Raw genomic sequence first — 72,089 nt, 5'->3', positions numbered from 1 at the left:
TGAATTAGCTGTATATGGAAACTTTTCATGTTTTCCTCTAAATCTCTTCACTTCCTTCATGTTCTCCATTCCCCACTGCCTTCTCAATTCTGTCTTCATGATTGTTTAACCTATTCATTGAGTTTTTAAGTTTCAGAAATACATTGTTAATTTCTAAAACTCCGTTTGGTTCTTTTCTGATGATTTCTTGTTTCTTACTATTTTTGTATTTGTGCTTTCTTTCTTTGAGCATTTTACAATCCATAACTGAACATCTCAATGTTTGAAAAGTGCCTGGGCACTTTTCGATTACTTTTGTTCCACTGAGTCTCACCTGTAAGTGTTTGGTTGATCTTTGATAATGAGCTAATATTTGGTTGATGTTAATTGGGTAAACTCTGGGGGTCTAAATTGAGGATGTGTTCCTACAGAGTTTATGTAGCCTTTGGATGGTAATACAGACACCAGCCTTCATAGTCCTCAACTTGGTCCTCTCCAGAGTCTCTGGTTCAACTCTTAGAACTTGCCACTCATTCAGGGGGTGGCCTAAAAGTTGCCATGCTGATATCTACATTTGTTTATAAGACATTCTTGCCTTTTACGTTTATTCACTGTGCTTCACTACCATTTCACATTTGGTTTTGTTTCTTATGTTTTCTCTTTAAACTTGATTTTTTTCATTTTGAAGCCTCCAGGAATGCAATACAATTTTTTTTTTTTTTTTTTTTTTTTTTTTTTCAGGAGTTCTTATTTTCAAGTAAGAAAATCTCTCAGAATATCTAATCTACCGTATTGCCAGCAGTGGATGTCTTTGTGATATTTTTTTACTCTGGGTTTATGGCTGTGTTCCTAATAGCTGAGCTTGCCAAGAGTGAAAATTCCCAAATAAATGAAACATGACTTAAATTATTTTAAATTTAGAACATCAGAGTTAGAACACTTAGACTTTCTTGCCTATAACAGGACTGGCTTGCTCAAATAATGGACACAGAATGCTGATAGAATTGTGGGATTCAGTTCGGTCTGCTCTGCCTGAAGGGTGCCAATAAATCTGCTACCCCTGCTGAAAAGTTTACATAAAATATCAATCTTGTTGAATGATGAGTTAATGCTACAAACTCATGCAGAAAGGCTAACATTTATAGTTACAAATACTTCGCTAGTGTGGCTGAATTGCTAAGGTTTTAGCATAACTTGATATATAGTCAGGAGACTACTCAAGTGAGCATTGTTATTGTTGATCTGCTATACAACTTTATTCTGATATTTATTATTCTATAACTTAATTATTGAGGAAAAAATGTATCTATTAATGTAATTTATCCATGGAATATCCTTATGTCCTTTTCCCTCAAAGCAGAAAACAATACCAAACTGCTAAATGATCAGCTTTTGTGAATAAAACACAATAGAGTCTGTAGAAATGAGAGTCATTTACAAAGATATATGATCATTAAGTGTAGTGGGAGTTTAACAAATGTCCTGTTGAAAATATTAATTTGGCAAGATAGTGAATTATAGCCTATATGAAAAACAATCACACAATTCTGATAATGTGATAAAAATCAGGGTTTTCTGACCATATTTAAATAAATTATGTTCTTGATTTAGGAACTTGGACAATTTCTAAGACATGCACAAAAGTTAGAGTAGATTCTAAGAAACTGCCTGCCTTCACCCATCCATGTGTAGAACCAGGTATTTAGTATTTTAGTAAATAAATTGCCTTTAGCTATCTGGAATTACATTGAATTGTGCAATATAGCAAATCATGTATTTACTTGAGCACTTATAGTATTATTGCCAAAAGTGTGGATGTTACCAACAGAGTCTGAAATGAAGAAATGAGCTGATTCAGGCAAGAATCAATAAAACACACTTGTACAGATTCGAAGTTCATATCCAGTAATGAACCAGCGTGCATAAGTCTTCCACCTCAGCTCTGCACGAAGCACTCCCTGGAGCCTCCTTACCAATTATGTCTTTAAGGAGCAAGTAAATTCATTTACCCTTATTTAAACACACACGTTGCAACCATTCCAGTAGCAATTGCAATTCCAAAGGTTGGATGTGCACACAAGATAAATCAAAGCTAAAACATATTAAATGAAATGACATTTCAAAGCTTGCACTTTCTGCCTCTAAAAACCAATCATGAGCCAAAGATGTTCTCAACAATTATTTATAATTATTGAGTTCTGATTCTTTTCGTGTTAATATTTCAAAGATTAACTTAGAAAAACCTAACAGAAAGAGATAATGATTCAACCTCTTAGCAATTTAAATCTACTGTGAAATCTTAACAAAGAAGTCTAAACTAAGTCCTTTGAAATCTTGACATTTTTTTCTTTCTCTAAAAATTTTATTTTCGTGGAAAATATATCTAAACTTCAAGAAGACTTGTGATGGACTATTCATGATATTTAATTGCATTTTAAAATTCATGCTTATAGTTTCATTACCAGAAACTAGAAATCCATCATCTTGGCAGAACACAAAATATAAGAGAACCTAATCAGCCCTGACTTTTTTTTAAGTGAAGTAAGAAGATTTTTAAAGACTTCAAGGTGAGTGAGAAGAAAGAGGAACTTGAAACATAAGGAAAGATCTTCAAATATTTCTTTTCAACTTCAACTTTATTCTCTTTGTTACTTTTTCTTTTGGTTTGAAAAACCCGATGAGAACATCTCTAAATGTATCTGGAAGGTGTCACAGGGAATTTAAGTCACTTCTTAAGAGAGAGAAGAGCTAACACCATTATGGGATAAATAAAATGCTTTTTTATTTAAAATTCTGTTTGAATGCTTATTCTAGCAAAGGCTGGACTGACAGAACAAGAAAAATCCCACCTCGTGATTTGTGATGAGAACAGACAACCACCACTACAAGTTTTTCAAACAATGTTTGTTAGGTTACAGCGAATAACGACAGACGCTGCACTGTGTAGTTAGAAAATCCTCCGTCCAATTCAGGACTACGGAATTGTTTTCTACATAGATATGTCCCAGTTAGCAAAATGTATATTCAGATAAGGAAATTCCACAAGGTCTTTTGGAGACGTCTCTCTGATCACACAAGGATCAACCGAACCCTATAACTGAAGTCCCTCTCCACACTTCCGCTTGCATAAACTATGCTGCTTAAGAAGCTGCTTTCAGGATGTAAGAACTAAGGCATAATTAATGTCTTTTAACAGATATGCAACACAGAACTGAGAGCAGGGTTAAAGTTGCCCACTTTAAGATAGGAGTATGGGGGAGCAAGTGAAGTTCAAAAATTATGCAAATGTTTTACAGTAAGTAACTATTGAACACGAGGCTGTATCTTTTCATTATTACTATCTTTCTGTATGTTATTCCACAACAGTGAAGTATGTTTGAATAGAAGTAGGTGTTCTTTGGGTATTTGTCAGTAAATAGCTTTTTGTCACTTGCCTATTGTATAAAAAACATGCTCAGAAAGAGTTTGGTATCCTATTCAGTATGAATCTTTAACCCTTCATGTTTAAGAATCTCTATGTAGGTTTGGATAAAAAATGAGAAAAAATTGCGAGGGGAAAAATTGAGTGATTAAAAAGTGTTTCTTATTCATAATACTGAAGTCATTTTACATCTCCTTTTATACACCATAATGAATTAAATGACCAGGAACACGACTGTAGATTTAAAATAAAAGGAAACAAAAAAGAAAGAACAAGAAAAAGGGAGGCTGCCTAGTGACAAGAGTCCATCTCCCCTCGTGCCAGTGAAGTTTTAGCTGTGAGCATGCTCAGACACATGGGAGGCTCTGGAGTTACTATATCAGAACTCCTTCTGAGGTGTAAGGAGGATACGTCTAATAACTCAATTGCTGTAAGCCTATTGTTATTTTTTTCTGATATTAAACATCTCTCCAGCCTCAGATTGATTGCAATGTTCCTTCTCCTTCCTTTCATCGTTCTGATAGATGTCAAAGGTAAGGCTGCTGCTTTCTCACTTTAAATAAGTGCAATTCCCAAAGAATATGAAAATTCTATTTAGTGCTATGGTATTTACAATAGACTCACTGCAGTGTTTGAAAAGTAGACTTCGATTCTGCGTTTCATTATCATTACCCCTAATTGCTGGTAGCCCCATACAGTCTAGCAATTTCTAGATGCAACAGATTTTTCATGGAAACTTGCCTTTGTATGTTATTAAAGCAGTAGATAAAATAACTTTTAAAAACAATGTTGACTATATCAATTACAACAGGGAACATATTTTTAGTATTTGTTTTTTTAAAGTAGGAAAATGAATAAACTAAAATATTGTTGTGTAAAAAAACTGAACCTGTTGTAATATGTCTGTAAAAAAAAGTTATGTAATTGTTAGTAACTGTTTCATTGTTAACACAAACTAGGAACTGTAAAGCCATAGACAAATCTAAAACATGCTATCTTTCCCTAAAATTTAACCTATAGAAAATAAAGTTATCAAAAAAAGTGCACCTATTTATATAATTCTTTGTTTTTAGTTTGGGGAAATTTTTATTTTAGTCAAACTGCTCATTTTAAAATCAGTGACATCTTTTGGAAAGCTGGCAAAAAAATTAAACTTAAATCTTCACCTGGATTTTAAGAAAGAAACTTGTTCTGTTGTGAGATCATATATTTAAAATCTATTCATCACACCCATAGTTTACTGAGCTTATCATTATCAAAATTCAAAAATGCATTTATTTTAATTCATAATTTTTCTTCAAGACTTTTGATAAACCTCAGAGAATAGTCAAATTTAAGATTATTTTTATTTTCTAAGAAATTCTTTCTTAAAAAAAAAAAAGAAATTCTTTCTTGGTTTTTAAAATACTTAATATTATTAGATGTTTTCCAACTGAACATTTTAAATCTTGAAACAAAATGACATATTTAAGAGCATAAATGCAATATGTACAAGCATAAAATGTAATATTTAAGAATATCTAATAAAAGGCTACAAAATATTTAAATTTTATTTTAAATTTGAAATACTAAATTTGTCTTTCAAATTATTTCAAAATATTGTCTCCAAACACCTAGCATGATATTCATTCTGTGTTTCAGTCATTCTTACATGAAAACCTAGGGAGAAAGAATATATGAATTTATCTTGCTTGAAATATAGTTGTAGAAAGCAGTCTATTTCTTTGATTCAAGGTCTTACCTCTGAAGTTCATGTCCTGTCTATATTGGTAATATTCAATTTTATAGTATTTTTAAGAATCCTATTTGGTGCTAAAGTTAAAAATTGGTCCCTGGAATTAAGATACATCATAGAGATCACCAATGCCCTTAAAAATGTCCTTAACGTACAGAACTGTACTTGCAGTTAACCAATTTCACTCTACTGTGCTTCATAATGCATCTCTCTGATTTTGTTTAAACCAATTTCACTCTACTGTGCTTGATAATGCATCTATCTGATTTTGCTTAAACCTTACATGAGGAAAAAAAAATCTATTTCTAAAGTCACGGTTTCTGATTTGCCATAATGTAATGGCATTCTTTAAACAAATCAAAAAAAATGTTTTAAGCAAATCATTTTGTTTTATTTATAAGTAAATGCCAAATACCAAGTCCACAGGACAAACCTATAAAGGTTTATTGGTTAATTACATTTCTTTGGAAATTCTTATTTTCTAACTATACATCACCTTTGATTGCTACTTTAAACCTTTGTATAAATAATAATTCATTTTCAAAATAAGACATATTAATCAATGCTGTGTATCTTTCTCTTGCTTGTGGAAATAAGTATTTGCTACATAATTAAACTTTTTTCTTTCTCGCAATATAATTATAGATGGTTATAGTGGTAAGGTTCTTTATTAATCAAAGAAAGATCACTAAGAATTATGTCAGGATGAAGATTACTTTAAATTTTAAATAAATATTTGTACTAGACTCTTAAAGCAGTCTAAACAAAATGAAAAGTTAGAAATATGATGATTGTCTTCTATTTTCAGACCATGATCACGCTGGAGTGAGTGTCTAGAAATGAATAACGCTGAGTAGCTTAATCTAGCAGCAGTAACTGATAACTACAGAGAGTATATCTTGTTCTGCGTTTTATCGTTATTTACTATGTATTCTTAAACCGCCTTTTTAAAATGTTGTTGACGGACTAATTAGGGACAATATTGCAAACCAAAATCAAGTGCTTACATAGGAAATTGAAGTATCAAGTATTAAGGATGCTACTGGATAACTACCAATTGCTACTTATTCAAATAATTTTCTAATCTTCAAAAAATGCCGTCACGCAAAGCAGAACCTGAACAGGATTTGCCGTGGGCAGTGTTCGACTGCCCCCTAACGGCCAAGTTCAAGGCATTGCCTTGGACGGTGCTTTCCAAGCGATGTTAGTTCGTCTTGGTCGCTAAGACTTAGGAAAAGGCTTTCCAATTGCATTTCCATTTCACACAATTACATCCATGCTGCGGAGAGCTGTAAAAATCAATTATTCTCAGGCCAATCATCCTGAGGGGCTAAAGCTGTACGTACCGTAATAAGAAAGAAACTCGCCTGCTTGAGGACGAATGGAGCCCTCTGTAAGGAAGAAAGATGGGAAACCCAGAAATCAAGGCTTCCTACCTGTGTGATCTCTTAATGCACTAGCTAAATACCGCTCTCAGCAGATGTTTACTCACTTGCTGGTCGTACTGTGAATGAATATGACCAGGTGTAATAAAAGTTTTAAGGCTTCTCATTGAAGTGTCAAAATTCTCTACCACTCAAATGTTAGAGACAAAATTGACAAAACTGCTTTTAAACAAGTTAATATTGAAAAGTTACACATTTTTATCCTGGAAAATAGTGTCGTAAACAGAACTCAAGTAAAGAGAAATGTTTTTATAGAAATAATTATGCAACCACTAAGGCACATTTTTTTTTTTTCGTTAGGAATATACATCAGGCTGGGGATATAGTTCAGTTGGTAGAGTGCTTGCCTTTAATGCACAAAGCCCTGAGTTCGATCCCCAGCACCACAGAAAGAAAAAGAAAAGAAAAGAATATATATCTATTTAAGAACTTTAAATGTCCTGGTTTGCTTATCTGGTAAATAAAATTTATTCATGGAGCAGAATAAATATGCTTTTTTTACATGAGAAATCATGGTGGTTTTAGAGGTATAGTTACCTGGAAACAGAAAACAAATCTCTCTTGTATGTTTTATTCACGTTTCATCAGTTTCTCGCCCCTATACTTCCAGGGGTGAGAAGAGACCCTTCCAGGGTTTAGTATGTATTTAAAAAAATAAAGTTTTTTATGATGGTCAGCACTGTTAAACGCCTCTATAAAGTGCCCTAAAACCAATATAAAATGATTGACTTAGTGCTTATGTGATAAACAGGTTTTTGAAAGTTTTAATATTAGAAAAGGATTGTAACTGAGTAGTTAACTTTATTGTGAAATCAAAGTCCTTTAAAAGATGCTCAGCATGATTAGTAAAATTCTGGCCCTCCTTTCTTATCCTGTCCCTCCTTTCCCAGTCCCGCTGATGTAGCCCTTTACTTCTGTTCTTGTTCATGCCCATTTCCCCTTCTCTCCCACTCTCTCCTTTCTCTTGCTTTTTTTTTTTCTTACTTTATTTTGAAATTGACACATAGAAAATATACCTATTTATGGAACACCATGTGATGTTTTGATACATGTATACATTGCATAATATTCAAATCAGGGTAAACATATCTAGCTCCTCAAATATTTGTCATTTATAGTGAAAACATTCAAAATCCTTTTTTCTAGTTGCTTTACCTTTTTATTGGCATGCATTAATGGTACATATGAAAGGGGTATAGTACGGTAGCTCAACCCATGCAAAGAGCAGGCACTGATCAACCCAGGATAGTTAGCATTTCCCTCTCCTTCTCATTTGTAGCCTTCAAACAGACAAAAATCACATATTCTCACAAATGAAGGCTAAAACAAAAGAGTCTATCCAAGTGTAAAGTAGGGATTACTAGAGGCTGGGAAGGGGGAGGAGGAGGAGGAGGGGAAGGAAGGATCATGAGAGGTTGGGTAATAGGGACCAAAACACAGAAGGAATAAACTCTGGTGTTCCACAGCTCAGAGGAATGACTCTAGGCCACAATAACCTCTTAGGTATTTTATGAAACTGTCACTTTTTTCCATATGTTCATTTCTTGCGTGTTTATCCTCTTTCCACCATTGAGTGCATTTGTCTTAGGCACACTCCTGGCCTCTCTTCCTGGTTTCCTCCACACTGAAATCTTCCTGTCTCTTCTTGTCTGTTTTCCAACCCTCTTGCTCTCTAAGCTGTAATCTCCAGCTCTGCCCCTGACCTTGCTACACCCCTTCCCCTATGATTCCCTCCTCTGCTCCATCCTGGTTATTCACATCTGCCTTTGCATCTCCACCTTGGCTACACCCCGTTCCTCAAGTATTCCTCACTTCTAACCACTTCCTGCTTTGAGCTTCCTCCCTAGTGACTTCCTGTCCCCTCCCCTTACTTCCTTTCTGTTTTTTGCCTTTCTCCTGGCCTGGTCAGTGGTCACCTGTGACTAAGATGACTAGAACACAAACCCAATTACAGCTAAATGAGTATTAAATCTCAGACATTGATGTGCTCTTTTTAGGTCCATAGTGATTTGTCAACAATTAGGAAATCCAAAAATCTGTGATAACTGAAAGTTTGATTGTCTTTGCCTAAGAAAAAAATCTGGTCAGAATGAACCAGAGGCTATATAGAGTCTGTCTTTATGCATTATAACAAAATTTTCATATTTGTACAATAGCAAGTTGTTAATGTGTTTGATGATGGAATTTTGCCCCAGAACGAGTAGGAAATGTTATATAAATTATATTCATCAAATTAACTCTCTAAAATTAAAAATATACATAAATATTACATCAGTTTTCTCTAAAAGATTTCTGCTAAGGTGATACAGATCTGTACCATCTGTCACCCTGTTCTGATCTCCAACATCCTACCCTACGTTATCCTCACCAGGGTTACAATAACTATTTTCTTTGCCTACAGAAGTTCAGTGAATCTTGTTTTGATGAGGAAAAAACGGTTTTAACTAATTCCCTCATTCTCTGATTCCAGTTTATTTTTATTTATTCTCTTAGGTGCTTCTTTTTTTTTTTTTTTTTTTTTTAATTTCAGCAACTACATTTTTCAGTCCAGTAGTTCCAACTGTGTCTAAAGCTGTATGTTTTGGTTTCATAAACTTTTATCTCATGGTGTTCCTTCCTCCATTCATTCTTTTGAAAATTTTAAGCATACATATTGTAAACTGCTTTTTAAAGCTCTGTTTTCCCCTAGTTATTTAAGTATGAATTCTTCCTTTTAGGCATCCTGGCATGAACATGGAGTTGGAGAGACTTTTCTCCTGCCCTTGTCTGTCTACGAATGGTCTCCTTACAGCCTCCACATTGCCTAGGGAGCATGCAGATCTGAAGCATAGCTTATGTTAGTATTTCAAGCATTTTGCTTGTAGGGGATCCACTTCCAATCTCATGTCCCATTTCCAGAGGACCACACTGATTTCCTGCTGGCATAAGCAAGGGGCTTTATTTAAACCACAACCTTGGGAAGTCAGGCAGAACTACTCCCTACCACTCCCCTCTCAGGGACTCAGTCGCTGCACTTGACACAATCACTGCACTTGACACAGTAACACCACTGCAGATTATGTCTTTAGGTCCCCATTAAATAGTGGCTTTTCCTCTATTCATATTTGATGGAGATTTTTCTCTCCTATGACCCAAGGGCTTGAATGAAAAAACCTAATAGCAATCTTTTCTGTGTCTTTGGAAGAGAGTATGGCGTGGAAGCATAGTGAGATTTGCTCATAGTGGATGACCTTGATCCAGAAGTCAGAAGAGAAGATGGCTTTGATTCCTCAGGTTGTGCTCTATCAGACAGGGGACACTGGGAGATTTGGAGTTACAAAGTAAAAGGCTATATGTGTTAAGTATAGGGGAGGCAGCAGGGTGACAGAATTCTAGATTTGGGACTAGTAGAACCTTGTCAAGTCACTGACATTTATTAGCATTTGGCCTTCAGCATACCCAATAATCTCTCAACTTATCCACAGTATTGAATAATCTTGTCAATAATTGTGATGTTAAAGATACAGATTCTAGAACTCCAATCCCTGAATGTTCAATAGACCAGGGGAAGGGCCCGGGTCTCTGCACATTTAAGAAGGCCGCCACATGGTTCCAATGACCTGTTCCCACGGATCACACTTCTGAAAATACAGACACTGTGGTTAGCACAACAGAATAGAAGTAGGATTTTTTTATAAAGAGATGCTCCATCTTTATATAAGAGCTGTTTTACTCTTCATGTGTACCGAGATTGCTAATTGAATCCACCTGGATTATTTAACATATTAGTTTTACTTGAAAAGTTTTTTTTCTTTTTTAATCTGGAGGTTATAAGGACAAATTAAATTTTGGAAAGGACTAGGTGACCCTATCTTGTCTAATGATCAATATAGAGCTTCTTGATAGTATAATATCCATTCTTTATATGTAATATATAAAAATCTTAATATCCAAGTTTGCCTACAGATCAGTCTTGGTGTTAATCACTCCATCCTTTAGGAGAAATTCACTGACTCATAACAAATGACTTGAGAAGAGGGGTTTTGCATTTGTGGCCAGATCCTTTCATCACCTGGCTTTCATTATCCACTTTTTCGTTTGATATGGTCCAGCCAGATTGGTCATTGCCTGTTTGTCTATCTCTGCCTCCCTCTATGTTTCTCTGTCTTATTCACAGTCTTGCCTGAGACAAAAATGGTATCTCTATTGCTGTAGATATTTCTACTCCCATTCCCCCTTTTATGTAAGAAACTTAGAAGATGTATAGCTGCTTCTCTTCCCTCCTGCCTTGGAGAGGCCTCTGCAAAAAGATTTTCTTGAAAGTTTCAACTTCTGCCTGATGGTGAGATGAGAGAGTCTTTATATAAATGTCCTCATGGGCAGGAAAAGGATGATAATCTATGCTGAGTGTTACTGAAAACCTCTGTTCCCTTATTTGAAGCCATTTCCTTTATGGCTGTTTCCTGTTTCCCACTTTAAAATGCTGCTCTTACGGTAATAACTAAAGCTGAAATCATCTACTGAGAAAAGTAAGTCATCCTCCATAATAGCACAGGGTTTCACAAATGCTAGGTTATTTTTGCCCATTTGTCTGTGTGAATTGTAAGTTTTGCAAGAGAGAAGTGTGAAGAAATCACCTGCCCTGTGACCACCTGATTCCCAGACCAATGTGGGCCACCCTAGCCCAGCCTATGTAGAATCCACTGGAAACGTGGAGAGGCCTAGAAGCCTTCAAGCAAAACAGTCTGCATTTTTTTTTAAATGATGCATTGGTAGAAGATGAATGAAAAGCGGAAGATGCTCATAGCGCTTCTGCGGGCACTGAACCTACATGGATATTTTATCCAACTTGTGTACTTCCCAGTTTGACCTTAGCTTCTAACTGGATTATCATGTCACCCCATTTCAGGTATATGTGGCTCCCCTATGGACACAACATTGCTATTCCTGGAAATGTTGAGTTTCGACAATTGTTGAGGTATAGCCTAGAAACTGAGAACTTTCCTACCCATTGGGAGAATAATAAATTAATGAGTGATAATAATGAATAAAATGAATTGCTTCCCTTTAGGTGGGGGACAGTGAACTATGGGAAGAAATAAAACATCTATATTTAGAATGCATTGCCATAAATATGACAATAGAATTATATGCAAGATGGTTGAGAAGAAGAAAGTTCATACTCTGAAGTGAGCAGGAAAGGGATAAGGGTTTACCAGAAATAACTCCTGAGATGAATATCAAAGGAAGATGAAGTGTAAAAGGAGGAAAACTGCATTTCAGATACAGAGCTGAGCACGTGCTAAAATCTCATTATCATCTTACTATAAAAGTCCTGCCTGCCAGGAATGTTTTCCAGATGGAATACAAGATAACTATAGAAAGTTAAGGGAGAACTGACCACAGGCTCTGCTTGATCTGAAATCTCTTTGGATGCTTTTGTTCGTTCATTTTCAAGACTATATTATATGTCATTGAAGTATATGTCAAATTTTTTTATCCATTTTGCCTTTCAAAGTCATTTGGATTGCTATCAGTTTGGGGCTATGGGGCTTCTGAGAATGTTCTCCTAGGAGTCTCTGAGTGCACATGTGCTTGCAGGTCTATGGGCACATACCTGGAAGGAGAACTGATGACTTATAGGATGTGCAAGGGTCCCAGTTCAGTGGATGATGACAGTTTTCCAAAGCATTGATTGGCACTCCAGAATGTGCATAGATAGCTTCATCTCCTCACCAATTCTGTATCATTATTTTGTTTTTAATTATATCAATACTAGTAATCTGTACGATTTAAATTTCCATGCTCCTGGTTACAAATTAGATTTAGTATCTTCAGATGTGTTTAGTCACTTGGTATCTTCTTTTGTGTAATGCCCATTCAAGTCTCTTGCCTGTTTTTCTATTTACTGTTCAACATTTTCTTATTGCTTCGTAGGACATCTGGACATATTCAAAGTACCAGTTTTTGCAAATATCTTCTATTGTGTGGCTTGCACTCACTTAATGGTAACTTTCTTTTTCATTTTTAACAAAAGTTGTTCTTTTTCACATAGGCTAAGCATTTTTCCTTCATGATTAATGTTTTTATCTGACTTTTCTCCTTTGTACTCTCCTTAAGATCTTCACTCCACTATTATAGCGATTTTTCTCCTATAATATCTTCCAGAAACTCCCTTATTTTACCTTGCATACTTTGACTTGTAATCTACCTAAAATTAATTACCCCCTCTGTTCTGCAGCACCACTGATCTTAAATTCATATGTGTGTCTTTTCCCGAACTTTCTTTTCTGTTCCATTGGTGTATTTTTCAATCTTGGCACCAATATCACAGTGCCTGAATTGTGATACCATTGTGATAAATCTTGACATACAGGTGACAACTTCTCTCAACTTGTTCTCCCTCTTCAACAGTGTCCTGGCTCTTTGTGTCTTTTTGTGATACTATGTACCTTTTAGAATCAACCTATCTATTCCTACATGTGTATTTGCATGCTCCTGGGATTTTTATCAAGCTTAGCTTTAAATATATAGATCAGTTTGTAGAAACAATTACCATCTTAAAATATTACCTTCCTTTTATTTGGATCCTTTCTCTCAATAATATTATATACTTCACATAAAAGTCTTACACATTTTTGTTAGATTTATTCCTAAATATAAGAGATTATTGACAGCATAGCAAAAGCCATTTTATTTAACCATCTTATTTTAACCATCTTTTTATTTTAACCATTTAACCATCTTATTTTCTAATGCTTTGTTCCTGATACACATTTGAATTTATAGCAAGCCTCACTAAACCCACAATGCCAATAATTTATTCTTTTGGATGTTTTTTGTCCATAGACATATCATACATGACTCGTCAAAGTTGTATTTCTTTTCTTCCTATATTTACACCATTGATTTGCTTTCCTTGCTCAACTACATCAACTAAGTCCTCAGGTTGTCCAGACGTAGGAATAGTGGAAATCACTGTCCTTTTCCCCTTCTCAAAGTGAGAACATTCTCCACCAAGTATATTGTATGCAATGGGTTTTTATAATACTTTAATTAAGTCAAGTAAGTTACCTTCTCCTTTCAGTTTATATAGTTATTTTTAAATCAGGATCCAGTAGTTCTATCCCGGGAGCTCCTTTCACAAGCAAAATCAAAGACAAGTGACAAACTAGGAGAAAATATGTGTGAGTTATAGCAAGAGGGCTGACCTCCCTAAAGAATTCCAGTCACATTGCCAGATTCTGTTTTCTCACACATGGTTCCAGACACTGTGTTCCAGACCCCTGCTGTCAGGAACGAAAGTTTCACCAGTCTATGAGCATAAGTAAGTTGGTTTTTCACAAAGCCAAATGTATCCCTTTGAAAGGATTGTTTATTTCTCCTATGGATGTGTTCTAATTTTCAACAATAAAGGACTTTGTTTCTAATAAATCAATAATAAAATATAAAGTAGTTGAGAGTTTTTTAAACCTCCATATTGACAAACTAAAATACTTGCAGCTTTTTGAAGGTCCCTTAAATTCTTTGCTATTATTGGTTGAAGAAAGGCAAAAAGCTGGAAACCGCTCACCTAGAACATATCAGTGAACTTCAGGGTATTGACCAAAAAAATTTTTTGTTTAAAAGGCAGGTGGAGGTTTGGAGGGAGCCAACAAATTAAGGAGATAAAGAAAGGAGGTTTTAGGGTGAAAGAGGAAATAAAAGCAGGGTAGCCAGTCAACACAAACCAAGGGAAAAAAACTTTTGCCCTGGTGCCTCTGGATTTAGCAACCAAAGGGACAGTATAGATTTTGATGAGCTTTTCAGTGTAGCCTGAAAGCCAAGACTGGAAGCTGTGGATTCAATAATGAAAGAGCACAAGGAAGTGGAGACATTGACTTGTACGATTCTTCTAAGAAATGTAACTATAAAGGGAAGAAAAATGTTTCTCAGTTCTAGAGGTACATGATTAAACAGGATTTGGGTGGGTTGGTTGGTTGATCGATTTGCTTTGAAGATGAGACTGATTTGGGGGGGAGAGGAGTGGAGTTGCTGAGAATCAAACTCAGGTCTTCATACCTGTTAGGCAAGCACTGTACCGCTCAGCCACACCTCAACTCCTGAGACCGAATTGAACAAGGATAATATGTTTAAAAATACAGTGGAGAGCCCAAGACACTGACAATAGAGAGAAAGGAAATGATTCATGGAGAAAGTCTGAAAGTAAGGTTAATTGAAGTATAGAAGGCAATGGAGGGCTTCATCACGCACAGGAAAGGAGGCCTTTATTGTTTATGCATCATAAAATCATGAAGCATCCCAAGCATGGCTGGCGACTGTAGTTGCCACACAGCTCAGCATAATCAGTGCCCATAAACGATACCCCGTACTTGTGCACAGTACGTCCTGCTCAGAGGCATGCCCTGGTCTTAAATGCAGGTAAATTTGTAAATTGATAGGACTAGAAATTAAGAGAAATCCCTCTAAAAGGAAGAAGAGTCAAGCAAAGTTCTCTGATACAGGGCAGGCCATGAATCAGAGAGGAATTTAAGATGCGCCCCCTCCCTCCCCCACGTGCTCCATACCATGTTTGCACCTGCTTCTCCTGGTCTCCTCCACACGCACCCTTCCATGGGGCCCAATGCAGGACACATTCTAGGTGTTACCCTTCTCAGCCAGGCTTCAGGAAGAAGGTAGCCTCTCAAATCACACAGAGCAACATGGGCATTGAAATAGACAAAGATAAAATTCTGACCTAAAGGGATGCATGTCTAAGCCTGAGGTTTATGCCGTTTACTGATTAGCAGGAGAGGTATTTGGGGAAATCTTGTTTCCTTCAATCTCTTACAACCCATCAAGACACAGCTTTCAGTGTGTGACATCCATAAAGGCTCCCAGGCAAAGAAGATGTAAGGCAGAAAGCCATCCCTGGTGAGGATGACGCTGGCAAGTCGCATTTTTTTTTTTTTTCCCTATTTTAAGTCAAAATATATCGAGCCTACACTCTGTTCCACAAACATAGGTAACACTTCCCCAAATCTATCTGTTCCCAACATCAGGCAGTCATTTGAAACAAGGGACAGGTGATAGTTTCTGCAGGAAATCCCTGAGCAGTGTCCCAAGGAACTTTCAGCAGCATGAGGTGGTTGATTTGTCCCAGAACATGACAGAAAACTGAGACTTAGAGAAATCCAGTGAAGGCAGGAATCTTTGAATTGGGAAGGAAGTGGAGTAAATGTGATAATGAACCTGGATCAAAATCCTACATAAAAGAATTGATGCAGCCACGCAATACAGTCAGGGCAGGGAGCACCAAACAGCTGCATAAAGCATAGGACTTCCAAGTTTAAAGAAAACCAAAGGAGAGCCCAGTTTCTCATTTTTACTAGAAAGGTCTTTTTAGAAAGATTTTCCTATTTTCTTCAAATCATAAGTTATCTACCCTCAAAGGTGGGCTTTTAGTGATACGCGGACTCTTCCCAGAAGAGGGGAGGGAGGGTGTAACTTCATCAAAGGGAGTTAAATTCACCCTTGTTTTTCATGGGAGATACCTAGAGTGGTATTTCTGCTCCCTTCAGAGACCCCCGCACCAGAGCTCCAGGTAGGAAGGAATGGACCTTGTTTGTCTTGTTGATTGATAACAGAGCTTAGCACACAGTAGGCTCTCAGCTAACATTATTTAGGTGTTAAACGTTTCTCCAGTGCATTTACTCTAAAGAGTTCACAGCAGAGGCTTACTCTGCAATTTCTCCAGTTACTCTACAGCTCCTTTCCTTTCCTCAGTGACAATATCATCTGAACTGGGTGAAGTATCACCAGCAGTGGTGCATTCTGGGAAATGGCCTCCTTGGCCAGTAGCCTCTGTGCTCCACCCAGAGCCACAGACCAATCATCTCTGGCACTAGGGTGGGAGAGTATCAGCCAGAGCCCCATGCTGAGAGGACACTAGCTTTACCCAGCTTCATCTGGGACTACCATTGGCAGAAACCCAGACTAAGCAAAGAGCTACTAGCATATCTCCACTGACTTATTTTTATTACTTATTTGTTTATTTACTTATTTATTTTTGTACCAGGGATTGAACCCAGGGACATTTAATCACTGAGCCATATCCCCAGCCCTTTTTTATGTTTTATTTTGAGACAGGGTCTCACTAAGTTGTTTAGGGCCTCACTGAATTGCTGAGGCTGGTTTTGAACCTGCAATCCTCCTGCCTCAGCCTTCTGAGTTGCTGAGAGTAGAGTCGTGCACCACTGCACCCAGCTTTTCACTCATTCTTAAATTGAGAACTAGAATACCATTCTCACCAGTTGGTTCCCAATAACTCAGGGCAGGTGTTGGCAGACAGTAAAAAAAAAAAAAAAAAATCCCCTTGGGCAGCAAGCAATCCTTCAGCTTCCAAGGGCTAACACGGAGTCTTTTTATAATCCCTTTGCACCAACATGTCCAGAATACCGACTGGAGACAGAAGAGGGAATATTACTGAGCAATTTTCTTTCACGTGTTCCCATCTCCCCTCAGCTGTGTGTTTGGCAGGGACCCTGTAGAAATGGCTGTGGAAGCTATCAATATTGCTTTGATGTAGGCATCCTCCATTTTTATAATCCCCAAGTTTCAATAAAACTGTCTCTTTCCACGTCCACAGATGGCAGGAGGAATAGACAGCAGAATATGCCTCCTAGAGATGACAAGCCGTTCTTTTTCAGTATGTGCCAAAATCCAGCAGGGGCTCTTCATTATTATTTAAATTTGATAATGACAGATCAGAATGATCAATGGAGTGCACTGAACACTAGACAATATTTTTTCATGAGAATAAAAACATAAGCCTGCAACTTTCAGAAGGTTAAATTTTGAAAGGGGCTCTTTCTTCAATTACTTTTTTATTTCCAAATGACCCATTAGTTTACTTATTTAAAAAAAAATTATTGAGCACCAAGTAATACCACACACTAAGTAGAGAATAGAGATTTAGGATGCAGAGGGCAAAGGATAAGGAACAGATTTAATTTATTTTCTTTCCATATAAAATTTCTACTTGAAATGTCTTTGGGAAAATAACACTCAGGGATGGGAAATGGGAAATTAAGAGAGAGACAACTGGCAGGGCTCTACGTGCATGGCCGGTCTCTCACGTCCCCCCTCCCCTTGTCCATGCCTGCTAAATGAAACTCAGTATTCAGGGGGAAAAGGAAATAATCTTGATTCCTCTTATCCAGGAAAATAGGCTGCTGGTCTTCCTCTGCTCTAGGTGAGTCTGCATCTGAGAAAAGGCGTGTACTTGGGTCCAACCCTCAAAGGACTTTCAGAATCTTCAGAATGAACCCCAGAAGGAAGCATGATATCCCAGCCTCACAGTATGGTACCCACACAGCCTCAGCCTCCCATTTAAAAACTCACTTCCACCCAGTGCTTCATCTTCCCTTCCAAATGTTAAGAAAGTACTACCATCAAGAGATTGATGGGACAAAAGGAAATTTTTATTGCTTATTTATCATTTACAATCTTCCTTCAAATTTCTTTTTTTTTTTCTTTTTTTTCCTTCTGGTCCCAGGGATTGAACCCACTGGGTGGGGGGCACAACCACTAAGCTACATCCCCAGCCCCTTTCATTTTTTATTTTGAGACGGGATCTCACTAAGTTGCTTAGGGCCTCACTAAGTTGCTGAGGCTGGCCCTGACCTTGCCATTCTCCTGCCCCAGCCTCCTGAGCCTCTGGAATTATAGGCTGCACCACTGTACCCTGCTCCCTCCTTCAACTTTCAAAAGAAATTTGAGAGGCTGGGACTGTAGCTCTGTGGCAAAGTGCTAGCCTAGCACATGCGAGGCACTGGGTTCGATCCCTAGCACCACACACAAATAAATAAATTTAAAAAGGTATTGTGTCCAACTACAACTAAAAAACATTTTTAAAGAAAAGAAAAATCTGAGATGGCTTAAAATAAAAATCATATGTCATATGACTTTTGAAATAGAGTAAACATGAAGAAGTAGGAAGAGCTGTTGTTATAGTACTGTGCCTTTCTTTCACAATAGAAGCCACACAAAATCTTAAAACATGAAGGCACAGTAAGCTTTCATGTTGCAAAGAGTTGCTTTTTTTTCTTTCTTTCATTTTTTTCTGGAGAGGGTGTATTGGGGATTGAACTCAAGGGTGCTTCACCACTGAGCTACATTCCCAGCTTTTTTTATTTTTTATATTGAGACAGGGTCTTGCTAAGTTGCTGAGGCTGGTCTTAAACTTGGGATCCCCCTGCCTCAGCTCCCTGAGTCACTGGGATTACAGGTGTGCACCACCGTGCCTGGCCAGAGCTTCCCTCTTAAAATCCTGGTTTTGTACCTTAAGTTGAGATTGCCTGGATGCCGGGGTTTACTCTGGGCCAGGCCTTCCAGTATTTAATGCTTGTGTACTGCGGAGGATGCCAGGCCCCCAGGACATATCCCAAAAAGGGAGACTCACATGAACCCCACCTTAAATCTAAGGAAACGAAGGTTCGAAGAAGTGAAGTAGCTCACTCGAGGTCACGTAGCTAATGAGAGAACCCTAATGCAGCTCTGGTGCTTCAAAAAGTAGGTCACATTCCATTCATGGATCATGAAATCAATTTAGTGGCTTGTGATCACTTTTCAAGTGAATAAGATAGAGTAACAATTTTCAGAGTTCATCCCACATGGTAAAAGGTAAGTAATATTTCAAGAAATTCTGTTTTCATTGTGTAAGTGGGGCAGAGGGTGGAGTGTGGAGTGTATGCAGGAATATGGGTATGAATAGGGGGGTGTATGCAGAGGTGTCTAGAAGTATATGGAGGGACAGATACGTGGGTGTGTTCCAGGTGTACAGAGGTGTAGATGGAGGTGTGAGTGAGAGGTGTGTGTAAAATTTACTTCTAACTATGAGGTACTATCTTAAAAAATTTCAAAGTTACCACCCTAAGATATATTGAACCTCATTCATTCAAGTTCCAAGCGTTAAGAAGACAACTAGTTTTTCTAAATCTGCCTTCCATAGAAATCTTTACAAACAAAAAGCTAAGGGATGTTAAGCTCTGTGGCTCAGCTTGCCTCTCCCTGTGTGAATATGTTTACCAAGCCAACCTCCAAAGCCACACAGCAAAGAAACTCTTCCTAAAATAGTCACGACTTGACTGGCCTTGTGCCTGGTTGCTGATAGTAAATCCTTCATCTGCAACTACGGCAAGCACAGAGGAAATACTGTGCTTTTGGATGAACAAAAAACTAAAGGTAGAAGGTAGAAAATCATGCTAGGGCCATGCTCCAGGTTGACCTCCTCCATCAGGCAGGCCCAGAAAATGCAGAAGCAGATACTTGAGAGAGTGCACCCTGACATTCAGCTGCCCCCAAGGAGGGCCAGCTGCTCTGTTTTTATGCACTTGCCGAATCTCCCTGGTCATCTGGTCTAAACCACTAAAGCTCAAATAATCCGCTCATCCTCTCTAATGATGTCACTGGAGGTTTAACATGCATTTGCTATTCAGATAGAGCTTTAGTGCCCAAACCTGCTTCTGCTCTTTAACGAATACAAGGTGGGTCAGCAGCTTCACCTATGTTAGGAGAGTCTGCGGGGTCTGGAAGAGGATGCTTGGTCTCAAAGAAACATTTTCTGGAGGTCCCAGCCCCCCGCCCAGGGCATTTCCCCCAAGAGCCAGGGTAGAAGTGCCTTTATGTTCACAGTCTATGTTTCCTTCTCTTTACACAGAGGTCCTCACAGCCATAGGCATGGTTGCCATTGACTTTCAATAAAATCATTAGGAAAGACCCAGTACAAAGTAAATGCTCCATGAGAGCCTGTTCTCCATCCTCTGCTATGCTAAGAAAACTCCATTCCCTTCACCTGGCCAAAGATACTTCTGGTCACCTTGCTGACCTCCAGTGACCTGGTTGGGAATACTTTGCCAACATCTGTCTGGCTCCCTTCAATAAGTCCTCACAAACTGTAACCACTCCTGTCCACCCTCTACCTATATCAACTTCTGTGAAATTTCAACTTGAACACCTTTCTCAAAAAAAAAATTGACTTCCGTAATTTTTTTTTTGCGGGGGGGGGGGGGGGGGGGGTGGTACCAGGGATTGAACTCCGGGGCACTCAAACACTGAGCCATATCCCCAGCCCTAGTCTGTATTTTATTTAGAGATAGGGTCTCACCAAGTTGCTTAGCACCTCACTTTTGCTGAGGCTGGCTTTGAACTCGAGATCCTCCTGCCTCAGCCTCCTGAGCCACTGGGATTATAGGCATGCACCCAACTTACTTCTGTAATTTTACAAAGTCAATTTACAAAGAACATGTCTCTTTATTTTTGGGAAAGTTGCTCTCTTACAATTGAAAAGAATGTCTTTTACATTTAATTTCTGGAATTGTTTTGTCCATCGTTTCCATAGATACAGTACTTGTGTAAATGTTCATGGTATTTCCTTTCTGTACTATTTTACTCAACGTAGAATGTGTTCAGTTCTCCTCATTCTTGTGTTATATTCCCTGCTCAGAAAATAGAGGGCTTGTGCTTTTAGGAATGCAGGTTCCAGACTTGATTGGTATCCTCAGAGCACAATGGTTAAGAGTAGGCCTCCGGGGTCAGAGGGTAGAGTTGGACCTTCGCTGTGTCTAGATGAATGACTGCAGGCAAGATGTTCAACTTCCCTTATCACAAAACATGAAGAATAACACTACTCATCCATAGGTTAGAAAAAGGATTAACTAAGACAAATACTTAGTTAAGTACTGTGCAATGTGTCTAGTGCAGAGTTAACTGGATGAGTATTAGATATATATTTTTTTGGCAGGGGAGCAATACCTGGGCATTTGAACTCAGGGGCACTTGACCACTGAGCCACATCCACAGCCCTATTTTGTATTTTATTTAGAGACAGGGTCTCTCTGAATTGCTTATTGCATCACTTTTGTTGAGCTGGCTTTGAACTCTCGATCCTCCTGTCTCAGCCTCCAGAGCTGTTGGGATTACAGGTGCCCCTCTTGATATAATTTTAATGGGGTTCAGAATTTCTCCTTCCACTTAAAGAGTCCTTTTGCATACGTACATTAATATCACAATTCACCTCAAATCCTTCCATCTGCCTATTCAATCCTACTCACGCGTGGTTTTGCCTTTCTGCCTCCAACTGTGGACCACTCACTCCTTGATTTCGAGCAGGAGTCAGACAATACCTTTGGCTCTGTTTACTATTACCCAGCTGAAATGAAAACTCCAAATGAACCTTGACTGCTTCTTGGAACAGCCTGGGTTAGGTCCGGTCCTCGCCAGTTAACCTGGAGTCTTTCCGGGTGCCATAGCAACCGCGGACCAAGAAGAACAGCAGACCGACTGGACCCATAGGCTTCTTTCAAAAGTCAGTGGGCGGCGTGGGAAGGCCCGGCCAGGTTCACGCTCGGTTCTCTTACGGGAGATTCTTGCGCCCCTTTCACACAGATTTCGCACTGACTCAAGGCGGCACGATCCCTCCTTTGTGCCACAAAGGGTACTTCCCCTGTGGGAATCTTACCAAGTGCTTGCCCCGGGCCTTCCACTGCGATGGCGTGGACGACTGCGGGAACGGCGCCGACGAGGACAACTGCGGTAAGTGCCGCTCCTCCGCCCGCGCAGTGGCGATCCGCAGTGACCCCGCAGAGGTGACCTGGGGTTCGCTAGGCGATCCCTGTATAACGCAAGCACCCCCAGTTTGTGATAGTGACTTATAATTTCACAGGTAGCGCTTGCTTGAATGAGATGTACAGGATTAGGAAACATTAGATCTTATAAAGTGGAAACTATATTTTAAAATGAATCTACATGGTGTACAACCATAGAAACGAAAGGATGTACCCCATTTGTGTACCATGAATCAAAATGCAGTCTGTAAAAAATTAAAAGATAAATAAAAAAGAAGCAAATACAAAAAAAAAAAAATCTATCTGGGTACTCAGATTTTAATTTTAAGGGATGTCCCCTGACTGTCACCTTCAATGACTGGTAATTTGAGTCAGTGGTGAGAATATCCCTAAAATATGAATGAAGTCACCTAGAGGATTAATTAATTGAACAGACCTATACTGAGTGCCGACTAGGTGCCTGGGGCTCTCCAATCACTGGGACAAGTTGGGTCAAGGAAGACAAGCATCTTGACCTTGTCAAGATCAATATGAACGTGGACAATGTGAACTAAGACAATAAACCTGTATTAGCAAGTTAAATACCCTCAGAGTGATATGAACCATGAAGAAAATAAAACAGCACAATGAGATGGAAGTGACTAGAGGGAAGGATACTTTAAAGATATAACCAGAGATAATCTTTTTAAGAGGGTGACATTTGAACTGAGAACTAAATGAAACAAAAGAAAGAACTCACAAAATATTCTGGAGGAATAGAATACTAGGCAAAGGAAACAGCAAGCACAAGGGCCCTGAGGCTGAATGAAGTAAAAGGACATGTTTGAGGAATAGAAGAGCCAGTGTGGTGTGAGCAGAGTTGACAAGGATATGAATAGGGGGTGAGGAGGTACACAGCAGCCAGATCACTCAGGGTCACACAGGCCAATTTTAGGTCTATATACAGACCTAAAATATAAATAGAGACCATATATAGAATATATAGAGAGACTGTATATAGAGAACGTATGTATTGTCCAATTTGACTTATTTTTCTATGAAGGGACCTGTTTCCAAGACAGTCGGACATGTCTAGTTAGTCCCACAGGACACACTAGGACACAGAGCTCCTGAATCTGAAAAAATCCTGTATGTAGGCTTTCACTCTTCAGCACTGCCCAACTAGCCATCAAAGTGGGGCAGCAAAGCCCCAGAGTGACAGCTGTCTGTCTCTAATCCGCTCTCCTGCCCCGGTTACTCATGCATCTTCCCTTTTCCCACCTTGCCATGGATCACTCCTACCTATCCTTTAAGACTCATTCAGGCATCCCCTCCTCTGAGAGGTGACACACTAAGCTGGCCACACTAAAGATAAAATCTTCTCACTCTAGATGGGGTACAAGTTCTCCCTCTTGCTCCAGCCCCCCGGGCCTATCTCTACAAACACCAAAATGATCTGTCTTACCTTTTCACTCTATTTCTCTTTCTAGACATAAACACCTTGAAAAGAGGCCCAATCTTTCTTATTTTGTTGTCCTCAAAGCCTAGAACAATAGAGCGAGTACACAGTAGAAAATCAGTGCTCGGTTTTAGAGACAGCTTTCTGGAAGCCAGTGAACAAGTCACCCAAAGAGATTTTCCTGTTGGCTGCATAAGAATCCGGAACCATGGGTGTTTATCTTCCTCATGAGAATGTTCTGAGATCAAATTAAATAATGCATCTGAAGGAGCTTACAACACAATTGAAGGCATCATAGTAGAATCATTGAGGATATTAATCAGGAGTAGAAATAAAGATTGCGGGGATCAGAGACATCTATGGGCAATTAAATTTGCTTTTTGATTTGTGCAAACTTAAGCATCATACATAAGAATGCAGATGCAGATCTTATCATTTACATAGCATGTGCGCTAGTAATGATACTTCAAAATTAATTCCCATTTTTGTTAAAAAAAGATATGATTTTATCACTAAAAAAGGATACTTGGCAAATAAGGAGTACATGTAAACATACGAAAATTGATACATATTCATGGCAAATTGAGGAAATGTTATTTTTCTCAACAGGACTTGGCACCCTTTATTAATAAGCACTTTGTTTTTGCTTTTTGAAAAAAATAATTTGACTGGGGATATAGCTCGGTGGCAGAGCACATGCTTAGCATGCACAAGGCCCTGGGTTCAATCCAGCAACAAATCAAAATAATTTTAAAAGTTCAGGTGATGTAAATTTTGCAGAATCTACCACATCTATCAAGCATGTGTCTACATAAACCTGGGGCAGTATATGCATGACAAAAAGAAAATTCGGATTTTATTTTCTTCCGAGGTCCTCAAAATGAAGGTCAAACACTTAAAATATCAGGATTAGAAATAGGTGATTTCTTCAAGACACTTATATAAAATAGTTATATACATGTTATTTATTTTATGATAAATATATTTGAAATATTTGTAATTATAAAAAAGGAAAATCCCACAGAATATTTGCCTCACTTTTTCTCCCTTACTATGTATTAAAAATACGGGTCATTCTGTTACTTAAATTTTCATTTCAGTTCATTATTAAATTTTTATACTTTTGTTTATGATTCTGATTTCTAGAATAACTGACACATATTAATCACCATTTCACAGGTGACACTAGTGGATGGGCAACCATATTTGGCACAGTCCTTGGAAATGTTAATAACGTGACATTAACACAGGAGTGCTGTAAGTGGTATTGGTTCAAAGACAGTATCAGCGTTTCAAAAAACATGATTTATGGTGCATGTATTTATATGAGTACAGTAGTTCCCCCATCTGTGTTTCCCTACAGTCTGAAATGAGTATTTTGAGAGCTTGGGAGTATAGCTCAGTGGTAAAGTGCTTGCCTGGCATGCCCAAGGCCTTGGGTTGGATCCCCAGCACTTTAGATAATAACAATAATGTTTGGAGAGAGACCACATTCACATAAATTTTATTATGGTATATTGTTATAATTGTTCATTTGATTATTATTAATCTCTCACTGGCCTAATTTATGGATTAAAGTTTACCATAGGTAAATATGTATAGAAAACAGTATAATATATATCAGGTTTGGTAATGTCTGTGATCAGACATCCACTGGAGGTCTTGGATTGTGTTCCTTGTGGATAAGTAGGGATTACTGTAGTGCAATAAATTTGCTTCTGAATTTTAATTTCAATTCAAGGTATTTCACTGGCCAACTAGTCTACGGTCTGTCCATGGGACTAAAAAGATGGAAGAAAATGACCATCTATACTCATGTTTATTTTATGTATAAGTCCATGATTACAGGACTATATAGTTATTGAAAAATTTTAACCAATAGTAAGGTTCTTATTCCCTTTAATTATTTCCTTCAATAAAGATATTAAGCACCCAATACTTTCTAACCCATTAGGCATTGATAGTACAGTGATAACTAAGATGTGGTCCCAGCCCACACATGCTTCACATCATAGCAGGAATATATAAATATATATGAGAATATATATTATATGCATATATTATATGCACATATACATAATATAATATATATTATACTATACTAACAATGTACAATCAATCCTCTATATCCATGAGTTCTATAAATGTGAATTCAACCGTCAATGAAAAATATTCTGAAAAGAATTGTATCTGTACTAAACTTGTACATATTTTTTTTTCTTGTCCCTATTCCCTAAACAATACAGTATAACGATTATTTACATTGTATTATAAGGTACTATAAGTAATGTAAGGATGGTTTAAAGCACACAAGAGGATGTGTAGGCTCTATACTAATACTGTACCATTTTATATAAGGGATTTAAGCATCTACAGATGTGGGTATCCATGGGGTTCCTGGAACCAGTCTCCCCAGATACCAAGGGATGACTGGATTTAATGTATACAAATTTAAAAGGATAAGATAAAAAAATCAGTGTAACAATTCCAATATTTTCTTCCTCAACTATAAGTAGTTGACATGCACACATCCCAAATTGGAACTTACTGCTGTACCCCATGGACAATCACTAAAGTTGTGGGTCTTTGTGTTTGGTTGGTTTAGGTTAGGATTTTATTTTGTCTATTTTTTTAACAAAGAAAGAGATAACAAAGAGAGAGATGATAAATGAAAGGAAAATTCCGCCATCAGAGTTGCAGAGAATGGGTGAGAACAGCAAGTCTCAGCTGAGACCTCTATGTCTGACAGAGTTTGCTGACATTTCTAGTATCCCAGTTAGAGCTGGGTGGATTGTGTTGGCATCTAATGGGCAGCGGCCAAGGATGCTGCTGAGCATCCTGTGATGCACACAACAGCCCTCACAACAAACAAAAACGATCTGGGCCAAAATGTCAATCAATGCTGATTAATCAGAAAGAATGAAAAAGGAGATATCGATTATCATGTTTGTTGTGATGCTCTGGACAAACAGTAAGAATTTGAGCCCAGAGAATGCCATAGGGGCAAGTGAGGTAGAGGGAGATGCAAGAGACCTTTCAGAAAATTCACAGAACCTGCAAGCAGTCGGCTGCAGGAGAGGATCAGTGAAGGGTTACACCCACATTTCTGGTTTTAGACAACACACAGCTTGACCATATAAAATCCTTTTATTGGCAAATAAGAGTTTTTAACCACAGGTTTTCAATCTAAAAGTATAACCATAATATTCTAAGTATGAACAAACACTGGAGTAAGCATACAACGTTTTCTTTAGAGAGTTGAGCTAGTTAGCATATTGCTATAAACAACATAAAATATTTTCTAAATGTCATACACTGAAAGCATCTTTTGCATTAAGTAGGTACTCAACAATAAGTTTTCTGGCTCAACTACTAAAATTCATTGTTAAAATAACATTTGTCTTAAAGTGATCTAAAAGAAGCAGGACAACTAGAAAGAACTTACAATCCCAAATGAATAATGAAAAAATATAAGTTTAAAATTCACAAATCTTACTTTGTTAATTGCAGCAAGTCAATATCCATAAGATTAATGAAGAAATCAAAGATTCTAGAAATAATATTCTATTCTCCTTCTCCTGGTCTGCCTCTTAACTCTCTCTAACACACACACCCACACACACCCACTGTGATTGTCCCATGGACCAACCTGGCTTTGTCTCACCAGATTTCTCACTCCTTTGCATGCCATTATCTTAATAATTCTGCAAGTTTCTTCAGAGAAAACTATGAAGGCTTTCTCTTTATTCCAAATGCTTCATATAAATGGATCTTTGGTTTTCTCAGCTTATAAACAACTTCTACCTTTTTATAAATAACTTCTACAACTTCTACTTTCCACTTTCAACTTCATGGTAATGAAAAACAAAGAACCACATAACTTTCCTATGTTCATATATAAATGTGCCACCAGTAAAACTCCACATCATGGACAACCACGAGAATGGAATCCTAACTGGAAAAAGTTGTACTCTTTGTATGTGTGACATGCCAAAATACACTCCACTGTCATGTGTATCTAAAAAGGGCAAATTTGAAAAATTAATTATGAAAAAAAAAACAAAGAACCAAAATGAAAGGATGTCTCCATTTTAATAAGGCACATTTGTGGCTATAGCAGAATCTGCATCTAATTCTTCTCACAGTTCTAAGTATGAGAGGGGGAAAAAAATGTAAGACAAATTTTAACCAATAAGAATTTATTTACTGACTATTTTGTGCTGTTGAATTGAACTAACCCAATCGCTTCCATTAAAATTTACTCAATCATACTAATCTACTTCATTGATATACCATATGATTTTATGCTATTTGAACATTTCTGTGATTTCTTTCTACTCACCTGTTAAACACCTCTGAAATGACCACCGGAAATTAGAACTGACTTGAACACCACACTAATCTACTAGGAGAGAATGCTCATTTGCTTTCATTATGCACTAAATAAGTCCATTTAACAGATGTAAATTTTATTCATTTGATGGAAAGAAGATAAAGTTTGTTATTCTAATAAAAGAATGCATTTTTCTCCCAAGTAAAACCTTCCTCTTTTTGTTCCTAGTTTTAGACCAGTATCCACAACACTGTGACTGCAAAGAAACCGAATTGGAATGTGTAAATGCTGACCTGCAGTCTGTGCCTGTGATTTCCACCAATGTGACATTACTGTGAGTACAGTACCTGGATGATGTTTGTCCCTAAAGTCACATGATAACCAAGAAAACCCTACAGTGAAGTTATATCAGAAAAATAATAGAAACTCCATTTAAAACCACTTGTCAGAGAATTCTGCATGCTTCTTCTATAGGAGGAATGTGTTTTAAACACTGTGCACTAAATTAGACCTGTTAATGTGCAGCTCACAAATGCATGAGGCCCGGAGCACTTATTTTCGATTACTTTCTGATGTATTGCTACTAATGTGCTGTGCTGAAACGTTAAAAAGGAAACACTCACTTATGCCAACTCATTTTCAGTGTTGATAATTCATCCAAGATGGTATAAAAGATCCATGAACTAGTTTTATCATGCAAACTTTTCTACTTTTTGCCAGAAATTTTCAAGAGCCTGGAGACTCTGCTAATCATGTCATCATTTGAGCATGTTTGAGTTAGTTAGACTCTTTGGTTGTTTTGGTTTGGGTTGTTGTGTTTTATTAACTTATCTGGAGAGTAAAAGAAAAGGTGGAATCACCATAGACTTTCCAGTTTATTATACTAACTGGCTAAATTTGTGAAATATTGCAAACTACAGTCATGAGATGCATGATGGCCCACGTGTACAATGGTGGTCCTGTAAGAGTATAATAGAATTGAAGAATTCCTTTGCCTGGGTATGCCATAGTCATTGTGCTATCTTAGCACCGATATTGCTGATGATGCTAGTGTAAGTGAACCTACTGTGCTGCCACTCACGAAAGCCCATACAGTCATGTATAGCGTACAGTACTTAGTAATGATAATAAATGACTTTGCTGCTGGTTGAAGAATTTGCTATCCTGTACTTCATATTGTCATTTTGGAATGCACCTCTTCTACATATTAAAAAAAAAAAACTAAAGTAGTATGCCTTGTTATACTTCCCACATCTCATTTGTAAGTACACTGCATGATGTTCACAATGACAAAATTGCCTCACAGATCCACTCTTCAGAATGTGTCCCATTGCTAAGCCATGCATGACTGTACCTTCATTTTTCTTCCTGAAGTTTTTATTATCCCATGAAAAGTTTTCAATTACAGTCACGTTCAAATGTGCATTTAGTACCATGCAACATCAGCAAATATTCTTCTCCCAGTCATGCAGTTTCTAGAAAAGAAGCTGGTTGGTCATAAAAATCCATAATGAAGTTTTTTTTTGCTTTATTTTAGGTCTCTGAAGAAAAACAAAATCCACAGTCTTCCAGATAAAGTTTTCACCAAATACAAAGAACTTAAAAAGATGTAAGTAGCTATCACTAGTGTATTAATGGGAAAATCCTTAAAAAAACAAAATAAAACATGAAGTTTATTGTCTTTATTGCTAAATTTATATTTGTAAATTTAAGATTAGAAAATAAAGTATCTAAAAGTATGATATCTTTCCATTCCATAATTTAAAGTAACTGAACTGATTTTATTTAAACTTTTTCATAGTTAACTTAGAGTTGAGATAAAATATTTCAGTTGGAAAATACATAGTTCCATATTTTTCCTTAAGAATTTTTGAAAAATAACATTGCAGATGCAGAGGCAATACATGTATTGTTTTATTTGGGAAAAGAGTGAAAACACAGACAAGAACAGTCAGATCGCTTAAAACCCATGATAGGAACAGAGACTGCCTCCCCAGGGTAATAGGGGCAAAACCACATTTGTAATACAATCAGTACATTAACACATCTGAGGAAAGAGAAATCAGTAAGTAGTTGTCATGGTTTGGATGTGAGGTGTCCCCCAAAACCTCACATGTGAGACAATGTAGGAAAGTTCAGAGGAGAAATGATTGGATTGTAAGAGGGATTAATTGAAATAGTAGGGTGTGGCTGGAGGAGAATGGAATCAGGGCGTGGCTTTGGGGTATGTATTTTGTGTCTGGAGAGTGGAGTCTCTCTCTCTCTCTCTCTCTCTCTCTGCTTCCTGATGATGTGAGCTACTTCCCTCTGCCACATTCACATTCTTCCCCATGACGTTCTGCCTCACCTTGAGCCCTGAGGAATGGAGCCAGCCTTCTATGGACTAAGACCTCTGAAACTGAGCCTTCAAATAAGCCTTTCCTCCTCTATAATTTTTCTGGCCAGATCTTTTAGTTACAGCAGCAAAAAAGGTGACTAAAACAGTAGTGCAGAGTCAGCACACAGAATTCAGTGAGAAAGAAGGGGCCAATGTGCTTCTAGCATCACCCAAGAAAGGTAACCAGGATTGGGAAATATAATCCTAGAGATGGTCTCTGCTGGAGGTCAGGGATGACTCATCAATCTCCACCACAGTTTTCATGAACTGTCTCTTGATATTATCCATATGCCTTTCTTGATACCTTACTCACTAACCAACCTTATGATGATGAATAATTTACCAACTCCTTCATACTAAAGCAATTTGATTGAACATTGCATTGGATAGGGAAAAAGGACATTTCCATCAGCAAAATGGGATACCTCATTTTCATATTTAATAGATAGAAAATATATAGGTTCATATGTCATTCCTCTGTAAGTGTCTGGCCAGTGCCCCTGGAGCACTAGAGGGCTATACCTGCCAAGACCATTAGTCTAGATAACTAAATCAGCATGGTAATGCTGCGCATGCTAGAAGGCCTTTGGCAGTATCATCATCTTAGTGTTTTATCCTTTGACATAGGAAAAAGTTTCTATCTGTATGAAATCTACTAAATAAACTCCCAGACATAAAAATGATCTGAATCTTTGGGTGGAAACACCAACAATGATTCCATTTTCATGAATCTAAAGGACAGATTCTCTCATTACAAAAAAGGAAGTCAGTGAAGAAAGTCTACCAGGTGGTCTTATAGATACTAAGTTTGAAATTCACCTCTGTAAATCCCAGCTGCAGATAGAACCTCTGCTTCCTCTAAGAACATATGATAATGTCATTGTCATTGTCACAGAGCATTGGCTCTGGGCTTCTAGTTTCCCCAAGAAAGGAAATCTTAACCACCATACTTCTAATCTTCCTGGAAATTCTCAAAATCACAGCATGTTCATTCTGTGAATCAATATTGTTCATGCACTGCCTGAATAAAGGTCAAGGGAAACAAATAAAATAGTACTATCAGAAAGAGGGAAAACATCTTGTTTTAGAGTAACTCTTAAAATTGTTAGTTTTTCATCACTATAACAAATACCTGGAATAATCAACTAATAAAGAAAAAAGGTTTATTTTGGTTCAGTCCATGAAAAGTTTATTTTGGAGGGTTTTGTTCATGAATGGTTGACCCTATTGATTTGGGCCTGCGGCTGCACATCATGGTGGAAGCACATGGAAGAACAAAACTTTTCACCTTGTGATCAAGAAGTGAAAGAGAAGGAGGAAGTAGAAGGGGCTGGTGTCGCATTATTGCCTTCAACAGAACACCTCAATGACTTGAAGACTTCCCACTACACCCCACCCCCTAAATGTTCTACCAATTCCCAAAGGCACCAAGCTGGGGACCATGCCTTTAACACATGGGCCTTTGTGGACAGTCAAGCAAATTCTATCACCAAGTGTCATAGAAGCTATTAGAATTTCTAATCAGATCTGCTTATTATACATGAGGTGACTAAAATCTACAATGGTTAAATGACTCATCTAAAATCTACAACCAGACAGTGGAAGAGTCAAAATTACGTGCACATGCTCCAGCCAGTGCTTATTTTTCTTATAACAAAAAGACCTAGAGATGGAAAGAAATTGTTCTGAATTTCTACCAACTCATACTACCCTGACCCACACAGATTCACTCTTTCACCTTTTGCCCCCCTCAACATAGGGTAAGCCAAATTTCTGGGAAGGTAGAGGAGTCACTAGAGGATCAGGAGGTAGATGTAAGATTAGACCTCTCAGGCCAAGTCCTTTTCTGTCCAATGATCACACTTTGTTCTGTATCAATACTTCCTGGTCATGGTAGCTGCTAGCCCACTGAAGAGAAGAATATGGAGGCATAGGAGTAATTCAAGTCCCAAATTTTTCTAGTGAACAAAAAGCTAGGGATTAACCTTCATTGCCGAGATCAGCTGGCAACTTCTCCAAATAAATGTTTAATTCTACCTTGTCTGAGAATTTCAGGTACCATATAATGACCTGAATATCAGCCAGCAGGGTTCTTTTCATGCAAGCTGCTATTTGATGCTTTCTAGGTAATTTACTTCCCCCAGAAACTCATAGAAATTATGACACCTTCATCAAAAAACACTAAGTCGGGGGCTGGGGCTGTAGCTCAGTGGTAGAGCACTTGCCTAGCATGTGTGAGGCACTGGATTCAATGCTCAGCACCAAAATAAATATATAAAATAAAGGTCCATCTACAATTAAAAATATACTTTTAATAGTTGAAAAAAGAAACACTGTCTGTTATATACAAGGTACAGCACAGGGGATGAAATACAATCCCTTTCATTTAGATATCACTTTTTAAAGTTTATGAAGACTTCTAGTATTTGGTATTCTTATTTAGGCTTTGGTCCTCAAAATTGGTGAGGTGGGTAGGAATAAGGAACCCACTCTTGGAGAAGAGAGCTTGTTTACCCAAAGTTAGATAGCTGGCTCAAACCTTCTGATTGTGCTCCTTGAGAAACTTTAGCCATATGGTCCAGTCTCTGAGTATTGTTACCATCAGTGAAAATATCTAGGGCCGGGCGCAGTGGTGCACATCTGTAATCCCAGCAGCTTAGGAGGCTGAGGCAGGAAGATTGCAAGTTCAAGCCCAGTCTCAACAATTTAGCAAGGTCCTAAGCAACTTAGCAAGACCCTGTGTTTAAGTAAAATATAAAAGGGCTGGGGATGTGACTCAGTAGTTAGGCACCCCTGGGTTCAATCCCCAGTACCAAAAAAAAAAAAAAAAAAGAAAGAAAGAAAAGAAAAAAGAAACCATCCAGTACCCAAACTTTGATTTGAAAGTAACTCACATCCTTTTCAAGCATTGCTGAAATAGCCTACAGCAGCTCAGAAGCTCAGCAGTGCTTCCTTATACCTCCTTTCCTCTCCAATCCCCTCCCTCTCATTCATCAATTCCTCCTACCACTCTTCTCCAAACTTCCAGAAAAATCTCCCTCAGTCCCAGTCCCACTGTGTCCCTCTTATTCTACTACTCTTGATTTTCTCCCTGGTTCAACACACAGTATCCCAGACAACATCAAACCATCCCCAGGAACTGGTATCAGGAAAAGGGAGAAACCAGATGGGCAACAACCAGAACCAATAGCAGGAAAGGAAAGGCCAGAAAGCCCACCTGTTCATTCATCCTTTCCACAAATATTAACACCTACAAGGTGCCAGTCACCACGTGTACAGCAGTAAACAATGTGTGAAAAGCCCTCTCTTTGTGGAGCCTCAAGTACAATGGAGAAAGAGAGTCAATAAACCAAGTTTTAATCAAATAGTGTGGATCTAGGGTAGCTCAGTGATAGAATGCTTACCTGACATGTGGAAGACCCCAAGTAACTTCCTCCCCTAACTCCTGTTGACCTTTCCCCTACAATTCCTAATTCCATGCCATCTAAGTCTCTGCTAGGTGGAGTGTGCTCCTCCCGAATTTGTACAGTTAGCATTTGAGAGGCAGTTGCGTTCCTTAAATGTATCACTAATCAGCTTCATCCAGTTAAATTCCATTTTTATTACTAAATGATGGTCCTTTTTGGATCATCCAATGGGTGTTCTATTCCTCCCAGATTTCTGTGATCTGAAAATAAGATGAACTCAATATTTTACCCAAGCAATGGAGTAAAATATTGAAGAAGACAGTACCAAATTGTCCTTCCATATACTTCATCATCATCCTTCAGATAAGGATATACATAATTCTTTATTTTGTCTATAAAAACATCATAAACCACTTGATTGGTGCCTGATAGACATAGTGGTATCTAGCACACAGTTTTGTCTGGTCAGTCTTTCCAAGAAGAAATTGAAGTTAATCAGGCATGACCTGTTTCTCTCCAACTGTCCTGTTCACTTTCTTTTTGAGATGTTCAGAAAACAACATTGAAATAGCCTGTTCTGTGAGCTCAGCAGACCAGCACAGACCTCATTCACTGCAACTGGTAAAACCTACTTCTTCCCCTCCTGAAAAATCAGAACCACCTTGACCATCTTTAATTTTCCAACTGCTCCAGATTCCATGCTTTGCTGGTCTCATTTTTGGTGTTTCTCAATTGCTGAGATAAATTGTACAAACCAGAGGGCTGTATTTCATTTGGGTCTAGCAAATTCTATCTTGGACTTTCAATAACTCCACTGTACAGCCTTTCAATTCACTTCAATCCTGAGACCACATTCTGTGAGAAGACAGGGACAAAGTAGGAATTGAGAAATAAGTTGTTATTTACTTTTTTTTTTTTTTTTTTTGTACTGAGGATTGAACTCAGGGACCCTCAACCACTGAACCACATCCTCAGTCCTTTTTGTATTTTATTTAGAGACAGGGTCTCACTGAGTTGCTTAGTGCCTCACTTAAGTTGCTGAGGCTGGCTTAGAACTCGTGATCCAGAAGGATCCCAAGCCACTGGGATTACAGGTGTGCACCACAGTTACCAGTTTGTAATTTTTTTATATTATCTCACAACATTATGAAACAAGTCCCAGGAGGCCAGCATAGGCTTTTCTTTAAGATCTTCTTACTTCTACAGTATCACCGGAAGCACATTTTTATTTCCCACAGTATACTTTACTTTCTGATTTTTTAACATGCCGTGGGTTAACTCAGACTTCATTTTCATGAAACCTTCACTTTCATCCTTGATTTGTGAAGGAAGCACTTTCGGGCCACCATACTCACCTTCTGAGTTGGAGGTCCCCCTGGTTCTCATTGTACTATATATATAGTACCAGGTACCCCTCTCCCCTACAGTGTATGTATAGCACACAAAATTACACACATAGCGAGGATCAGTATTTCTCCAGTGAATGAGAACCAACAAACAGGACTAAAGAGAAGGTAGGAAGCAGCTTTAGAAGAGAGAACAAAGAAATATAAACAAAGAACACTGAAGAAGATTGGGAAAAAGGTGTACTGAACCTTTTACCTAAAGAAAAAGAACTTCCACAGAAGATGTAGCATATTCTGGAGAGATCATTTAATCATAATTGTAGAAACTGAATACCAGTGAAAAAAATCTAGATCTTATTTGGTTTTAGCAGAGAAAGGCATGCAAAAACTTGTTTTTCAACTCTATTGAGTGAGTAATGTTCATCTGCATATGTACCCTGTATTGGGATTTATCCTAAGACACTACAGAATTTAATGTCAAGGAGTCCCCAGTCGGGAATGTTCTAAATACAGTGGAGTTGAGGTCGTGTAGGCACTGGGAAAAATAAATTCCTAAATCAAAATTAAATTTTAATTGCCAGATGAATAAATGTTTCTTAACTGTTCTGACTGCTTTTATCATTGGTCAATTTATTCACTTTAATAATCTTTTAAAATGTCAGGACTTTCTAAAGTTGAGAAAGAAAGAGCAGTTTCAGATGACCTTTCAGAGAAATAAAATGCAATTTATGGGATTGACTCTAATACTTTATCACTGCTACCATGGAAACCAACAGCAGTTCTCCTCCTCGTTTGTAACACAAACCTTATATAAATTAGGAATTCCTTCTTAAACTGAATTCTTGTTAAATGCAATCTTTGGCCACAAAATGTAATTCAAGGTGTTTGCCTCGCTTTTAAATACAAAATGTCGCATTAAAAAATAGCCTATGCATGTCATTAAAGCATTTATTTGCTTTAGTTTCAGGTACATAAATTCCTGGTGTTTCTGCTTGAAAAGTCCTGATAGCTGAAACAGCAGGAATTCATGAAGCAGTAATTTATTCTTAGAAAAGCCATTCAGTGTAAAGTGTATTAAATGAGTTCCTATCTAAGCTCTGAATAAGAGGAGGGCGCCACTCACCAAATTATCATGTTTCCAAATTTCCCCTCTCATTCACTAAGCTACTGTTCTACAAAGAAGAAAGTAGAGGATGGAGTTTAAGTTCAGCAGCCTACGCCTGAGACCTGAGACTTGAAACTCTAGGTCTGAACGTGGAGGCAGCCAGCCGACTGAGTGGAAGACGAGTGGAGGCTCTTTATTAATTAAGGAGCTTAAGTGATTCAGCGAAGAGAGATAATTTGTACACAGCAGATGAATCGTGTAGATAATTGGTTTTTTTCTTTATTGCCTTTGACTTCTAAGATAAAAGCACAAGGTCAAATTCGCAATTCATATCTGTACCTATCTCTTAAGATGTATGTAAAACATGTATTGCACTTTTCAATTAATCATCTCAAATAAAATGTAAACAACAGTAGTTAGATAATGAATTTTATATTTAAGAGAAAGTTTTTGTAACCTAATTCACCATATTAACTTTCATTACATCAGTCCAAGGGCTCTGAAGATGCCAAAACAGATATCAATCCGTGTGGGTTCATCATGTTCATAGCAGAGCCTTAAACCAAAAGCAGAATTCATGCTGCACTATGAAGCATCTCCCTACAGACGTGGTGCAGGGTGCTGGGGGGTTGGGGGGCACAAGGTCACACTGAGTTTCAAGTTTATTTTTCAGCATCGAAATTGATGCTCTGTGTATTACTATGGATGTGATGCATGTGCTCTGTAGTACCAGCCCTTTCCACATGGTGGTCCACCAGGAAAATGACAATTTTTGTTCTGTATCTGGGTTAAAAGAATGAGTTTGCTGATAACTGGAAGCCAACCTTGGCTTTGCCTGGCTACTTTGAGATCTGAGGCTATAACACATTCATGATGAGAAGGCAAATACTGGAATGCTCTGTTAGGGAATAATTGTTTTATAATAAAATTCAAAGTACAGCCAGACACTGAATAAGCACATGTACTGCCTATAATTTCACAGGAGAGTACTGTGACAATTAAAACAATATTGTGTAATATTTGAGGAATCAATTCAAATCAAAACAAGAGAAATCAAAACCTCTCAGAAGACTGCGGTAATTAGTTACTATTATTTGTGCAGCTAGTCCCTGCCCCTGGCAGCCTTTAGAAAATATGAATTCAAGGCTAACCTCCTTTTGTCTCATTTCCAGGAGATGGAAATTATTTTCTTAGAGAATCCTGAAAGCACTATTATTGAATCAATAATATATTGTTAAGTTGCTTCAGAGGTGAAGTAAATCACAATCCTCTGAGTGAAGGGGGCACGCTAGACCCAGTTCCACAATGGGCGGGATCCTGAGCACCTTACTAACTCACTTTGTGCTTCTTACTTTGCATCTTGAAATGGGAAAGAATAAAACTGGCCACTTCCTTTGTTCGTGTGAATAGAATGAAGAGGAATAAAGAGTTAAAAACTCAACTCTGTGCTGAGAGAGAAAGCTCGGATAAAAGGCTGGTGGGTCTCTCCTGACCTATAACTCCTGCCAATCAGCACAAGAGGGCCAACATAGTTCCACCTGGAGAAATAGGACTATACCTGCCCACAACGTCACACCAGAATTTCACAGTACAAATCAGAGATGCTCAAATTTCATTGCACAGGTGCTATCAGACAGCATGCACTGACTCGCTTCAAAATCATCTCTCACTAACAACACCTACCCCCAACATGCATATAGGAACTTGGACTTTATAAGCCAATTTCACAAATTGTCTTCAAGTGAAGAGTACATTCAATAAGGTAGCAAAGTCCATAAACATGATTATCTGATTCTTTTGTCTTATTCCTAACAGATTTCTTCAGCATAATTGCATTAGACACATTTCCAGGAAAGCGTTTTTTGGATTACATAATCTGCAAATATTGTGAGTAACTTCTTTGTGATTATATAATGGGGACACGTTTAAGTAAACTAAAGGGGTAGAATGGCAGGTTTTCAAGGTTTGACTTGGTTGTAGAGAAATGGGAGGAACGGGGTATCACAAAATACTCAGATTCATTATTACACTGAAAAAATTATTCAAAGATTTAGATTCTACCAAAAAACATATGAAGACTCTCCATAACATTGTTTTTTCCATCTTGGGTTATTTCCACAATATTTTAGCATTTTTTCCTAACCCTTGCTAACTCACTGTATGCTGTCCTACAATATTGATCTACTGAGGGTGTGACCAAAAAAGAATAAAAACAAAAATTGACCCACATATTTAGTTTTTGTACTCTTATACTCTACTATCACACAATACCCTGAACATTATTTTGGCCACCTCTCTTGCCCTGTCCCTGGTGTTGAACACACTGGACTTGTGGTTATTTGTAGCTTCTGATCATCTCTTGATGTCTTCCCCTCTGCTCATCCAGCAAAATGCTTTCAGAAGCAGATGTTCATATTTCATCATCAGTGGCTCATATTCTAATTACATGTGACTAAAAGGGAATATTAAGTTTGCATAATTAACTCACCCATGCTCTTTGTAGGTATCTCAACCACAACTGCATTACAACTCTCAGACCTGGAGTATTCAAAGACTTACATCAGCTAACGTGGCTGTAAGTATCCCAACTCTTGTTTCCCTCATGAATGATCACAGTATGTATGATACATAATGGTGCTGTTTCCACGTTGGGATATATCTTGCTTATTATTCTGTTTCTCACTGTCACAGAATCTGGAGCACTTTAACCCAAGCAGTTCAGACAATGGCATGCCAAGCAGGGTTGACTGGTCATGCCTTTCAGGGGGACTGCACACCCAGCCTTAGGCTTGCCCAGTCAGTCAGCCATTCCCCCCAGGTTCACCAAGAACAGGAGTCCTCAACCTCAGCTCTATTGAATTTTGACCCATATAATTCTTTGTTCAGGGGAGACAGAGGGAACAGGATGCCTGGTGCATTTTAGGATGTTTAGCACCATCTTTGACCTTTACCCACTAAATGCCAGTAGGACACCTCCTCCTCCAAGAGTTGTGACAACCAAAAACTGTCTCCAGGCATTGCCAGATGTCTCTAGGGAGGAAAAATTGCCCTCTGTTGGAAACCACTCACCCCCAAAGTAAGCAAGTTAAGGATGTATTCTGCTTCCCAGAGCATTCAGAAAGTCTGAAGATATGGTGATTTGTAGCATTTCACCACCGTCCAGGCTGAGCCACTAGCTCCATCTCTAGGACTCTCGTGGTGTATGTCTGTGCTTTCTTCAGACAATAAACACAGTGCAGTAGAAGGCTTTGGGCCAGTTTGCTTATCTACTATGGGTTGTCCTGGACCACTGGAAAAAGACAGGACTTCATCCAGAACCTGTGTGTGCCTGACCCAGTTGCCTAATCTCCCAGGCAACTTTCTTAATCTACCTAGGCTTCTTTTTTCTTATCTGTAAACTATAATCATAATTCCTTTGTAAGAGGAATGTGATGAAGATTAAGTCACATAATATACATAAAATGCCACATGCAGAACTCTTCACACGTAGTAGGAGTTCTCCTCTTCCTACCCTCTGGACTCCTCAGAATAATAGGAAATAGCGCCTGGCTTCAAAGGCAACAAGAGAGAAGGTAACTTATTTTCCGTTAGTCTAATTTCTTCTACAAAAGAAAAAATACTACATATAATTTAAGATAGTGGCTTGAATATACAAATATGTTTCCTCTTTCACCTACCAAGTCCTTATGAATGGTTTCACATCCGCTTATTCATTTTAACAGACCTTGTTGAATACATCATGAGACCAAAGAGCCATGTGTAATTTCCTAAAGATTATTTTTGCATCCATTCTTTATTCAGCCATTCAGAAAGTCAAAGCATTTATGGAGCCCATATCAGCCAATAAGCGTGAATTGTGCTGGACCAGGCATCCCGAGATAAAGGATTAAAAAAAAAAAAAAAAACAAATCTGGGCTTATAAGTCTAGCAGGAGACGGATGCAGGGAGAGAAAGCAAACCCCCAGGGTCCAACTTAAGTGCTGGGATGAAAGTTGCAGAAATTTGGAGGAAAGTGATGCTCTTGCCACAGGGTGAAGGAGAAGCTTTCAGGGAAGAGGTACCCGGGTCAAATATGAAAAGACAAGAAGGAGCAGGTCAGGTGTTAGAGGAGGCAAGATGGACATAGGCCTTGTATTTATTTGTTTTTCCTGGTTTTATTTCAGAAATATGTCTAACATTGGAAATATTTTTGATATGTTTTGTCAGAATTCTAGATGACAATCCAATAACCAGGATTTCTCAGCGGTTGTTCACTGGATTAAATTCCTTGTTTTTCCTGTAAGTGTTCATCTTCCTTTCAATACATCTGTTGGCAAATTGCAATGAAATCTAATACTAGCTTACAGAAAAAGCTTTAGAACAACAACAGATCCACTAAAATTTTTATTAGTCATAACCTTTCCTGTGTTACTTCTTCTTGCCCATGGCTCAAAGGGAACAGCTGGTCAGATTATAACGTATATTTTAAGCCTACTAGTTGACATTTTTTTTGGATCCCCTTCAATTTTCTAAAGTCCTGAGGCATGTTTTTATTTGTAGTAGTTGACCAAAGATTCATTTTCATATCCTATTCACTTTTATTATATCCTAACTACATTTAAATCTACTAGAATCTCCCAGGAACTCGACTCCAACTTCATATTTAATGGAGAAAAATATGCTTTTGTTCAGCAACAGTCACTGGAAATTCCAGAATCTTTGTCTTGCCAACAGAGCTGTTCTCATAATTATGTTTTCACTGTTTATTAATATACTAGAATGATTTATTGGCAGGGAATTATTATGCTCCTTTAGAGTTGATCATATAGCATCATTATTTTTCCATTTGTCAGAAGGGAGCACAACGTCATAAATTCATCGTGCGACTTCACATGTTCATGAGTTGTTTTTTCCTCCAAGTCTCCCCTGCTGTCACTTCTTAGGTTTAATTGTGGTTTCCAATATGGCCCTTTAATGTTATGAATGATTAATGTTTCCCATAAGAAGAAACCTTGGATGTATGGCACTGGAAATGATTGCAAACTTGGAATACTTGCAAAATGATCATGAACTTCAAAATTACTACAAGATACATACTTTTGGTTCACATCATAAAATTAAGCTGCGTAATATTTATGCCTAGGATGCATCTCATTCATGGCTTCTTTGACATCTGTTCCTTAGTCCTTGCCACTCACCTATTTAAAGACCACTTTAAAGGGGTAGTTATGTATAAATTCTTCATTCTCCATATTAATTTTAGCATGCAAATCTCTAAATTGTAGGAGGGCAAAACTACTGTTCTTCAGGTGGCATATTATTTTGTTTCTAACTAATATTTCCTTTATGTAAAGGTCAATGGTTAATAACTACTTAGAGGCCCTCCCCAAGCAGATGTGTACCCAAATGCCTCAACTCAACTGGATGTGAGTATTCATTCAAGGTTTAATTTGTTATTTCTTCAGAATACCAAAACTAGTCATGAAGTTAATTCATGAAAGTCCATCTTTGATTTCTTCCCAAAATCAAAAATCTAATCGTGTTACTTCCCAGATTTAAAATCCTTTGAGGGCTCCCAAAGGTGCGAGAGTGATGTTCCCCCTTCCCCCTGAGCTCCCCACACCTTACTTTCCAGCTCTGACCCTATATAATCTCTTTTCCCACCCCTCCTCCAATGCTTTTTCCTTCCAGATTTACTGAGCCACTGGTTCTGCAACCAATTCCCTAAGTACATACTGTTCCTTGAGCTTGAAAATTCTGGCTCCCTTTTTCTCTTGGCTTATTCCAATATTTCCTTCCGAGGTCAACTGAAATATCCCCCCAGGGAGCCATTCCTGGCATTCCGTGGCTGCCTTTTTGCTTCCTTTGCACCTCCTATAAAACTACTGTGTACGCCCCCCCCATTTTCTACCCCTCCCAGCTATCTCAGGGTACTATGATCATGTAATCACTGGTTTACTTGTTCATCTCTCCTCTACTGCTGCTTAAGTTCTTTAATGGCAAAAATGAAATATTTAATTTCAGTACCTCAGTGATTCCACAATGACCAGCACATAATAGGTACTTTGTAAACCTTCATTAGATGGATGTGCTAAGCCATTTCCACTTCTCATTAGCTGATACTTATTTAAAACACTCATAAGTTACCTTATGCCCTCACCACCACTACCTACCCTTCTCTGCCACATGCCTTAATGGTCTCCTACAACAGCCAGGCTGTAACAGCCATTGATGTTCCACCCTGTGGAGATACAGAATGTGCCAGCCCCCAGATCTCCTCTCATAATCCGATCAAGGGACTTGGTACTCATAAAATGATACTCCTGTCTGAACTAAAAAATTCTTGTAAAACTATTAGGCAGTATTGTGTTTACTCACTTTTATTTCTAGGTACTTAAGTTTATATCTATCATCAAAGGCTTTTAAAATAATTGCGGGCTTATAAAAGTGTGCCATTATTAAAAATAGAAATGAGGTCTGAAAACCACGAGAATAAAACTAAGTGGAAAAGTACTTAGGCACTGAACAAGTTCATCTGTACAATAAGAAACAAACAGGAACGAGCAAGAGAATATCAGGGCCCCAGCCTGCTCCGCCTGCCAGCCAATGGGGCAGTAACAGCAGCAGGGAGATCAGGAGTGAGCCTCCGAGCCTGAGTTCCCGGCAGGCTCACTGTCACCGTAGGCTCCCACAAACACCAGGGGAGAAAACAGATACCCAGTGAAAACACAGAGTTGGCAAGATGGCCTGATCACCAATGAGAAAGGGCCCTTATGCCCAGAAAACAGAAAAGTGAGAAGTCAGACCCAAATTGCTCTAACTCAAGGGCAGGAGAAAACCTGTGCTGGCCTGGCCTCTCCCTCTTCTCTCGCCATCAAGTGGGACAGTTGCTCTCGTGACTCCACGTGTTCTAAGGGTGAGAGCATGATAAACATTCTCCTGTTTCACTCAGCGGTACTCGGACCTCTGAAAGAGGGTAGCATTTATTGTATGGAGTCACAGCTTTTCGAATGAAAAAATAATGAGTTCCCGCAAGAATCTCCAAGATGGTTTTAAAGTCGGGTTTAAAGCAACCTGACATAGAGTTTGGTGATTTCAGTGTGACCATGAAGGAGGTCAGAAACAGAAAAATAGCTCTTGTCATATTTGGAGAATTCATAGGAAGTCGACTGTAATATAAGTTGGCCGAAAAGTTGGATTTTTCTCTTCCTCCCTTGCCCTGCTCAAAGCAAGACCACCCAGAAGGGTTCTGGAGGGCATTTCCAGGGTACATGGGATGCCACTGTCCTAAGAATCAGCTGTCAGAAGGAAATCTCCCTCCTGGGCTTTTTGGACATTAGCAGGCATCACAAACAACAGGAGGACTTGCTGAGACACAGGGGGCTTTCCTAGAGTTTCTGACCCAGTGGATCTGGGTGGAGTCTGAGAATGTGCAGTTGTCACACATTCCCAGGTGGTGCCAAGGCTGTGTTCCCACCACACAATGAATGACAACACACGGGCCTTGGCATCCCTGAAGTTAACATGGGAAGGAATCCATGCTTTGGCATCACCCAGACCAGGAGTCGTAGCTTGACTCTGACTCAGGACATGCAAGATAGCTTTAGCCTGTGTTTCTGCTTCAGGAAAATAGAGCCCAAGTACCTACCTGATGTTGGGAGGAATGAGAGAATATAATGATCCAGGACACCTCAGGCACAGTTCATTGTCAGAGCTTTAGATTCAGACAGATCTGATTTGGGTCAGTTCTTACTATGTGTGACCGGGAGGAAAGAGCACCTCCAAGCACCTTGGTTTCCTCTGGTGTTATATGGGGAGTGATAATGTCGCCCACAGAATACCCACCGCAGGAGCCTATAGAAGAACTCCAGAGGCAGATTACCAAGGTTGGACAATATTACCATTGATAACATGGTGTCCAGAACAGAGAGACACTCACTAAATGTAAGGCTGGCCTTTTTCTCAATTTGATTAAGCTCTAATATTAACTGGAAAGAGAAGAGAGCCATTTATAAATTACACTGGCCCAGCCACAGTTATGAGACAAGCATAGTAAACATCAGAATGAAGTAAAAATAAAGTTCAGACCAGCTATGTCACCAAAAAGTATCTGTCCACATATGATTTGTACAAAAAATATTCAAAATACTCTCCCTCCATGACTTTCAGGGATCTGGAAGGCAATCGAATAAAGTATCTTACGAATTCGACCTTTCTATCCTGCGATTCACTCACAGTGCTGTAAGTACCCAATGCGTTTTAGTAAAGGAAGAGAAAACTGATAGATTTGGAAATTCAGAGAAAACAAATGACAATGAATTTTAAGGCAGGGTTTTGTTTGCAGCCTCGGTCTGGAACTACTGTCCTAGGAGAGTGCACAGGTTGATTTATTGATTTTGATGGTGGAGCTGAGCCTTCAATTAAGTTGCCCACCATGGGGGTCTCCTGCTGGCTCCTTGTTCCTGAGGGCAGTTGTCATTTCTGTGTACACTATCAGCTGCACTCATTCCCAAAAGTTCATTTCCTAACCCAGAGGTCAGCAGTGAAATGAGATCACGTATGTTAATATGGTTAGCTGTCAAGGATTCGCTATTACTGCCAAAGACTCTTATCACTTGATGTCTCTCTTCCTAAAGAAAAAAGCAAATAAAATAAAATGTATATAAACATACATATGGTCTTATTCTAAAGGGAAAAGAACCTAACATATTTGATTGGCCAGAGATTCTGACGGGTGATTCTGATTGCTGCTTACGCTTGTTCTGGGGGCGGGAAGACAGATGGATTGGTCAATTGGCACATTGGTAAGCTAAAAAAACACAAGTATTTGTGTTTGTTTGATCATAGTTTTCCATAGATAGTAAGCACTTAGTAGTGTTTGCTGATTGAATGGGTGATTGGAGAAAAGAGTGATGCAGGAAGACTAGCAAGAGACATTTCCTAAAATGATCAGAATCCAAACAAAGACCACACCAGCAGCAGTTGCTCACAGTAGCACCTCCTTGAGAGACAGTGAGGCACTCCTGCCTCAGGTTCCACACCTGAAGATGTCTCTCTTTGAGACTTCAAAGGAGGCTTAGTAATAGCTGCTGGATCAGTGGCATCTCCCAATGATGACTGATTTCTGACAGCGGACGCAAACCCACGGTGCTGACTCTCGCCATGTCTTACAGGTTTCTGCCTAGAAATCAAATTGATTTTGTTCCAGAGAAGACATTTTCTTCATTAAAAAATTTAGGAGAACTGTAAGTAGCATCGTCTACTAGGAAGAATATGATTGCTTCTTCCAGGATTATAAATTTAAATGACTAGTGAGACTGCTTTTCCACTAGTGGCAATCAAAATCCTGTAGACTATTGGATGTTAAAATTCAATTAAGAAAATCAACGTTATCCTAAAGTCAGAAGCACATTAAAAAAATCAGACAGTGGGCTTATTATGGAGTTGGCCTGCTCTAGTCTCCCTACCTATTTTCTTTGGGCAATTTCATGAGTATGTATGTTTGGGAGTCAATGAGTTTCCCAGAGTTTCTTAAACACAGAGATCATTTATCTCTAAGGGCTGGAGTATAGCTCATTCTCAATAAAATGCTTGCTGAATGAATAACGGACTGACTGAAATGATATTTACTAATCATAACTGTACAAGGAATGAAAATTTTTATTATCTCTTGAGAAATTATGACTTTTGTAGCACAGGGATAGGGCTCATTAAAAAATATTCAAGGAACTCATGTAACTTTTTTCTGTTCAAATGTTTGTTTTATAAATCTAAACCTTTTTTGTTTTAAAACCATTTGTTTTGCTCCCCACATAATTGTGTTATCACTGGAAATTAAACTCAAGTCTATTAAATTAAAAATCGAAGCAACTAGGGTAAAGAAATTGTCCTGCTAATTGGGACCTTAAAATGGAAATCAACATCTTAAAAAAACCTTTCCCCCTTTCTTTACATCTTGTTTTTTAATCCAGAAAGGACTGGAGAAAAAAGAAAATAAAAGTAATTTTTAAAGGAATTATAAAATAATTCATGAACAATTAGGACAAATCAAATCCACAAATGTTTATTAAATGCCTAGAATATACAAGGCTCTGCATAATGAAAAATATCATCATTTTATGACATAAACCTGTTAAGAATAGAATTCCTCAAAGGGCCATTTCTTATCAGGCTCTGGAAAAGGAGTATGGACTTGAATCCCAGGTTGGGCGGGGCAGGGTGGGGCAGCAGCCTAAGACCAAGAGGGACTTATTTTAGATGTAAACTTAAGGAAAGAGTGATATGGACTCCATATTTTGACATTTTTCCTAATCCTCATCTCATTTTACATGTCAGTAGATTCCCCCCAGTTAAGAGACACTAGCTTGCTAATTTTAAGGCCACTTTGCCTCTGAGCGTCAAGAAATTCACAAGTTGCTAGGCTAAACCTGAACAAGGCATGTATGTGTCTTGAGTCTACAGGTGTTGAATAATTTGCCATCATAGCATCAAACTCATCCTAGGAAGGAAGAAGCACAGTACATGAGGCCCCTCCATTCCTTCCCCCAGAAGAGTGTGCTTTATTTTTCTGACACTTTGAAGGGCAATGTCTAGGCTTATGAGATCACCAGCATCTTGCTCTATTGCCATGTTCTCTCTGACCCATACACACCTGTGACTCTCTTTCTGGGCCATGATCCAGCTGTGCTCCTCCTCTCTGAGACTCCAGATCAGAATTCCTATCTAGCAGGACCTGGGGCTTGGATGCCATGATCCCACCTCAAAAGCAGACTGTTTAAAACTACCCTGACAGCACATCTTCCCCCGTTGCCAGCTCCTTTCCTGGACTTGCCCTCACAGTAGCTGCACCGTCCTCCCTGGCTGTCAAGCCTGAATGAAGACTGCTCCCTGGCCGCTGCCTCTCTCTTAGTGTGCTAAGTTTTCTCAGACCCGAAACCCTGCTAATGTCCCTGTTAAGTCTTCATCAGCTCTCACCCGGCCCTAAGAAGCCTGCTACCTGGTCTCTCTCTTCGGACTTTCTGGCATTTCTGCCTTTCTTTCATGGTCCTGCGAGAACTGTCATCCCATAACCCAGAACATAACATGCTACTGTCCTGCCTAACGTTCTCTGGCTCCTTGTTGCCTGATGTTTGGCAAAGTCCTTGACATGGCTCTCAAATGTTAATGTGCAGAAGAATCACAGGTGTATTAGTTTAAATGCACATTTTCAGGATTCCTCCCTGAGATTCTGATGTGGTACCTCTGGGTTGGGTACCTGAAATGGGATCTTTCTAAGAAACCTCAGTGATTCTGATGCCTGGACTGTGCAAAAGACCTCCTTAGAGTGTATTTATAACCCTCTCACCTTGTCTCCATGGACTTCCAGGCTCACTTTTACTACATTTCCCCCACATTGTTTCTCTTTTGCCCATACTGGACCACTTGCTAACTCCTGAAGACAACATTCAATTCCAAGAATCTTTTTCTCTTGTCACACTTTACTCTCACCTAAAATGCTGCTCATCTTTTACGCCACCTGAAATCACTGAGCTTTGTTTAAACATTTCCTTATGTCTCAGGCCAAGGTTGTTGACTCCTTTCCTCTACCCATTGTCTTTTCTTCTATGATAGCATTTGCTTCATCCTTTCCTTGATTTATAAGCTGGTTGTATTTGCCCATTTTCTATTGCTATAACAAAATACCTGATGCTGGGTACTTTATGAAGAAAAGAAGTATATTTAACCCATGGTTTGGAGGCTGGTGGTCCAAGATCAGGTAGCCCCATTGATTCAACTTCTAATGAAGGCATCATGGAAGATGGCATTATGGAATTAGCATGTATAGAAGGGGTCACATGTTAGGACAGGAAGCCAGAGAGGGATTGGGGTGAAGCTTGCATTTTTATAACAACTCATTCTCATGGGAACTAACTGGAATCGCAGGAGAACCACCTTAAGGAGAACCACCTTAATCTCTTTTTTGACCTAGACACCTCCCACAGGGCCCCAACCAGCATGAGTTGTTACTCTAAATAAAAGCTTCTTTAGGGAAAAGAACTGTCTTACTTGTAACTCCCACATTTCCGTCAGCAGCTCCAAAGTATCAAGAACAGTTAAGACGTTTTGTTCACTCTTAATTAGGCAACCGTGCATCTGTTTTATCTTTCACATTTTCTCTGACGCAGAAAGATATTCTGGATTCTTAAAGATTGTTGATTTCTTCTGATTTTACCATATCTCTTTCCCATACTATAGAGTCACTTCTTTACGGTTCTGTCCAGATTGAATGATGCTATCATATTGAATTCTAAAATCTCAATGGCTTATACAAAAATAGTCCTATGTAAGAACGTATTAAAAAGGTGAAACTTTGTCCATTCAAGATTATGCGGGTTGATCCTGAGTGACTAATACTCACTGTCTTAGTTGGAATGCAAAATAAATAGAAGACGCAAGACTTGACCTCAAAAAGTTTATTTGGATAAACAAGAGATCGCATACATGAAGCACGTAGGAGCCACAGAAGCATGTGTGATAGTACAAAGAGTACCTAAAACAGAGGAAATTAATCAAAGCAGATATTAAAGCCAGGATGTGTTGGAAAGGGTGTGAGAGGAAATTCCAGACAGGAACTGGATGACAGAAATGTCACAAGTCTGTAAGTGATGGAAAACACATCCATCTGGCTGACTCATATGGCCTTGTTGTGTAACAGGTTATCAGGTTAGTTAAATTGGATTCATATTTTCTGTTACATCAAATGGGATGATGATAACTCTGCAGAGTGATAGCTGTGTCACTTATTTCCAATGTAATTGCTCTGGGTTTTCACTGTCATCAACAGGGATCTGTCTAGCAACACGATAATGGAGCTACCAGTCCACCTGTTTAAAGACCTCAAGCTTCTTCAAAAACTGTAAGTTCTTCTCATGATCTTCAGATGTAAATGGCAGCATCTTAGGTTTCCAAAATAATAATATCCATACTTCTCTTCCCCTTCCTCCAATGGTAAAAAAGGAACCTGTCATCCAATCCTCTTTTGTATCTCCACAAGAACCAGTTTGGAAGTCTTAAACAACTTCAGTCTCTGTAAGTAAAATATTGCAATTATGTCCATTATCATTTTAGTGGATGTATTTTACTTAGAGACACATTTATTTTTAAACGGGTGTTTCACACACAGGAGCATGTACCCTCAGGGGACTGTGAATAGCTCTGCTACCATCAATTATGTACTGAATGACAACAAAGACTCATTTTTTTTTTTACCATTCAGTTGTATAAAAGCCATTTTCTGTGTTTGAAACATATATCACTTCTTCCTCAAAACTGGGTTCATTACGGAAAAATCTTATACTATGATTTTGACAAAAAATTAAATTTGCAATAATTTTGTTTCTAGAACTTTGGAAAAAACAAATTATGTAAGATTTGCGTTCTTTTCCCTCTTCCCCTTTTTTATGAGCAACTACTTGAAACCAGTCTACATTGCATGATTTTTACTTTTCAATAGGCAAAAAAATTCTTCCTCAAATATGAAGTTAGATAAGTAATGTTGTTTAGTATCTCAAAACACCAATCATTTTAGGTTTCAATGGTGCCAAAATTCTGCTCGTTATTCTTTGAACTTCATGATTTCTTTCCCCAGGTGACCAATTGTTAGCTAATTCATGTGTTTGTTTTAAACAGAGAGTATACTGTCTTACCTGATTTCAGCCTGAAGCATTTCTTCATTAAATTCTAAAGATTAATCCTTAATATAACATTTTATTTTTGTTAAATAGGTTTCTATTTGAAATTAATGCAAGATTAAGTTCTCTTCCAACAGATATTGATGAATATCCACTGGTGAAAAAGACTTGCTTTCTGCTCTCAAGAAGCTAGAGTGTTAAAAAAACAAAATATATAAATAACCCATTGGTTTTAAATATAAGAACAGACCGCAGGGTGTGGATAATGTGACTCTGCCCTTTACACACCATATAGTGTATTTCTGAAAGTTGAAATATCAAACCACCACATGGTACCTTTCTGAAAGTCAAAGCAATAACTATGTACTCTGTGCTTTTCTTCCTTCATACTTTCTTTACTAATTTCTTTCTTCTAAGATTCACTTACGTGTCTATTTCACAAACATTTATTGGTCACCCACTTATATATCATACTGCTTTATGCACTCAGGATATGGTGACCTCTGCATTTTGGGATATTAGAAGGTATTAATCACATAAACACATCATCCACAGAAAGCTAAAACTGTGATTATTCAGAGAGGAACAGAGAGCAAAAGAAAGAAGGTGAGAACCTTTGGAAAGGACTCTGAGTTTCTTACTAGAATCATCTGTTGGTTCAGTAGTATAGAAGCTCCCTCAAGTTCCAGAGAGCAAGGTGACTCCTCTATGAAGGACCCAGTGGGCAAAGGGAACTCAGAACCATTTTGAGAAATCCCTATTCAAATTAGCCAAAAAGAAACAGAAAAAAAGCCAGGCATCTTTCAAATCATATATTTAAAGCAAAAGATTATCTTTGTTATAGATTTTTCTTCCTTCATCTCTTTTCTAAAACATAGTAGCTTTAATTCACACCATCCTAAATAAGGTCTTCATTCAATCTAAAGATCATCTTCATTTGTAGATGTAATTGGATAAATTAAGAGTGTAGGGCTGGGTGTAATGTCACATGACTATAATCCCAGCAATCCAAGAGGTTAAGGTAGGAGGATCACAAGTTCAAGGTCAGTCTCAGAAACTCAGCAAGGCTGTAAGCAACTTAGCAAGACCCTGTCTCAAAATAGAAAATAAAAAGAGCTGGAGATGTGGCTCAGTGGTTAAGCACACCTGAGTTCAATCCCCACTACCAAAAAATAAAAGTGGAGGGGTTTTCATTGAAGCCCCTTAAGGGTATCTAATGAGAGCTGGAGGAATTACAGAATTCCCACTGTTATCTTAGAAAATGATTGTCCTTACCTGGAGCTTCTCTTGCTGTCTCCATGGTTTTCCCAACCCTAAAAACACATAAGCCAGGAAGAAATGAATATTTAAATCCAGTTTCCCACAAAATTCACTTTGGTGATGTTCACAGGTTGGAAGTATCAGCCCTGAATGGAACTTTCTAAACTTCAAGGCATCACTTATTAGATCAAATTGCAGAACAAGGGCTGGGGAGATAGCTCTGTTGGTAGAGTGCTTGCTTTGCAAGCACAGGTCCCCAAGTTCAATCCCCTAGCACTGCCAAAAAAAAAAAAAAAAAAAAATGCAGAAAAATCCCATACTCACAAGACAGCTCTGCCTGTTTTGATTGATTGATTTTTGCTTTGCTGAGGATGGAACTCAGGGCCTCACACATGCTAGTCAAGTGCTCTCCCACTGAGCTATAACCCCAGCCCCTTGGTTTTTTTGTTTGTTTGTTTGTTTAAAGCAACCTCCATTTCATTATCTTCTAGTTCTTTAAGTTGGAAGTACAGGCCAGCTAAACTGGGTTCTCAGGGGGGTTTTCTCTTCTGCCAACAACTGGAGAGAATGCTCAGCTTTTAAAGGGCTCGTATAGAATACATCCATCCATACTTACATGGCTCATGTGATTAGGTGAAGCCCACCCATATGAACCTTCTGGTGAAGGATGATGTTTCATCACGATCGCAGGCTCCATCCATTCTCCAAGGGGAAGGCATTGTAAGAGCAAGGGTCTTTGGGGGTTGTGTTACTCACCTCTTCATCACTGTGACCATTTACCTGACCATAACAACGTAGAGGAGAAGTTTATTTTGGCTCATGGTTTCAGAGGCTCAGTCCATGGTTGACTGACTTCATTACTGTAGGCCTGAGGTGAGGCAGAACATTATGGCAGAGGAGTATGGAGGTGGAAAGCTGCTCGGCTCATGGCGGCCAGGAAGTAGAGAGTCCCTTGCCATCTTTAAACCAAAAAATGAATGAAAATGTTCTATTGAAATGTAATTCCGCCTGTGAAATGACAAAACGAACTCCAGCTTATAGGAGGCTTAAATAGAAATGACAATATTCTAAGAAAACATCAAACATAAAATATAAAATTTCCATCCCAATTTGAACAAGTGACATAAAATTTTGATTGGAGGACATGACAAAGAAGACAGTTACTAAAAAGTTTAACCCTAAAAACATTAAACCTATTGTGTGTATTTTCCAGAGACCTGGAAAGGATAGAGATTCCAAATATAAACACAGGAATGTTCCAACCCATGGAGAATCTTTCTCACATGTATGTATGTATGAAAGAATGGACGAGAAAGCATAGTGAAATGTTTCACGTGTTCTCGTGTCAACTGTCTACTGTATCACTGCAATGTGTTTTAATGCAACAAAAGTCTTTTTATTGAGAACTTTTTAATTTTGTCACCTTTGGTCCCTGTTCAAATAGAGTTCAATATTATGATGCGCCGACATGAATGACCCTTCTCTCTGGAAACACGATGTTTATCCAATTGAGGCCCAATAAGAGATCAGGGTACCAGAATGCCACATATTACACAAGATGAAGTCACTGGCTAAATGGTACTCAGGCGACCTGGAAACATTAATTCACCTCACATGAATGAGCAGTCGGCTGCTCTAAGATTTGAGACCTTAGGAAGAAAGGTGCTATATAAATTCCAGGTGTTGTTACTGTTACTAAGTGCACTACAAAATGGAGGTAATTAATCTTTATAGTAGTTTTTGTTAAGTCACTTTAATATATTTGGCTAAAGTGCACTAAGTTGTGTTAATATATGTGTTTATAACATAATCATTTCTTTATCAACTGTATAATCTATATGTTCATGATTTCAAAAATTAACCATTGTTATCCACAAAAATAGGGAGGACTCGTAAGATCACAAGTTGGGTGCAGCAAGTGGATCAAAGTGTTGATTGAAGTGTTGGTTCAAGGTGCTCTTTGGGGAGAACATTTTGTTTATGTCTGTGCCACAGCAGGCGTGAGGGATCAGTGTTGGACGCAGACCCACCTGGTTGTGTTCCTTTCTCTTCCTGTGGCACCATTACATAAATATTTAAAGAGGCTATCATTTCCTCATTGTGGGCAGAGGTGAGGTTTTCTTAGAATAGAGAAGGTTGCCCTTTTTAGAACTCGATAGAGAAACTTCTGTTTTCAGTCTAGACCTCAAGTCAAGATCAGGAAGGGCCAGCCAGTACTAGCTTAGCTCGTTCCCTGCTGAGCGACTGATTCTTTCAGCTGCCCTGTCCTTCGCTCATTGAAATAACTCCACCTCATCACTTCCACCCCTTCTACCTGCCAACTGGTCACAGTGGAAGAACTTAAAGAAGACAGTGGAGATAATGGAATCCCAAAAGAACCAAGAGGTCAAGTCAGGGAAAAGAAAAAAAAAATGAGACCTATGTCAATTCCTTTAATTGGATGCCTTTAATTGGATGTTAGGAAGGCAGACTGTGTCTCTACCTGACACACCCAGCTCCCGATTGTCCATCACCCACGGGTGCCCTTCTAGGAAATATCTGTTGAGTACCTAGCAGGTGCCAAGCACTGTTCTAGATGCTGAGAACAGTGACAAACAAGAGATTGTCTGTCCCACGGAGACTCCATTTAGCTTTAGAACCACAGTAAATGAGCAGGTATTAAATGCTATGAAGATAAATAAAGCAAAATGAAGAAAGGAATAGAAGGATTTGGGTGACTTAGGAAGAAGTCAAAGTGATGTGGCATTCGAGCAGACCCGAATGGAGGGAGGGAGCTGTCCTAGCAATGTCCAGGAGGAGAGTCTTCCAAGCAGAGAGAAGTAAAAGCAAGACTCTCAGAAGGGCCTGCATCTGGCTTGGGTGAGGACTAGAAGAGCCATTGGTCTGGGCGGAGCAAGGCAAGGTGGCTCAGGGCAGCCTGCGTCTCATCACAGCAGGCCATGTCATTGTGACCAAGGAAAGCTTTGTTTAACTGGCTTGTGTAGAAACTGAGTTGGGAGATGACAAAAAACAAAAAGGAGTAGACTGGAAGAAAAAAAAAAAACAAAAACAGAAATGAACTGAAAGAGGTAATGAAAGAAAAAGAAGAAATTAGTTTAATAGGAGAAATCCCCAAACACACAGGTTTGGGGAATGGCCATAAGCCAAATGACCTCACCAATTCCAACACTTCAAGATTCCCCAGCTCATAAATTCACTGACCACAAACACATCTGAACAAATCTGTATTTTCCTCTAGAAATTAAGTGCTTCCAGACCCTGGTAAGTAATCTGTGTTCAAGGCGGCTACTTCTCCTCCCCACTCCAGTGAGACTGAATTTTCCTAGTCTCAGAGACCATCCCTTCCTGCCCGTGTGAGGGGAAGGAGACACTTTGAGGAATCTCACTGTTTCATACTAAAGACAAGTCAGGGGTGTTTTCAGTGAGCTACAGCAGGATTCTTACATCCCCAGTTCAAGTCCCTGGATGTTGACTAGAGATGGATTTAGCAATAATAATCTACTTTTAATAATACCCAGTGAGAGAATAATCCAATGTGAACATGGAAAAAAGTAGAGCCCCTGAACTTCAAACTCCCATAACCTCCCCTGCCTCTCCCTAGCCACGCCACTTCTGAACTGCTATGTCCTTTAGGTTCTTAATCTCTAAAAGGATACTGCCTAGAGTAACACATTATTTGATGAAGAGCCCTCTAGTGACATAGTCACTACAAACAAGAGCAAACAAACATAGCGAAGTTGCGTGCCTAACCTAGAGTTGCAGCCTGATAGGACTGCGGCTGTAGTTTCTGTATCATTACTGTAAAGTGACTCTTTTTTTCCCTTTGACTTTAGTTATTTCAAAAACTTTCGATACTGCTCCTATGCTCCCCATGTCCGAATATGTATGCCCTCGACTGACGGCATTTCTTCATTTGAGGACCTCTTGGCTAACAATATCCTCAGAATATTTGTCTGGGTTATAGCTTTCATTACCTGCTTTGGAAATCTTTCTGTCATTGGCATGAGATCTTTCATTAAAGCTGAGAATACAACTCACGCTATGTCCATCAAAATCCTTTGTTGTAAGTATGTTTCCTATATAAGTAGACAGGATATCTTCTGTGAGCTGGGTGCTAGAGATATATAGTATGTGCATATATATTATAGAAAGAGATCTTCAACAAATGGCATTTAATATGAAATATACATATATATACATGCATATATATATATATATATGGTGGGAAAATTTATTTTCTATATATAAAGGTGGTTTTCTTTGTAGCTATATTTTAGATTGGACAATCTTATAATGACCTAACCCTGGGAGTTATGTTATGGAAATGGGGAAACAAAATGATAAGCCAAGTAACGGATTAGGGAGATAGTTCTGTGGGTTATAAACTAAGCTTAATTAACTTCAATTACAGTAACACCCACTCTTCTCGAGCTCAGGAAATGATTCCTTTTATTCACTGCCAGTAGTAGATGCTTGCTATTTAAAACTAACCCTTCCCCACAAGAAGGCCCCCCTCCTTCCTTTTTAACTATATAACGAAGTCATGATGTGGTTGGTACTTTAGAAATAGACAGATTTTGAAGTCCATTGGCTACTTGGTATTCCAATAGATACATTAGTTCACTTAACACAGGTCGAAGGAGCTAGACAGACCTAATCAGAAAACTAAAATGAGAGACGCTGAGACCTACCAACAGACACTGGGTTGATTCATCCACAGGTGCTGATTGCCTGATGGGCATTTACTTGTTCTTCATTGGCTTTTTTGATATAAAATACCGAGGGCAGTATCAGAAGTATGCCCTGCTGTGGATGGAGAGTTTGCCGTGCCGCCTTATGGGGTTCCTGGCCATGCTTTCCACCGAAGTCTCTGTCCTGTTGCTGACCTTCCTAACTCTGGAGAAGTTCCTGGTCATTGTCTTCCCCTTCAGTAACATTCGTCCTGGGAAGCGGCAGACCTCCATCATCCTCATTTGCATCTGGACGGTGGGATTTTTAATAGCTGTAATTCCCTTTTGGAATGAGGATTACTTTGGAAACTTTTATGGGAAAAATGGAGTATGTTTCCCACTTTATTATGACCAAACAGAAGATATTGGAAGCAGAGGATATTCTCTTGGAATTTTCCTAGGTAAATTCTATTCTTCATTTCCTGGATAAACATCATTTTAATACAAATACCAAAAACTTCAGCAAAGGTAGTTTTGTCTATTTCAGAAAGTAAACAAATTTAGTCAAGACTACATCCTTGTGAAAGAAAAGTTCTACATATTTCTAGAAGCTTTTATTAAACTTTTTATTGTAGAGATATAGTGCAGAAAACAGACATGCTATCGGGATTTGTGGATTTCTTTTTTATTATCTCTACATACCTTTGAATTCATGTTTGTATACAGTCTTTATGAGCTGAAGAATCTAGTTTAGCTGAGTCCTAAAACCCTACCCAGTTTTTGAACTCTTTTTTTTTTTTTTTTTTTTTTAACAATCTAGTTCTAAGTTAAATAAATAACAATAAAATTCTGGAAATTTACTAGCAGGAGATTATCTGAATGGAAATGCCAGGAAGACTTATCATCTTTGGTAAAGGAAACTTTTAAACCAGCACTATAAGGATGCCTAATAAGATTCTTTCCTTTTCAGTTGTTTTAATTCCTCCTGATTTTTTTTTTTTTTTAGAAAAGAAGACCCTATATCCTCTATTATAAATGAATGACAAATTGAGCACCTTAAAGTTTTTTAAAAAATTCTACTGTATAATGTGTATTAATTCTGCTTAATCTTAAAACCACGACAGCATATGATCATTTTCTGTTCCCCTTCCCTTCTTTCTCCTCATCAGCATGCAATCAACAAGCTCTGTGGTCCTTTCTTTGTCATAAAGTAATAGTCATCAAACTGAGCCTCTGTCTTATGCTCCTTCCAGCCTCTACCTGCTGCTATTGCCTCGGTTTGGAACCTTAGCACCTCCCCTCCCTTAGCACATACTGGTCTTTCTACCTCCAGGCCTTCCCTCCTCCCATTTATCTGTTCACCACCATTATCATCTCCCTGTGGATCAAAAAATTGTGTGCACCTCTGCTCAGAGACCTGCAGTGGTTCCCTGCCACTTTCAAGGCCAGGTTTAAATGAGTTACTTAAACTCATCCTGACCCAGCTCTAACCATTATTCCACGTCTTCTCTGTCTACTCATTTTCTTCCTCCTCTGGAAAATAAAATGCTCCCTCTGCACCACTCTGATAATACTCCTCAGACACAGCCCTGTTGGGTAGCTTTTGTTCATAGATCTGCCCTCCCCCCCCCCCCCGCCACGCCTCTCCGTGGTGGAATAGGTGGTTCCTTGGATTCTTCTGCACTGTTTCTTCCTTGATCCAGACGTAGCTGCCTTTCCCGGACACACACGCACCCCACATTACATTCCCCAAGTCAACAAGGATTGATGTGTCACCTGCCATGGGCTGTGCATTCTGTTGGGAACTACAGGTGCGACAGATCTCGCCCTCACAGACCTCCCTGGCTAGAGAGGAGGATGGAGACCAGTAAACAGGTCCTTACATCACAGGCGGTTAAAAGCCATGATGGAGGAGTACAGGATGTTCTAGGAGTCCCAGACCTGAGGACCAGGGAAGGCTTTTTCCAGTAGAAAGGAATCCAAACTGAGGTCCAAAGGATGAGGAGGCATAGCTAAGTGAAGGCAGAGGAAGGTGGGTGTGGGGGCTGTGTGCCAGGAAAAGACACAGTGGAGTCCAAGGTCCAAAACCAGGGACAGGCCTGGGCAATGGACTAAGGAAGTTTGGTGCAGCTAGATCTTACAGTTAGAGTCCACTACAAGTGTTAAACGCCCATGATGTATTTCAGATGATGACGAGTGAGTAGCACAACACACACACACACACACACCCCGTGTCCTCATCATCCTTATTGTCTGTCTATGCTTGGTTTGCATGTGATAGGAGTTGCAGAACTCTCACTAGATTACTTTTTTCCTGTTTTAAGAATATACAATTTTTAAGTTTTTTTTTTTTTTGTTTTGTTTTTGTTTTTTTTTTGTTTTTTTGTTTTTTTTTTTACAGCAGTTTTAGATTTAGAGGAAAGTTTTAGAGGTAGCACAGTTTCCCCTATTTTTTTTTTTTTTTTTTTTTTGGGAGTCTGTAGAAATATTTATTTTTCACCAGCAATGAAAATTTGATCATATTTACTAGATCAGGGGCTGAGTACATCAGCTTCCAGGCCTATACATTATTGGGAAAATGTTCTATTTCTTATGAATTTCAGACATTCATGCATAAGTCAGAACATACAGTCCCCCTACCTGCCAACAAAACAGTTTCCCCTATTATTAACACCCTTCCACTACTACCATACGTTGAGAACACACACTTTTCATCCTTTCTGTAAGTCTGTTTTCAGAATTTGGTCCTGAGGAACATTTTCTAACAGTTATTTTATTTTCTGGTCTAAGGTAAACCAGTTTTATAAAATTCTGTAGTTCAGCTTTAGAGTGAGATTGTTTGGGATAAAAAAATAGCCTTGAAAGCAAAGTATTTTTCCTAGACTTCACCAGTCTTACATACGGTCTAGGCTAAGATTACCATGTTTTAAGCAACTGAACATATGTGCAAATTTTATGTTCACTATGAGAAATGAGATGATCTCCTAGGATTTTTATTACAGCAAGAATAAAGCAAACTAAGTGACTACAAAGTCTGTGCCACAGGAAGAGTTAGGCTAAGTGAGAATCTTGTGAATCTATTTGGCCCCAAGAGTGATTCATACAGTTGAATTTGTAACTTTTTTCTGTCTTCTTTTTCTAAGATGAGTCTAAAGGGTTCTGAACCATGGTAGTTTAAATTACTGTGAGCAACCTAGAGAAAAATAAACAAACCAAAAATGCATTTTTGTTCTGTGTATTATTTTTATTTAAGACCAAACTATGTGAGGAATAATGTTTTTGAGGCAATTATATTCATGATAAATTCCAAGGCTATCTTATTCATATGTATAAGATAAGGAAATGGGGTTGTATTTATTTTTTGAGACATGTATATGATTATAGTAATCCCTTAAGGTTTGAATTTGCAGAGTGTTAAAAACAAAAATAGCTTTTTTATGTTTTAGAAAAGCTAGAGTTTACTTCCTAATATATCTAGATGTAAATTTCAGAAGTCTATAATTTTTTCATAAAGGATTTACGTCTTTGACATCTTCTTGAGTTAGAAAACCCAATTCCTTAAACTCAGGAATTTTAACAGAATACCTCTAGGCTGATACAAAAGAACGCTTCTTGGAAGCACAAGTTTAAAAGGTGCCATATTTAACATCTAAGTTCCCCAATATCTTTCCGTTGACTTATACACCTGAAATGTTAAGAGATGTGCTTTTCCCAACAGGTGTGAACTTGCTGGCATTTCTCATCATTGTATTTTCCTATATTACTATGTTCTGTTCCATCCAAAAAACTGCCTTGCAGACGGCAGAAGTGAGGAATCACATCGGAAAAGAGGTGGCTCTTGCAAATCGCTTCTTTTTTATAGTGTTCTCTGATGCCATCTGCTGGATTCCTGTGTTTGTTGTCAAAATTCTTTCCCTCCTCAGAGTGGAAATACCAGGTCAGTACCTTCTATCTTTCTCAAGTACATTCCTTGCTAATGCCCTTTGTTGGATGAGACCAGAATCTAGGATTGTGCCTTATACATAGTCGATTCTCCATAAATACCTATGACTTGCATATGAAGAGTTATTTTTTCCTCCTAGTGTTTTGTAATTGGAATGGTAAGATGGAAACTCGGTAGTGGTGTAACCCAGGGAGAAAGTAATTCTGAGCATCTTGCCTGCACCTGAACTAGGTGGTGGTTCTCTACCAGGAAGGTGGAAAACAACAACAACAACAACAGTAATAAAATATACATGGCCAGGTTCCACTCAGAGCTCTCAGTTTTATCTCTGGAAGCTCAGGCATGTACCTGGGTGTTTTACTAAAACTCCCCTGTGATTCTGATGCATACACAACTGGTTGGAATCACTGGTCTATTGTGTGACCTTAGCCATGGAATGTCAGTCACACTGGACTGTGTGGAGTGCTAGCTGTTCTGAAGAAGTGCCTCATCCAGAAGACCAGGTTTCTCAGCTGACAGTCTTACTTCAACAAGAGAAGACCACCTTTCATTAATTAGGATTCTACCTAAAGTCATTTCTGGGATCTAGAGATCACAATCATCTAGGGGCCTCCCAAGACTCTAGCCTGACTCTTGGTGAGTTAAAAACTCACTGTTTTGATAGATAGTAGATCAATAACAGCCATTGCAACCTTTTTTCCCTCTGGCTTGTGCACAGTTGTGTGAGACTGTCAAGTATCTTGCTGTACCATGACACAGGACGGCCACAGTGGTCCCTTAGCCTATAGGCTTCATCTTTACAAGCAAGTATAGATGTCCCGTGAACCAGGTGCGGTGGGAGTTAAAATCAGAAGGGAGATCAGGACTGAACACGTGGGAGCCTTTCTGGCCTGGATGATAAGAGAAGAAACCGAGAGAATTTGTGCAAGATCACTTGAAGAGAACTAGTTGTACATGAAGAGGAGAGTTCATTCAATATTAATGGTCACAGATGTTCTCTTGAATAGTGTCCAATCTATGACCACTACCTGGACATCTCCATGTTTACGTCCTGTCATTTCAAATTCAGCAGGACTAAACTGGACATTGGCTTCTGTTGTTTATGGAATAAAGTCCAAATGCTGGGATTAGCATTATAATGCTTCTTATCTCTCACATTACTCTCACATTTTCTATGATCAGACCCTTTGGAATGATGAGGCTTTCTTTCGCCTCTGCACTTTTCTAAAATGACGTCAGCCTTTGCTGAACTCTTCCCTCTACCTGGATTGTACTCATGATCCTTTCTAGTCTATTAACACCCCTTGTAATCCAGCAAGGTTCAACCCAAGTACTCCTCCTCTAAAATGGCTTTCCAGACCTCTCTTCACCCATTTCCTTCCAGTCAGATGCTTAATTGTCCCTGACATCTTGTTTGCACTGAACTCCTCCCCTTCCTGAGTCACCCCACATCAGCATTGGTTTTGAATGGATCCATGGCTCCCTCTAGATCATAAGCTTCAGAAGCAAAGGGACCACATCTTACTTACCTTTGAATTTTCCAAAGTGCTTTTCACATAGGTTATTCTGGGCTAAGAAAAAGCTTCTGCTGGGCTATGACCTAAGAAGAATGACATGTATCAGCAACACACAGGCTGCCCACAGCACATAGCTTCCCTGGTTGATTATAGAAGCTGAGCTCATCCAAGATGGTGGAAAGGATAGAGTTCATTTCATCAACCTCCCCACTCCTATCTCCACCCTGTGATGTCTTCCCCACTCCAGGCACTCCTTCTCCTGGATCTCGGGGGCAGTTACAAGGATCCTACATGAGGGAGGCAGGAGATCCAGTTTCCTGTCCTGACCCAGTCATTGATCCATGGAGAGAGCTTAGAAATGTCATCTCACCTAGATGATCTCTCAAATTTCTTTCACTTTTTAATATTCTGTGAATCTTAGCTCCTTGAGGCTTTTTCTCTTTTTATTAGACCCTGAGGGCTGTCAGAATAAAGTATCACAGAAACTTACTTTCTCACAGTTCTGGAGGTTAGAAAACCAAGATCAAAGTGACCCCACAGGTATTGTCACCAAAGGAGGGTCTCAGGAGTTCCCAATGAGGGGAACCAACTCAGGACAAATGAGGTCCTTGGCACATGATGTTTGTAGAGGGACAGTTGGGGCTGCACTAGAGGTAGGACCAGGGCAAGCCACATGGCCTGGCTCCAGTCTTTCTAGTGCTTGCGCATCGCCCTCAAGTTACTTTTTGCAGGTAAAAACATAGATCTAGGCCCAGGTCAAGGGTACAGATTAAGGACAGGTGTTGCTTAGGCATGCTTGCTTCACATTTAAAAGGTCCATGGGTGTTTCCTGCATTTCAACAGCTCTGGGGCGCTTCTTTTTACTGCATCCCCAAATTCCTATCTCAGTTTGGTTTTTCTTGGGGCTTCTATCATTGTCGTTCAGATGGAAGTCTTTGCTGCGTCTTCGTGTGGCCTTTGCTCTGTGTGTGCATCCCAGGTATCTCTTCCTATGTCCTTAATTCTCCTTCATATAAAGACACCAGTCAGATTAGAATAGGACCCACCCTAATGACCTCATTTTAATTTAATCGCTTTTTAAAAAGCTCTGTCTCCAAATATAGTCACATTCATAGATCCTGGGACTTCAACATATGAATTTGGTGGGGTTGGGGAAAGAGTTTGGTCCACAGAACTCTCTGATTTGGAATCAGGAGACATCTGGTGATCAAGGGCATCTGATGGCAGTAGGAGTAATCAGCCCCCTGGGAGAGCCTGGACAGCCTAGATTGTGATCAGCTTAATTACATGCTCCATGAAGGTCCCTAGAACAGGAAAAACTGTCCCATGGAACACGACTAGGCCACACCTCAGTCCTCCTCTACATTTATGCTCACTACATGAAAGTTTGTCTGAAACACCTGGGCGGATCTAGGAAAGAAGTCTATCATAAAGCCCTTCTTGCTTGTCTGATTGCTTGTCTGACTCCTCCCAGTGCTGTAGGAAGTGCATGTCACTGACCTTACCCACCCTGTCCCCACCCTCCAAATTCTGGGTTGGGCAGGTCATGGTATGTCACTGATACTATTGAGCACCAGCCCAAAAGATAAAACCAGCTTAGCCCTCCTGTCTCAGAACTCAGCTGTTCATCTTAAGTTAGGAGTCTCCCTGAGACTGAATAGGAAGCCTCACACAGAGTACAAATTACACATGGAATCTTCCTGGCCCTTTTCTCTTTGCCTAATTGAAAGCAAGGGTTCTCAGGAACTGTTTCTCTGACAGGTTGGGGGTAGGATTACTGTTCATAATTCCTTTGGTGGGGAACCACCAACAAAAAGCAATCTACTTTGCTTTTCTTCATTTATTAACTCTTCAGATAATCTGAGTTAAAAAAAAATTAGCAACAAATAATAGAAACCTTGAATAAATCTGAGATAGGATATAGATTTTATTCTTTGATTCTCTTTCCATTTAAAAAAAAAATAAGAATAAGGAAGAGAAGAAAGGATGGGGAAAGAGGGAGGCAAATACAGGAGAGAAGAGAGAAGAAAAAGGAGGGAAAGGAGGAGGAAGATGAAGTAAGGTCAGATAAGCAGAGAAGAAATGACAAAGAAAAAGAGGAAGAATTAAAATACATAAAGAACCAAGAAGGTTCAAGAGAAGAATAAAATTACAGTAACTAATGTAAGGAATCCCACGAAAACCACGCCAGACATGGGAAATCACATAAAGGAGTTTATTAAGCAAACAGAGTGTCTTCCTGCAAGGTAAGAGAGAAAATGAGAGGAAAAGAAAGGGAAAGAGAAAGGGTGCGCGCAAGAAAGAGTGCGAAAAGCAAGGAGGAGAAAGAAAGTGAGTCATGGGGAGAGAAAAGCAAGAGAGAGAAGATGGCAGTGAAGCTATCTTTAAGAATCCCGCTGGGCTAACAGGGGACCAGTAACGGAGAAGGATACTTGCAAACTGACTGATGAACCAATAGCTAGCTAGGATGTTCATGGATTGACAGTAGTTGGGTCTTACTACACAGTTGGGAGGTCTCTGAACTTTTAACAACATGGAAGGAGGCAGCATCTTGGTCGGTTGTGAGAATTTGTAAGGGGATGTCCACAGAGGTGAGCAGCTAAGCCCCCTAGGTGCAGCCAAGTCAGCTACCACCAGCCTCCTTGTACAGAGAAAGTCAGTGAGGGTTAGAGATGGCAAAAGATTTGTCCAGGGTCACATGAGCTAAGGCGTGTCTCACCAAAGGAGCAGGCTGCCTTTAAAGGAGGAAAGTGCATTTCATTCAAACCCAGCGAAGGACACACTGGAGAAGGACTCCATCTTTCCAAACTTCTCCTCACAAAAAGCCTTTTCTGACCTCTTTCCTGAATATTCTACTAGCATACGTAAGACTGCACACAAAAGGAATTCATCAAGGTTGGGGGACACATTCTTCTTTCCTCTTCAAATCTTCCCACCTCAAAAATGGGGTCTCTGGCACACAAGGGCAGGAAAGTAAGCCTTGGGGACTGGATGGAGTTACTGCCAAGGTCAAATCTGGCTTCTGGACCAGAAGTTGTTCTGAGCTTGTTCTAGTGATTATTTCCTCATTTCCTTGTATTTCTATAAGTGAAGGCAAGAAAAACACATGGCATGGCAATTTCTAGTTTACATATTTTTCAGCTATTTCCTCTTGTTTTGTCACAATAATCTGCAGGATAGTTCTGAAAACTGAGAAAAGTTAAAGGGGAAGACTTTGAACCTGTAGCTCCAAGTAAGAAGAAACTCAAAGGTCTTATGTCGCGCTCTCATAAAAAGCATTGGCTGCAGTGCTATTTATGTTTTGTCTGTTTAAATCCTCACCTTCAGAAGGGGGTTGTTTCTCAGTGGTAGAGTATTTTCCTACCATGTGCAAGGCCCTGGGTTTGATCCCCAGCACCAAACACACAAACACACCCTGACCCTTGATTTTTTTTTCCTTAGTGTGTACGTTTTCTCCATTCTTTTTCATGCTTTTTTTCCTTCTCCAGGCACAATCACTTCCTGGATAGTGATTTTTTTCCTTCCAGTCAACAGCGCCTTGAACCCAATCTTGTACACGCTCACCACCAGTTTTTTTAAGGACAAGTTGAAACAGCTGCTGCATAAACATCGGAGGAAATCCATTTTCAAAATTAAAAAGAAAAGTCTATCTACGTCCATTGTGTGGACAGATGACTCCTCTTCCGTTAAACTTGGGGTTTTGAACAAAATAACCCTTGGGGACAGTATAATGAAACCAGTTTCCTAGCCATAGGTCTGGATCACTGGACGTTCAGGGGTACCTAAAACAGGTCTGGCTTTGGGAAGATGGTGACTGCAACGCTTTTCATCTTGGTCAGTGGCGACCCTTCTGCCCGGCGGACATGGTGGAATGAATGACTTCTGGCCCTGCCTTCCAGTGACAACTCTTGATCTCCAGCAACTCAGCACTCCCAGCCAACCCATGAATGCCTACGGGTAGACACAGCACGGTCTTCTTTTTACATCAAGTTGCACTGTCCGTAAAATACCTTCACAACATCTTATTCCAGTGTTATTGTGTTCCATAATAACATAAATCTAGCATCTCTTTCCTTGCTCTTATAGTATCAAACAAAATTATGAGCATCCTGTGGATGCTTTGACAGCAGAGGATTTCTGAGATGTTCCACCTACACCAGGTCTTACCTATGGAGGCTACTGGAGTAGCAACTTTGAAAGCCAAACTTCATACAAAGTTGCCATATCTAACAGATCCAGAGAGGCACATGGTTGACCCTTGGCACGATTTGCATTTTTGGCTTTTATTTAAGCTCAGAAGACCTAAGATCCTTTGAAGCGGTGGCTATGATTTTTGACTACAGATGCAATGATATTGACTTTGTGTTTGTATTTAAAAATACAAAATACAGCTAATAATTCAAAACAAGAAAGCTAAGATATTTTTTAAAAAAGATATTTTTCCTAAATTTACTCCAGGTACAAAGGAAAATTGGGCACCCCAACTGCCAACAATTATATTTCAGTATTTTTAAAGTATAATTTCTTTAGAGCAGCATTTCTATTCTTGATAACTTCTGCGTTCGTAGAACACACAGGCCAGAAGTCTCGAAGAAAATTAGAACAGTGGTTTGATTTGGGACCATTTGTTTACTTGGATAAATCCCTCGACACACACACACTTTTTTTTTTTTTTTTTTAAACAAAAAGATCAGTATAGTTTGGGTTTGTTTTTTAAAACTGAAAAATGCTTGTAAAGGCCTGGATATTTTTTTATACTGAAAGTTTATATGTGAAGAAAAAGAGGTAAATAAAAATATATTTTGCATTTGTCCATATTTTATTTAACATTTACTGAAAACCATGAATAAGGTTTACTGACTGTTAAGCATGTTCCTCCTGTAAAGAATATAGCCAAAGGTCTGGGGATATAGCTCAGTTGGTAGAGTGCTTGCCTTGCAAGCACAAGGCCCTGGGTTTAATTCCTAGCACAGGGGAAAAAAAAAACAAAAAACAAAAAAAGAATATAGCCAGGAAGTCCTGAGTTTCATTAAATGAGACACATCATACATATTTTTTAATATACATATATATATATGTGTGTGTGTGTGTGTATATATATATATTTTTTAATATACATATATGTGTGTGTGTGTGTGTATGTGTGTGTGTGTGTGTGTGTGTATATATATATTTTTTAATATACATATATGTGTGTGTGTGTGTTTGTGTGTGTGTATACCCTGGATGACTTGCCTTCCTCCAGTAGATATATATATATATGTTGCGACCAGCACAATCAATTTCTTGGGTCTGGTGAGGGTCAAAGGATTGGAAAATAAAGATTCACAGACACAGATCTTGAAGATCAAGCTGGGATCAGGTGGAGCCTGCTCTCTGATGGAGATGCTGGTCTAAAGAATTACGCCAGCAATCTTTATTTATATATGTCTCGTTGTCAGGTTAAAGACTATGCAAGCATTATTCTTTGTATTCAGGAACATTACAGAAACTAGGACATCTATGTAGCTTTTCCGCAGTAGCAATCCATAGTTGCAAAGTGCAACGTTAGGAGCTTTGTGTAGCTCTCAAGAAAGTCCATTGTTAAAAGTTGCTATAAGGCGAGCAGGAGCTGAAGAAGCAGAGCTGGTGAAACATGGTGGTTGTCTAGCATAAGAATTCCTTTCTTTCCAGGAGCTGTGTGCCGGAGATCAAGGTCAGAGCTGACAGGACTCTTGCACAGAGCCTCCTCATCCAGGACATTGCTATAGCAGTTAGGCATGCTGTGCCTTTGCACAGAAATATTCCCAGAAACTAGGCATGCCACAGCTATGAAGGCATCAGAGACCCCTGATTTCAGTAACTGCTCTCCCACCCTCCGTCACTGCTCTCAATGTGTGTGTGTGTGTGTGTGTGTGTGTGTGTGTGTGTGTGTGTGTGTTATAGTTCTTGATGGACCTTTATTTTATTTATTTATATGCAGTGCTGAGAATTGAACCCAGTCCCTCACACATGCTAGGCAAGTGCTCTACCACTGAGCCACAACCCCAGCCCATATCTCATATTTTGGTTCTTCTCTCCTTTTGCCAAAGCATGAGGCAGTAAGCCCATTTCTTCACATTCACTGCATTCTGAGTTCCCTTAATGAGATGAAACATAAGTATCTGACCAAGAATGCAATCGCACCTCCTATTAGGGTGACTAGGATGCCCTCTTATCCAGTGCCATCCAGGGTACAGAGTAACAGAATTTGTGTATCACCGCCATCCAGGTCATTTACTTGTTACATACTATTGACTAAAGTCATAATGTGAGTTCCTTCATTTTGATCAAGTCATATATTTCTTACAGAGGTGAAGTCTTCCCATTAGGCTATTAGAAATGATGTTCCTACTCATTGACCAGGCTGCCCTTTTTCTTTACGGTTTCAACATTTCTCCATCTTTTCTCTTCAGTATGATGAAATGCTTCATAATGTGCTCTCTAGATTCTCTGACATTTTATTACATGCCCTCTGCCAGTCCTTGATCCTGGTTATGGTTTGGCTCTTGAATGTCTCCCCAAGGCCCCTGTGTTAACAGCCTGTGGCACTGTTGGGAGGCAATGGAACCTTTAGGAGGTGAATCTACTGGAGGAAGGTAAGTCATCCAGGGTGTGCCCTTGAAGGACTACTTTCCTCTCTCTACTTCCTGACTGCCAGGAGGTGAGCAGGTTTCCTCCTCCCATTCACTTCTGTCACCACAGTCCCAGCAGCAACAGAGTCAAGCAACCATGGACTAAAACCTCTGAAACTGTAAACCAAAAAATCTTTCCTTCTTTAAGTTGTTTATCTCAGTTATCTTGTCACAGTGACAGAAATCTGACTAAGCTAATCACGATATGATTTATTTCCTAACTCTTTTCCCAACAGCATGAGCATAAATAAGGGATTGACCCTAAACCTATGGTATTTCAATTTTGGCAAAAAAAAAATGTGTCTCCCACTCTTGAAAAGCACTGTCCACAGTCCATGAACCAAGCATCTGAGAATGGTCAGTGTGAGCATCTGCTCTGTGTTCTTGGACAGTTGGCATGAGGAGAAGCAAAAGATCTGAGATTTCAGGGAAGTTGGCAGCAATATGGAAAAACAAGCTAGGTCTTGGTCAACAACTTGCAACAAATAGCATAAAGTTGAAATCTAATAGCTCAGTGACTTATAATCTCATTCAGTACTGCTGTTCAGATGGAAAACCATTAGAAATGTGTATGATTTTAGCAAATAGTAGTCTTTTATCTGGGTTGAATGAAATCTTTTGTGCTAGATAAAACCTGTTTTCCAAACCCAGTATTTCTATGTGATTATGAAAATACCACCTGAGTTCATGAATCACCTTCTCTGACAATATAATTAAGTCAATATCCCCCCAGAATTTAAATGCCATAGACTATGCTACCTCTCAGTGAGAGAGGTTAAAGGTAAATCACCTGCTCCACATCCCTATGCTGTATCTGTAGATGACTGACATCTTGTCTTGAAAGGAAAAAGAAAAGATATTCTTAACAGTCAATGTGGAGGCTCAGAAGAGAACACAGAAAGAATATGAATTATTTATGTTGGAAATAGCTAGGCTTGTTTATGTCATTTTCCTTCATTCTTAAGGCTCGATTCTTTTTGTGTCAAAATGGTTTGTGCCCATTGCTGTTGCTGAGATCGCTTCTTGAAGATCAAAGGTTTTAAGTGAAATTACACATATTTGAGCTTTCTATACAGGAATCAGTACCTCCTTCCCCCACCCCCACCTTCCACCTGAGCACTGCAGCCACATTTACCATGACATCATGAAGCCACAATAGCAGACCCAGCACCCTCCTACAGATATTAATCTCTTAAGGATGATTCTGGTGCCAGATCAAGTCCACATTTGATGACTCACTTCATAGTTGCTCACACTGCAGGTTCAAGAATCTATCTTACCCAGATGATTCTTCACTCCGCTCCACTACCCCCAAGTTAGTAAGGAATGTGGAGCTCCAGAGAGTGCACACGATAGGAATGAGATATGGGGGTGCATCACCAATTACGCGTCGCCAATAACTGTAGCTTCCAAAATTAACCAGGAATTCCTTTGAGGCATATTTCCTTTTAGTTTTCCAATGGAGCACAAATGGGCATATTTAAAGTCGCCTTATCTTTACTAGAGAAACAAAACATTGAAGATAATTATTTCTATTTTCTTATTCCCTGATAAATAAGAAGAGTAATTACAAAGCACACACTTTATATATTTGTTTATAAGCCAGCTGTCTACATTCTGTTTGTGCAAGACAGAAGATGCATACTAATAATGATCAGTCCCGAACCACAAAAATGAAACAAAATTAGACCATTCTTTTTTTTTATTTTTAAATTTTATTTGTTCTAATTAGTTGTACATTACAGTAGAAGGCATTTATACACTTTGATAGATTATACATAAATGGACTATAATCTCTCATTTTTCTGATTATACATATTGCAGGATCACATCCATCATGCAATCATATTGTACATGAGGTAACAATGTCTGTGTCACTCTACTATCCTACCTACCCTCAGACCCTTTCCCCTTCACTCACCTCTACCTAATATAAAGTATCTCTAGTCTTCCCTATCTCCCCCACCTTATTGTGAATTAGCATCTGCATATCAGAGAAAACATCAGCCTTTGGTAGGCCATTCTTTTAAAATGACTTTTCAGTAGATGACTTCAAAGTTCTTGAGAAATACTTTCTAAATTCTATAAGCAGACTAAAACCCATTATTCAATATATTTCATTAGAAAAGTCTTCAGGATATTTTCCCACATGACACATATAAAAGGAGTAAATTACAAATGAAGAAATAGGGAACCACAGGCCAAGTTATGAAATTGCGGATCCAAGAATAGGGATTTCCTACTGTCTCAACGGCCTGGCCCCAGTCCCAGTGACACTTCGTAACTCATAACTAGTTTCACTATAAGAAGAAATTATTGCTGGACCACATGGGAGCCAATAATACTTTTACTGGCCTGGCAGTTCGCTGAACTCATGGTGCTGTGGTGTTTGATTCCGTTAATTTTGCAGTGAAAGCCGTACCCTTTCCTGTTACAGGCAACACACATTTAAGGCAAGGAAATTCAGGGTCAAAAGTCAGGGGACTGGAGACAGAGTTTCAGTTCAACCATCAACTACATGCACAACCCCAGACAATATCTTTAAATCTCATCTCTTCTGTAGCTGAGTTTCCCTAAAATCATGTCACATAAACAGATGTCTAATACCCTTTCTGGTAAAATCCATTATGTGTTGGAAGATAAAGACTCATGCTGAGGGTCCAAGTGTTAAGCACCTAAAAATTAATATCAAGCACCAATATCATTAAATTCCCACCTTCCCTGGGATATTACATTCTTTTCAGGAAGAATTAAAACTGAATGTGGTGGTGCACACCTGCAATCCCAGCAATTCAGGAGGCTGAGGCAGGAGGATCTCACGTTTGAGACCAGACTGGGCAACTTAGACCCCATCTCAAAAATAAAAATTCCTGAAGAAGGAAGAATCAATACATGGGGCACCCATTTCTGAAATCTACTTTTTCCAGTGGAGGTTAACAGGGCACCATTCTGCTGTGAAAAGAATACTGAAAGTCTCCGACAGTAAAGTTTTTGTAGGGCAGGTCAGACACAACCTAAAAAGTAGATGACCTCTTGCCAGAAAGATCTTGTAATGTCATGATCAGGATGATTAACAAGCAACCATGGTAACCTCAAATCATAAACCGGTCTCTCCACAGTAGGTCTACTACCACTTACGTTATCCTCTAACACAGCCCTAAGGACACAGGCATGTCAGTCTTTATGACTGGGTGTTTTCTTGGGAAAAGGGTTGAGGGTAAAAAGAAAAGGTACCTAATTTCCCCATGGAACCATGATTGAACATGTGATTCTTGACCAGGAGGGATCTGTCATCGGCCCTGTGTCATCAACCCTGTGTCATCAGCCGTAGACTCTCTTCTGTGTCTCTCCACCAGCAACTTCTCAGCTCACAGTGCTCACAATTCTCACATCCAAAAAACACCTTCCCGCCATCCCCTCCCTTCCTTTATGTTCTTCGTCTTCCCTTCTCTTGCTGGTTAAACACCTTCCAATTATGGAAAGCTCTTCGAGGTCACCATCTCATCTCGCTTTGTCTTCTCAACCTCTCGGCTTCCACGCTCCCCACTGACCTGCCCTCGTGAGGTCGCCATGATGCCATCAGGTCTCTAAAGAATGTAGACCACTGAGTCCTTTTTAAAACTCTTCTCTTGAAATGAAGGACCTAATTCATTCCTGTTCTCAACTACTTCACTGGTTGGTTCTTCTCATTTCTTATTTTTTTAATTATTTTTTAAAATTTTTTACAGACTGCATTTTGATTCATTGTACACAAATGGGGTGCATCTTTTCATTTCTATGGTTGTGCCCGATGTAGATTCATACCATTGGTGTAAGCATACATGTAATGATGTCTGTCTCATTCCACCATTTTTCATACCCCCCTCCCTCTCATTTCCTTCTACATAATCTAAAGGTCCTGCAGTCTTCTCTCACCAACCCCCACAAGCCCCTTATATATCATCATCCACTTATCAGGGAAAGCATTCAACCTTTGATTTTTTGGGATTGGCTTATTTCACTTAGCATGATATTCTCCAATTCTACCCATTTATTTGCAAGTGCCAAAATATTAAATTAATAATGTGAAAAGAGAGCTCACAGAGTGGGAGAAAATCTTTTCCACATGCCCTTTAGATAGAGCACTTATCTCCAAACTTTATAAAGAACTTACAAAACTTTACACCAAAAAAAAAAAAAAAAAAAAGAACTCAATCAATAAATGGGCCAAGGAACTGGACAGACATT

General features: G+C 39.0%; 1 protein-coding gene across 1 annotated transcript; it reads left to right on the top strand.

Moving 5' to 3' along the window:
* Window positions 1–18,901: 18,901 nt before the first annotated feature.
* Window positions 18,902–65,112, top strand: RXFP2 (relaxin family peptide receptor 2; the record flags this gene model as incomplete). The annotated part of the gene is made up of 18 exons (XM_079138411.1): window positions 18,902–19,033; window positions 21,850–22,132; window positions 24,782–24,859; window positions 28,164–28,269; window positions 29,473–29,544; window positions 37,986–38,057; window positions 38,674–38,745; window positions 40,377–40,448; window positions 41,504–41,575; window positions 44,319–44,390; window positions 45,323–45,394; window positions 48,973–49,044; window positions 49,146–49,217; window positions 52,293–52,364; window positions 54,913–55,142; window positions 55,800–56,210; window positions 59,468–59,686; window positions 64,698–65,112. The coding sequence occupies 18 exons, from the start codon at window positions 18,902–18,904 to the stop codon at window positions 64,955–64,957; spliced, it is 2,439 nt and encodes an 812-aa protein (XP_078994537.1). The 3' UTR covers window positions 64,958–65,112.
* Window positions 65,113–72,089: the final 6,977 nt, after the last annotated feature.

The sequence above is a fragment of the Sciurus vulgaris genome (genome assembly GCF_902686455.1).
Source record: "Sciurus vulgaris genome assembly, chromosome: 4".
NCBI lineage: Eukaryota > Metazoa > Chordata > Mammalia > Rodentia > Sciuridae > Sciurus > Sciurus vulgaris.
The sequence above is the reverse complement of the archived record's forward strand: the minus strand, read 5'-3'. Positions and strand labels throughout refer to the sequence as shown.